We start from the raw sequence: 72,089 nt of genomic DNA, 5'->3' as shown, positions 1-72,089 counted from the left end.
TATTAACGTTATTTTTGCAGAATACCACACACTATGTCACATTCCGTGTAACGTGTAATGTCTTACTGTAAAAGTTAAAGCAAACGAATAAAACTGTCTTTTCCCAATTTTCATATAACTAAGATATAGAAATATTTTGTGTGTTTATTTATACAATTTGCTGGACTATCATCGTTTTCTACCTCTTGAAATTAATGATGACTAAAGATGAGAAGATACACATGCTTCGAAGCCAGAGGTCTTAAGTTCGAACCATGATTAAGGCATGGATGTATCTCTACATTTGCCCCATCACATTCATGTCATCAGTTGCTCATTCATCCTCATCGCCACGGATTAACCGAAATGCAAAGAGGCAACGTAATATATCCTAAATAAAAAAAAATTAAGAACACAGACAAGGGAATGCACATATCGTGCCAAGTCGAGGTTGTGTGTTGCAAAACGGAAATGTGTAACTATTATGGCAAGAGCACGTTCAATTGTTAGGGCAGAACCATATATCGCACAATGCAGATGAAATTGTTGTTGGTTGACGTGAATTGTTAATCTGCCTAAACTCTAAAAGTAAGGTTTTCTGTTGCAATTATTATTTCAATTTTGAGGGCCTTCATGACCGAGTGCTTTTTGCATACTTCTCTATGACACTGGCAGTGGCGTATACTGGGTTAGAGTGCACGTCAAATCTCCTGCATATGGCCTTGAACGGCTGAACAGCACCAGCAAATCACAGACATGCAGCGTTGCCTAGTTCAGAACCTGTTTCACCTCGCTACTAAATCGTGTACCTGGCGCTCGGATATAAGTAGATTATTTCAAGTGTCAGTAGTTCAACAAATGGAAAGATAATTAATTTGCGAGTATGTACGAAAAACAAGCGTGATTGTAACTTATACCATTCCCTCTGTAGAAGCAATGCTATTAATAACGTATTTGCATTGTATCGTTTTTGCTCTCCCTTCGTTCCTGTTGCATTCCGAAAAATTTCCGATTAGCGAAGGGAACAGGGCACGCCCAGTGATGGTAGAAGAAGTTGACGAAGAGGATTCCGTCACTCATCGTTTTTTCCGTCACTCATCGTTTTTTCCGTGTGTTTAGTGGGTATGTGCAGCATGTCGTTGAGTAAACCAAGTGGTAGTGGTAGCAAGAGAAGAGAGAAAAAATACAGTGTTGTAGGAATCCAGGCACAATAGGTGATTTTAGGTGTACATTTTTTTAAAAAAAAATAATCGAGTGAAGAAGAGAGAAGTAAAATTGACAGTAAGAAGTGCCAGGCTCTAACATCTCAAGCGTGTGGTGAGAATCAATCTACTGTTTCTTGCATATGTTCGGGGGCAAAGCAATGTGGATCGGGGCATGCTTCAATCACCTAGAGAGCACATTAACGTACCGAAAAGACCATCCAACTTAGATGACTTTTGAAAAAGACGTAGTTCGTAGAACCATCTTTGAATTTTACGATCGTGGCGAATTTCCAACTGCCAAGAAGATAATGTACTCTTGTTAACAAATAACTTGACAATGTAATACAAGAACATGGGCCGCTTGTGTTAAACATGCACAACAATTACAGGAAAACGATTTTGTAAGGGAGATAGGTCGGGACAAAATTTTGGACCCAATTATAATACATTTGAAGAACGGTGACACAGAGGGCGAAAGTAGTGTGGTCAGTGACGATGAGGACAACGACGGCAGTTGTTGGAGTGACGAGGAGTTCCTGGCAGTCCCTCTGGCATAATCAGGTATATTCTTTTCTCCAATTAAGTTTATTATAGGTTATATCAAATGTTCCGTGCTTGCCGTGACAAGGTGTTTCGCTCAACCACTCTGTCTCTTTTCCGTGTGAGATTTCGATATGGCACCGCTGCAGTGCGCTACTATTGGCTATTGCCATATACAGGAGACTTGACGCACACTCTAGAAACCTGGGCTATCGCACCATATCATAGTGTTCGAATGGACAAAAGTTTGCTGGTGGGGATGTTTATTTTTTAAACTCATTTGCGGTGGGGGAAGGTGAAGTGATGTGACATTGTGATTAAAAATATATACCTCCTACATAAAATATGGAAATGTACACTACGTCAATAAGGAAAGAATTTCAGTCTTATTTGCATAAATAAGAGGCCCATATTGTGAAATACATGTAGTCCTATATACGAGAATAAATATAAAACTTCTACCTACCTATCTTCACGATTTGATGTTCGGTGCCTCATTGTTGGCGCAGTGGTAACATCGTTGCCTTAAAACTAAAGGGTTCCGGGTTCGATACATGGTGCTTCGGATACTACTTTAACTGTTGGTCCGATCCCCATTAGCATATCTGTGCATAAAGTGGACAAAAAAGAAATATCCACAATGATTTGGAGCTTATCGTCATATGTAAGTCGAATAGGTAGCTTGTTAATTATGTCCCTTATTTCAGTTCACTAATCACTACACAACATAACACATATCATTCACAAAAATACAATCCACTCACTACTGTATTCACACGCTGCCTCTAAATAAATTCCAAGCAACAAGCCACTCAACGCGATCTAGACTAGTCCTTGTCATTTCGGTAATTTTTAGATGCATTCATAAATCATTCCCGGTCAGCCAACAATTTTCTCCTCCCCGCTGTAACTCTAGTTGTTTGAAGGTCAACGACCTCTTTTTCAACTCATGTGCAAGCATTCAATGGTGTTTTTGCCAACACTTTCCCCTTTTCCCTCCATAAGCAACCCTGTTCCCTCTCCTGTAACAGTTTGCCTCCACAATTCCCCGTTCCTGGGGAAACTACATGCTGGGAAAAATTGGTTTGCAACATTGATCGGGTGACCCTTCAGATAGCTTTGTCACGTTTGCACGTCACCCCGTGGAGTTGCCGGCCAGCCGCCTCGCGAATTCAAAGAAAGCAGGCAATGTTTCCAACTCCTAAGAAATCAGGTTCATCTTCTTATTGAAATGAACAATTTTAAACACATTTCTAATAGATAATTTTTTCTGTATTTTGGTCACTTGAGTCTAGGCTTCGTAAATAGCCTAGATATCCCTGAATATATGTCCGTGGAAACCAGAGACCCTATGTTCGAAGCTTGGGTAATATTTAGGAGCTTATTATGTTCGTTCATTTATTTGGTCACTCCATCATTCATCCCTATCATCGAAATTAACAAAGAGGGTTAGAAAATGATCGTATAAATCGCAAAGTTACCACATGCCGAAACCAAGGACATTCTTTGCTTGTTTTCTTTTTATATTTGTTTCAAAGTCAATGATAAAAACAACCAAAAACCAATATTCATTAATGAAGGAAATAAATTGCCAGCTCAGAACCTGATTTCTTGCGAGCTCTAAATGGACAACAAATATTTCTTCTGAGGCCAAATGGCCATAGAACGAACCACTATGCTAATTCCTTGAGGACTTGTGGCTAACATTGTTCTCCTGAGTAGCACTGACGACCTTGACAGCTGTCCTGCTCTTTGTTTTGCATACAGTTTCGGCATTGATGCTGCAGTTTTCCAATTCAATATTGCATTTTTTTTCACAAGGTCAAAATACAGAGCATTCTCCTTCTTAAAGAACACACTATGCAGGTGTGTTGGTAAATTTCCGCAACTGCGATCCATAAAGTGTTGCAGGAGGGGATATTTGGTCTTCAACTGTGTATGCGATACAATGGCAAACACTTTGAACAAACTCTATGTATTTTTCTCCTGTGGGTCCAGATTTATAGGATACTCTATACCTTAAATCAGGGCTGCCCAAACTATGAGTCACATCTGACGCACCAGGATTTTTTATGTGGGCTGCTTTAACCTTTACAGTCCCATGGCGCTTATGAAGTTTTTACCTCTGTCTCAGGCCATTTAAACTAGTTTTGTAAGGTTTAGCAAAAATCGTTATAGCTTCCTTCCTAGGACAGATAATTTAGTGAAACAAGAAACATTTTACTAAGAATAAAATGTACTTTGACATAGAAAAGACAAAGTGTTGCTATCTGTATGTATTTGTTATTATTCATGGCTTCAAGTATGAAAATTGAAAAATAGAAAAGAAAAGACAAAATTTTGCCCCTCCCCCTCCCTGTTGAGACATGGGACAGGAACAAATTCTATGTTCTATTTGCAACCATATATCTACATTATAATTCAATATTTGTTTTGTTCCTAATCCCTTTTGCCATCCGAAGAAAAAAAATGTAGTTTTTACCTCTGTCCCAGGCCATTGAAACTACTTTTATAAGGTTTAGCAAAAATCGTTATAGCTTCCTTCCTATGGCAGATAATTTAGTGAAACAAGAAACCTTTTACTAAGAATAAAATGTACTTTGACATAGAAAAGATGAAGTGTTGCTATCTGTATGTATTGGGTTGGTGCGAATGAAATGTCCGGCCCAGGTGCATCATTGCCAAAGGCCAAAAAAATCAAAACTACAATGCCTGGTTAATCAAAATAGTCGCCGTCTGCAGCCACACACTTTTGCCATCCCTCAGCCAACAATTGGATTCCAAGGCGGAAGAAGTCTGCAGTCTGCGACGCAAAGAACTCCTCAACGGCATGTTGCACCACCCGATCATCAGCGAAGATCTTCCCTATCAGGAAGTGATCGAGATGCCGGAAGAGATGGTAGTCAGTGGGAGAGAGGTCGGGAGAATATGCTGGATGAGGAAGGGTTTCATATTGCAACTCATGGAGAGTCTGCATCGTACTTTGCGCGACATGTGGGCGAGCATTGTCGTGCAACATGAGAACACCATGTCTGTGGACCATTCCTGGATGCTTGCGGAGAAGTTTGCGGTGCATTTCATGGAGTTCAGCACTGTAACGATCTGCATTAATGGTTTCACCTCGCCTGAGAAAGACATGATGGATCACACCCACCATAGACCACCATACCAGCAACAACACCTTCCGTGGGTGAAGAGGTGGTTTCGGAAACCGTCCTGGACGTTGATCACAATCCAACCATTGTCCTGATCGTTTACGATTGTCATATCAGATCCATTTTTCATCTGAAGTGACAATCCGATGCAGGAAACCATCCCGGCTATTCCTTACACTCAGAGAACTGTACACCTCCAGACGGCGAGTCTTGTTGGCCGGTGTCAAATCATGTGGTACCCATGAGTTCAAGTTTTTCACTTTACCGATCGCACGGAGCTGCTGAACGACAGTGGTGTGGTGTATGCCTAACTCGTCTGCAATGGCACGAACACTTTTCCGAGGGTCCGCTTCCACGGCATCCGAACATGATGTTGGTCGATGGCCACGGGGCTTATTTTGCAATTCTGTGTCACCGGAATGAAATTTGACAAACCAGCGGTGTCAGTGGCAGGAATTTGCCATTCCTGGCCCAAATGCACTGTTAATGTTTTTGGCAACTTGCTGGGCAGAATGTCCCAGTTTGAATTCATAAAGAAAAATCACTCGCAATTGTGTGTTCTCCATGGTGCACTTTCAGACAACCCTGTTCAGCAACACACTGCCTCCTGACTGTCTGGGTGCTCCAGCCTGTTTGTTGGACGTATACAGAGTTTATGATGTTAGACCCGTGACCTCAGTTAATCCATGTGTTGTGTTGTCGAGGTGAGTTTCCCACCAGATGTCAAAGCGGACATTTCATTCGCAACAACCTCATATTTGTAATTATTCATGGCTTCAAGTGTGAAAATTGAAAAATAGAAAAGAAAAGACAAAATGTTGCCCCTTCCCCCTCCCTGTTGAGACATGGGACAGGAACAAATTCTATGTCCTATTTGCAACCACATGTTTACATTATAGTTCAATATGGCTTTTGCCATCCGAAGAAAGAAAGAAAAAAAATGAAGTGCACGAGTTATTTTCCACAAGGGTTGGCAACACTTACAATGAAGTGCATGATTTATTTTCGACATGAGTTGGCAACATGCACAATGAAGTGCAGGAGTTACTTTTAGCCCCAATCCTACCTTTTACTCTTCCCCCCCCCAATCATTTTCCTTCCGAAGAAGGAGTGGTTGTCTTCTGAAGCAAGCATTGTGCAAAGTCCATTTCACCCACTGAAAAATTATCGCCGAAAACACTTTTGACAACAATGCCCCCTCCCTCTCCGACCATGACCTGCTTCGGCACAATAGACAGATGATTTCCTCACACATTGCTTTCCTGCAAGGCATGATATTGTAAACAAGCATTTACAACTGCTCCAACTCACTTCTATGAGCTTTGTCATTCGATGCCTCTTTTACTGTGTTGACAGAGAGGAGGTGTCAAATTAGCAGCTGCTGCTGTCATTTGGGAGTTGAAGAGCACCAGCGAAGCTGTCGATGCATATCGCCAAGTTCTACGCACTTCCAGTTATGAACATAGAAAATGAACAGGGTTGCAAGGTGACGAAAAAAGGCTCTGTTCCATCGGTCAGCGTATGACCGATCAGGACTGTGGCCAAAAATGCCATTGGTCAGCATATGACCGATCGGGACTTAAAAGGTTAAACTTACAATTTTATACTGACACCTTATTGTTGGTGTAAGTAAAATGTTATGTGGCCCACAACTAATCATTCAATCGGCATCATCAGTGGCCCTGCATATGAAAAAGTTTGCTTGGCCTGACTTAGTGTTTTTTTGTTACTGTTGGTATTGGAATTACATAATTTGAATTGACATGATAATGAAGAGGAGTGGCCATTAGATGAAATACATACGAACAAACACAAAGGCATATGATATGATATGATATGATTTATTTAATTCCTTTGACCATTGTACAGTGGTTGTTTTCCACACATGGTATGGAACATGTCAGCACATTACCGTTAATAATTATTTTCAAATAGGTACAAGTATGAAGATATTATACATAACATTTAAAAAAACATTGATTACATTATAATTGATTCTCCTTGTTCTTGCTGTTAGTTGCAAGGTTTACATTAAATTTACATACATATAATAGATAAAATCAATACATACATATACATGTCCTAGGAGTTCATTTAAAATGTGACAATTTGCAATTTATTGTTAGGTACTCTTTAACAGAATAAAAACAATGATCTAATAGGTATTTTTTTACATGCTTTTTATATGAGGTAGCTGATTGTATTATTTTTATGTCACTTGGAAGGTTATTGAAACAGTGAACAGCCATGTATTTAGGTCCTTTCTCAAATAATGTGGTGTTGTGTGATGGTATTGTGAGGTTGCTGCCATTCCTTGTATAATATTTATGTGAAGAGTTGTTATATTTGAAGGAATCTAAGTCAGTTTTCACATACATCAGCAGATGAAGTATATACAAGCATGGTGAGGGTAATATGCCTAAATTTTTAAACAGTCTTCTGCAGGGTGTATTTCTCTTAGCTCCTGCTATTATTCTGACAATTTTCTTTTGCAGCACAAAAATTTTATTACTATTAGTGGAATTTCCCCAGAAGATTATACCGTATGTTAATAAAGATTGAAACATGGTGTAATATAGTATTTTCAATGTTTCTAAGTTTGATATTGTTTTCAGTGTATTAATGCCAAATATAATTTTACCTAGTTTTGCGGAGAGGTAATCTATGTGTGGGTCCCATTTTAAGCTTTCATGAATCCATACTCCCAGGAATTTGACTGTTTTAGCGTGATTTACTGTCATATTACCTAATGTAACATTTGGTTCATTTATTTATTTTATTTAAATGAATTTATGAATAAAATATAACTAGTTGAAATCATTCACATCATTTTGAAACACTGTATATATCTACCTAAAGAGAGAGAAAGCTAACATAAAATTACTGAAATGCAAACACTACGTGATAATGATGATTATTATTATTATAGGTTTGATTTTGAAGGAGTTGGACACTCCCCTGGTGATGCCAACAAAGTTTGTTTTGGCCACTGGATAGAAGATTTAACGAAGATTGTTCAGGAAGTGGCAAAGGATAAAGTTCTACTTGTAGGTTCCAGTATGGGGGTTGGGTAAGATATTTATATTAAATTATACTAATTTTTAATAAGCTTCAAAACAATAAAAACTATAAATTGTTTACTCAACCAGTGGACTTCTTTTCTTGGCTGTGTTTCAGTGCTTCTTGGGCTTTCACCAGCCTAAATATTTATGTAGTAAATACCTGTCAGGAAAGTAAGTGCAGTGTTTTCATTACCTTATGCATGTACAGCATGAATAATAAAAAATTGCAAAGTGTTCAGAATGAAATGCAGTTAAGAAATTTTGCCCAGACATAAACTCAGTGTTCATTAACAACTTCTACTTTGAAGGAACATATTCCTTGCATTTTTTTTTAAAGGAATTCAGTTTTAATAAAATTTAACAAAGAAATTTGTTTCGGCATGCTCCTGTGCCCACCACAGTAAACCAAAGTGAATAAAAAAGGTAGTGTATATCAATGGTACATTCCTACAACCATGCAAAGTTTTGTTGATAATAGGCTGATACTTCTTGGGGGAGGAAATAATAACAATGTATAAGAGCAGCAGTGTTGCCAGTTTATGGAAACAGTTTCTGATATTTTGCTTCTAGCGTCGGACCTGTGGACACTGGATGCACCAAATTTGGAAGGACAACAAAAGACACTGTCAGAATTATGTTGTGTGCTTGCTGCCCATATGTGTTTGTGATTGTCCTATCACATTTCATCCTCATCCCTGCAATCAGCCAAAAGTAGCAGACAATCAAAATGAAATAAAAAGTAAATAAAGCAATTGATCAACAGCGGCTTTGCGACCTATTATGTTAATCGCCACGACAGGGATGAATGATGAACTAATGAAGCGGATGAAGTGATTGATAAACACAATGATACATACATGGTTTAACAATGGTTCGAATATGTGATCTCTGGCTTAACGCGTAACAATGACCACTTCACCACGAAAGACAGCTAAAACATTCTATAAATAGTTAGATTCTGCCTTGGCTGTGAACTTGCAGTTTAATATGTAATGTCGGTGGCCCAATTTTTGGGAAAAAATGAAAATTACACAATCCAAAAGCCATAAGTTCGACATATTTTGAAAATTGGGCCCTTGCCCTAGGTCCCGAACCTCTAATTGTCACACATTATTAAAGTGTTCTTTTCTTATCTTTGTTACATGTAAAAGTGATATGTGTCAGAAAAAACTGTATTTGAGGAGTTAAGAGTCCTTTTTTAAAAGATCTATCTCATAATACCAAGAAGGAAACAAAGGACTTCTGCAGGGTGTCTACCAGACAAGAAAGTTATGAAAGTCAAGGAAAAGTAAATAAATCAACTAATAGGTCAAGAAGTCACGCTACAATACCAGGGGTCCTGGCATGGGTGTTTGTGAGTGTCCACTCATCAATTTCATCATATAATCACTCATCCCCATTTTCACAAATTAGCCAAAAGTGGCACAAAAAGTGAAGCAAAATAAAGCAAACCAAGTAGGTCAAGAAATCAATAAAAAGTCAAGAAATATCCTTGTGATCAATTACTTTTATCACAATGACTGATTGATGGATTTTGTTTCCTAATTCACTTTTCTGCCCCTTTGGCTAATTGTGAAGATGAGGAAGAATGGTGGTAAGATAAGATATGTGAAGGGACATTCACAAATATATAGGGACGACAACACAAACCCCGCATAAGATTATACTGGCTGCAAGTCCAGATGCCAGAGCCTCTCTAGTCTTCCAAATGCAGTCCAGGATGCATTAATAGATAAAGCAAGTCTAATTCTTGTGTTAAATACAGCTTCAGTTTTCGTATATGTTTATTATTTTAATTGCTAATTTCAAACTTTACCTAAGTAAGGGTTGCATAAATTAACGTTAAGAAAAGTGAAAAAGTGTCAAGAATGTTTAATTTGTTATTTTGGTTATTATGCTGGTTGTTGTTAATGCTAACAATGGATATATTGTAATTTGAGTATGTCATACCTTCATATGTACACTAATGAACAAAAGAGACAGAAATGATATATCATGTGTAGTTTTCAATAAAAGGCACATTAATTGATTGCTGCCACATGGTGCTGGTGTCCCATTATATTTTCCATCTGTCCTCTAAAGGTTAAACAAAGAAAATTAACATGTAACTTATTGTGTATTCTTTCAGGTATCTCTCAGAGTTGCTGCTGCCAACGTTGAAAAAATTCATAGTTTAATATTAGTGGCTCCTGTTGTGAATTTCATTTATCCATACACCATGGCTGCCTACAATGCAATGTCTGACAAGGTATGTTATTTATTAAAGTGTGTTTTGTTTTTGTTAGCTTCATTGCCTACTTTTCATTTCAATTGTCCTTTTCTCATGTATTGTTTTGTTAGAGATTTCTACATCCAGGGTGAGAATAGAATTCAACACCCTCTCCTCTCCTACCTGATCAGGGTGGCATACACTGTTTTCACCAGGACAGTCCCTTTTGAGAGGCATGTCCACGTCGTCCCGTCAATATAATTAAAAAATATATATTTGTCCCGTTTTTATAAAAGTCTAGGAGTTAGCTTGAAAACCAAGTAATGAGATACAATTCATGATAACAAAAAAAAGTAGATGAAATTTTTGAACTAGCATCATGGCAACACTGACAAAACAGCTAAATCTGGACTGCATTTCAAGCCCTTCATAGCCATAAAAATGTTCCATTGTCATTGAGAACATTGGAGCAGACAGCAGTTTACTGTTTAAGCTAGCTCGCGCTGAGGGTTTTATTGTTTTGTGCATGCTCTGTTATTTGTAGAGCAGTGAATAAGCATGGCCAAGAAGCATGCATGTAGTACCAATATGAACATGCAACCAGAATTTAAATTATTCATACATCTTGGCACAAATTCAAAAGACAAATCTTGTGTTGTGTGTCAGATATGTGGGGTAAGTTTTTCAGAGAGTTTTTACATTCAGTTGGTGAAGATTAAAGCTGTTCTCAAGAAGATTGGTTGTGATAAATATTTCTGGCATTCCTAAATTTCACTGTAGGACTAACATCAAAGGTTGATCAGAAGGGACCAGAAACACTATGTAAATCATACCGAGATTATAATAATTTATACAATATTATTGTTTATAATGTATCATTTATGTGATCCATACTTTAATAAATAATGATAATAATATATTAATAATATTTTTATAATTAGGCCTAATCCTTTTTTGGAGGGGTCAAAACATTGTGGTCACCCTGTACCTGATGTACAAAAATGTTGTTATTATTCCCGTCTATCCTTCTTTTCAATGTTTGTTCTCAATCAGCAACTCTCTAACGTCATAAGCAATCATAGTAAAAATTATTTAAGTTTTATCGTTAATACCTGTTCCTTTACCAAACCTTTGTCTCATACCTATAACAAAGTTCACTTCTTAAGATGAACACATCTTACAACAGTGCATGTATGGCCTACTTTATTTCTCCTTTTTGTTGGGTAATTTACAATTACATTAGCATGTAACTGTAATACAATTATTACCATTAATAGAACAGTAACGTTATAACAAGAATTGGGCTTTAAAATAATGAATGGAGTATTATTAATTTGAATAGCTGTGTATTTACTCATGTATAATGTGCACTTTTTTCCAAAATTTTTGCCCCCAAAAACTGTGGTGTGTATTATGCACGGAATAATTCAGACAGCCAACATGAAACCGTACAGAGTCATTCCATGATTTTGGGACACTTGCATTGATTTTTCATGTTTACGGAACCCTATCATGTTATATATCGTGGTAAAGCTTGAATTCTGTAGTTTCTAAATATGGAAACAGTATTCCATTCAAGATAACGACACTAATGTGAAATGCGGTTGAAATAAGTTCATCAAAAAATGAAGAAACGTTCTGATTTTTATGGTACTTTAGATGAAAGAAAACATAAGGAAAAAGATAATGAAAATTAAAATGTATTACTGGCCAAATAATATGACATACATGGAGTGTGTAAATTCATTAATGGAAGAAATCTTGTGCTGCTAACTGCTATTTGGAAGGTCCTAAATTTGCCTCGTATAAATGTCACAGAAATAAAAAGTATATATTTTGAAAAAGAAAGAATGAGCAATTGAATAGGTATGATGTCATTCACTCTTGATCAGCATAGCATCAGCTTTACAACCTACAACTAAGAAAGCCATTTCTTGAAACTGGATTGTACTGCGCATTATATACGAGATGTAATTTTTTGTCACTTTTACCCATCCAAAACCAGAGTGCACATTATACACGCATGCGCACTATACACGTGTAAATACGGTATTATTATGACAATACTATTTAATTTAACATCTTTAATTTTTATATGGTTAGTTATAGCTATATATTTCTTCAATGATGAACCATTATTTTATAATTTTGTCTTGAAATCCCACTATACTCGAATATGCCTTCATAATCAGTTTATCAAATTGTCTAACACATTTTGACTGCAGACATTATTAATTATAACTTGGTACCATCATTAATAAATCATATGCAATAACTCTTCATAAGTAGCAAGTATTAATTTGTAACTTGTATGGAAAGTTTTTGATGCCAGCAGGCATTTTTCTTTTGCTTGCTTGGAACCCAGGCCAACACACACAGGAAGTGCATTATGTGTAAATTTTAGTGAAAAATTCAGGTTCAAGTTTTGGTCCAACCAGTATTTTCCTCTAAAATTTATACATAACCAAGTACTAATGGAGTTGTCTCATCTGAAGTTAAGTTCTCGGTAGTAGTGCATTGTAGCTTTTTTTTTTTTATGCATGTGTTTTGGGGGTGTTATAAAATTTCCAAATTGATTATGGATTGTGAATCCTGTATCACTAATTTATTTTGCTTAATTTCAGGACAAAGCAAAGTTTGATGCAGGAAAACTTGTAATAGTTCATGGAAGGTATGGAGACGTTTTTCTCAGAAAAAGCTTTGCTGAAGAAAGCAAAAACCATGAATATGACCTTGAAAAGAAAATACCAGTGCCCGTGCCTGTGAGAATAATACATGGTGTCAAGGTAAGTTCGGTAGCAATACAATGCAACCTTGATTCTACTTTCCCCCCCAAGTCCCTCTTCAGGGATTTCGATGTGCATTTTTTGCAATGCACGTCTACGTGGGTTCATTGACTGTTTGTTTCTGGTGTCATCTGCTATTCTTGCACACTAGCTCTTGCAGTAGAGATATCCAGATTAGGGATGGCCAAATTTTGGAGGAAATCCAGATTTCAGAGATGTCAGTATCTTCCATGCTAAACATGTCTTTACCTGTTCAAAACACATATCGTGCTATGCATTAACATTCAACAAAAAATAACTTGTGAGAGCAATACAATTTGCTAGACACCACACGATATCACCGAGAATTCGTTGCATCAAAATTTTGACCAAATTCTCTCGACTTGAATTTCTCTAATAAAGTGACTGCTAACAATGAATGTGGTTAGTGGTTCTGCTGGCAAATTATTTTTTTTAAATTGCAAGTAAAGCATCACATGTGCAAATAAAGCACATGAACAGCTTTGTTAATAAATTCTACATTGAAAGTGGAAAAATTATTATAAACCTCTCCCTCCGAAATCCAGAAAGAACCTCTCCCTCCGAAATCCAGAAAGTAAAACTTCTGAATCCATATTTTAAATTTTCAGATTCTGGATATTTTTGGCTATCTGTAATCAGATGTGGTTTTTCTCTCCACTGTTGATGCTTAATTTGTGTGGCAAGTGCATAATGGCATATGTTTCTTTGATTTTTGTGTTATCAGTGTGAATCCCATGCCTACTGATGGTGTGGTCATTTTATTTGATATGCTTGGCAAGTCCAGTAGTAGCATGGGCTTTTTTCTATCTGCCATGTCTTCATGATGGATGCAGTAAATGTGGTTTAAAATTACTTACGTGAAATTTAGAAAATTTTGCACTTCCACGTTGCACAATATAATGGTTAAATCCTATTAATTTCGAAGGTCCACTGTCTTCATTCACAAAAGGGTACGGCGTTTGAAGGGGAGATGGTACTGCGTCACTGCATTGTTTGTTCCCGGTTGGCGGTAGTTGTGATTTCTCCCGTTCAGCGGCGCTGGCATGTGGATCCTGGTTTGCATCATCTGCTTCCTGTTGTCAGGTGGCATTGCCGGGTGGTGGTTGGGGGGCTGGGCTGTGCTGCTCGGCATAGTGCAGTTCCTGTTCCCTGCATGGCTGGAGGGGGGTCGAGTATGTGCACCGCATCTTTTCTTTTTCAGGTCGGTGATCTTTCTGAGGACAGGGTGCCAAGTCGGGTGTGCCTGTCCATTGTCCAGGTTCAGTGCTGGTTTCTGTTGAATGATAACATGGATTTCTTTGACAGTGTTTTCTATGACAGAGCCGGTCGGGTGAAGTATGGATATGGAGGAGATGGTGTGGTTAGTGGAGTGGAGGTGTTGAGAGAGGCCTGATTTTGGTGTGTAATTTTTGGCATCGTTAATCCGTTCTTGGACAGTGCAGATGGTTCTGCCAATGTAGGTGTTGTGGCATTGGCATGTGGTCTTGTAGACACCAGGGGATGCAAGTTTTGGGTAGGTAGTATCTCTTGAAATTGGGTAGTGCTCTTCCGATTTGGGATATAGGTTTGTGTGCCACTCGGATGTTGAAAGGTTTGAGGGCCTTGGCAAATTTGCCAGATGTGGTGGGGTGGTATGGAAAAGTGATCCATTTGGGTTTAGGATTTTGGTACGGGTTATCTCTGTTTCTTGGGTGTCTGAGCTGGGCTTCTGTTGTTGCACACCACATGGATAGTTGGCGCTCGGTGTAACCGTTGTTTAGTCCTCGTTCACTTATGAATGCTATTTCATCATGGAGGTCATCTTCTGTGCTTCTGTAAAAGTTCATCCATACTCCAGCTTTCTGTTTTGGTGGGTGGTTGGATTTTGCATGGATGTACTGGGTGCCTGAACCTGGTTTCCTGTATAAGGATGTGATGAATTTGTCTTGGTGTCGTCGGATGCTGAGGTCGAGAAAGTTGAGATGGCCATTTTCTTTTTTTTTTTACATACATACGTGTTACGTTCCACGTCAAAGATGCTCAATATGAGTGCCTTTTGTAATTCAGCACACACCAATCCGATAGTCAAATTCTTGCCACACTCTTCCCAACATCTCCGAGTTAATGGACAGGGCTTCTTGGATGCGTAAGTTGTTAGGTAGGGGTGGCTCATACACTTGGTTTTTAACATAACCCCACAAAAAAAAAGTCGCAGGGGTAATATCTGGTGAACGGGGGAAGGGGGTGGGCAAGGAAGCAGAACCTGCTCCTGACGACTAGATCGTCTTGTCCATTGATTCGGTAACCTTCTGTTGAGTTCCCTCCTGACATCCCGGTGCCAATGTGGGGGTGCCTTGTCCTGCTGGAAAATAAAATTTTCCATGTCCTCTTCCAGCTGCGGGGAAAGCCATGTCTGCAACATGTGAAGGTAGGAAAGTCCGTTTACAATGTCCTCTTCGAAGAACATAGGGCCATACACCTTGTTACAAGTAACTGCACAGAACACGTTCACCTTGGGGGAATCACGGACGTGTTCTTCGTAACCATTGGGATTTTCCAAAGCCCAGATCCTCACATTTTGTTTGTTTACTTTCCCCAAAAGGTGGAAGGTAGCTTCATCACTGAAGACAACTGACTCAATGAAACCATCTCCTTCCATAAGGTTTTGCATAGCAACGCAGCACTCACGTCTCTTATCCTTGTCTGTAGGTTTAAGTGCCTGCAACAATTTCAATCAGTAAGGTTGAAATTTCAAACGTTTTCGCAGAATCTTCCACACTGTTGTCTGCTTTAAGTTCAATTCTCTACTTGCACGAACTGTTGATTTTTTGGGGCTTCTGATGAAAGTCACACTCACACACGCTCAACTGTTTCATCACTAACTCCTGGCCAGCCTGTTGATTTCCTCTTGCAGATACACCCACTTGCTTTAAATTGTCTGTACCACTTCCGAATTGAGTGCCTGCTTGGTAGATCTAGCCCGAACTTCGTCCTAAAACTTCGTTGGACACAAATAACTGACTGTTGTACATGAAAAACCAGGACACAAAATGTTCTCCTGTCTTCGTTTCCAGCCATCTTGATTTACTGTTGCCCTAGAGGCGGAATGCGTAACTAAACATCAGCTTTGCCAGACACTAAAACTTTTAGAGTTTTTCTTTCATTTAACATAAGTTGCATGTCATTGTGAATATATAAACGTGAGTTATTAACCTTTGAAATCTGGAAGATCATTTACAATAGCCCTGTATAATGAAGTAAAATGAAAAATCAGGATTTCCCTGTATAATCTTTGATATTCAAATAAAGTATTTATTTATGTCATAATTCACAAAATGTTTTTAATTTTTTCAATAATTTCAATTTTTCTCTCTCCCCGAACAATTGAAAAAGCATTTCTTGACCTCGAAATATGTACTTCCAATACTTACCTTAAAAAATGGTATTAAAACCCCTTTAATTCAGGATTTAACATTTTTGCTTCTATTGTTTGTGGCGGCACCTGTCCCTCGGCTGTTACGTCTGGTGCTGTAATTGTTTTGAAACATCACTTCAACTTCAATATCTGAAGATGAGAGTGATATTAGCTCTCGAAAGCCTGTCCAGAAATCAACCGGTTGATATCCCGAGAAAACCTCTTCATCATTCGCCACCAGGAAAGCTTCAAGAATTATTTCACTGCGAGTAGTTTGGCAGACTTTTCATATCCAAATGAACAAAGATATTTAAGTGATACCTCACAACCTTTTTTATATTACAAAAAATCTAAAGGAGTCCCCTACCCCTTCCACAAGCACTGTAAAAACTTTCTACAACCAGAAACTTACTATTTAAGAATAGTACATGACATCATGCTAAGAAATTGTTTAATAGAAGGCAAATAAAATTATCATGTATCAAAGTTTATAATTGAACATGTATAATTTTGATGACTTAAAAGCTACCCAACTGGGTTTATACCCAGTCAATGTAGAATCAAAAGGCATATGTGAAATTTACTCCCTCTGGATGAAACCAGACTCCCCATGTTTTGGGGCTAGCTCTAGGACTACTTCGCCTTTTGTTTGGGTGGATAATTGGCAAGGGCATAAATGTATTGGTTGTCTGCATCTGTTGTTTCTCATCAGATAGTGAGATTCAAAAAGTTGCCTTGATTTTCTAGTTCTGTTGTGAATTTAAGTCTGGGGTGTGTTTCTCCATCAGGAAGTCTGAAGAGGTTTTTTTTTGTTTTGTTTTGTTTTTTTACCCCAATGCTGGAGATTAAACCCACAATTGATCTGTGATTTTACTGCAAATCCCCCCTACTTTTAGGACCCAGATGTTCCATTTAAACATTCATTAGCATTAATGGCAGCTCTAGAAAGTGAAGATGCGGACGTAATATACCGAAAGAATGGACAACATCAAATGTCAGAATCAAATGATATCAAATTATTGTTTTCTACAATTGAAGAACAGTTGGACATTCACAAGGAAACTGCAAAGTTGTAATACTGGTAAACTACAGTATTTGTGCTCAGGCCAGAAAGTGTGGAAAAGCATATGGTATCAAAGCTGAATCCAACAGAAATTCAACATCTCTATGGTATTTCAAAGTTCTATGTTTTCTTCTGTATTGCAAATGCAACATTGTAGGGATGAAGTGATTTGAAACATTTATCAATACTGCTGAAATACTGATTGAAATGTTTCTTGAAGAATATGATTGACAACTTCAGGTCTTTAAATATGGATTGGATGAGTTTGGCTTTAGAAAAGTAAATAAGGCACATAAATTATACTTTTATACTCGTATAACAATAAGAATATGGTAAATTGTGCACGAGATAGGCAATATGTCTTTTTTGCCAAAGTACTGTTATCATTGCTATTCTTGAGTAAAACTAATTTATAATATAATAATTAATTTGTAAATAATTATTTCAAGTGGTGCAGTAAGCAGTGGCATGTGGAGAATATAATCTTTCTTACCCTCTGAGCACACCCAACTGGAGAATTCAATAGCAACAGTTTTTGCATGAATTTTATCCATTGATAACTTTTTTATAAGCTCTCTTAATTTCATGTAACTATTTATGTGATTATTCCATCTAAGATTCATTCCAACAGAAATAATGTATAACTTATGTTTGCAAAACTTTATTTTACGTTGTGCACATGAAAGAAGTCGGTAACACAACAGCACAAAAAGGTTCTCATATGCACAGATTGACACTTATCTAGTCACTGCCCAATATTGTTGACTTGTAGGTAAAATATTAGAAGGTGTACTTGAAAGGAAACATTACGGAGACAGGATGTTCTCATCGGTTTGGAATGCAGACCTTACAAATTCCATTACTTGCCTCGTCCGTGGAAAGGTACCAGCCTGACAGACGGATATGAATCGACAGATATTGGAATTTGTATAGCGAAGCAACCGAACCGATCTGAGAAGATCGGAAGGGAATTTCGGGATCAGTATTGGATTTGGTTTTGGTGTGTGTACATCGAGGAAGACAGCGCAGGTATGTACCTGGAGGACGGAGGCGTGTCTCCGAACATAGAATGGTCTGAGCCTTGTTACTAAACCTCTCGCTAGTACCTATTCTTACTTACATCCCGGTAATGAAATAATAAAATAAGGGAAGGAGGAAACATATGGGCCTTTTTTTTGTAACTTTTAGTTGTAGGTGCGAGTTCCTTATAGGAAATATGTGCTTCAAAACGTGGGTTAGGAATGCTAAGGAAAAATGAACACGAATTAGAGTTATCTTTAACGAGGATTCAACCGCTGGCGGAACAAACGGTTCCGATTTCACCGTCTCGTCCAGTCACCAGGGCAAGGTCGCGATACATACAGCAGTTTTCCACCAACACTGCACATTCCACGGACTGTGTTGCCATTATTCCTTCCACCGTTGTCAAGAATACTGAAGTCATGGCATTGAACATACCAAATTTTATTCAACCTGAAAAGTTTTCAGGGGCAAAACCCTTAGAAGTTGATCAATTTTTCACAACTTTTGAAAATATGGCAGATGCATTAACTTGGACCCCTGCAAAAAGAAAAGATTTCTTGCCTTTATTCCTCACTGGAATCGCTTTAGATTTAATAACGGGAATAAAATCTCAACCAGATTATGCAAATAAGGAGTATCAAATGCTCAAAACAGAAATTACCAACACTTTCAGGGACATTGGTCAACCTCTCCTGGTTGAGGATTTCTTAAAGGAACAAGTGCAACAAATTCAGGAAACCCCGCAAGCTTACATCTTGTGTAAGCATGCCTTGATTCAGAAATATCTCCCCCAAGCATCCGTGGATCAGGTAATTTACTACATTGTGAGAGGACTGCGTACGCAGTACCTTCAAGTAGCTTCCGACAAGAATTTCAATTCGGTGAATGAACTTCTACGGTTCATCAACAACTTGCAAAGAAAACAAACCCTTTTGGAAGAGCAAGCGTACAGAGAAGCTAGGGAATTAGCGGCGCTTAAATATACTCAAGGTCTAGTTGCATCAACAAATCAGATAGGATTGCAAAGCATAGTAACCCAACCTCCCATAAAAGAACCTCAAACTAGCTCAAATAATCAACAGGAAATAAACAGTCAACTGCAAACAGAAAAAAACTTTGTAACACAAGATCAATTAAAAGATTTGGAAATTAAAATGAATGAACTCCAAATTAATCATTTTCAGAATAGTGCACAAACGTTCAGAAATAGATTACAGCCTACTAGAACTAATAATAGATTTCCTGCACGCCAAATAACGGTAGGAATAGTTTACATTCCCAAAGAAGTAACAATTTTTATAGATCAAATAATTCAAACAATGGTTACCAACGTGGGAACAGGGGACGTTCAAATTACCATAGAGGAGGTTATAGGCCATTCCAGAGACAACACCCTCAACAAGCTCAGAGATGGCAACCCTGCCAAAACTGTTGCCCTCAACGTGAACAACATACAGCCCAGCAATATAATCAACAAGTATATTACAATCAGACAGGTTCATCGGAACAACAATCACCTAATGCCTCTTGAAACTATTGAAACCCTATGAACGTGGGAACGGTCGTCAGGGGAAAAGTTTACATACAGTTCCCATAATTAAACAGAATAATCTTAGTTTTCTAGAAGCAACAGTAAATAGGAAACCTTGTAAAGTACTTGTAGACATAGGTGCAAATTGTAGTATAATAAATGATAACTTGGTTTCAACAAATGCAAAAAGAATAAACATAAATTCAACCATAGCAGGAATAAGTGGAAATTCCATAACTGTCAGACAAATTGCCTTCATACGATTCCGAATCGGTGGGAAATTTTACTGTCACCCGTTCAGAATAGCTATTACAAAATTCCAGTATGCAATTTTGGGCACAGATTTTTTAAATCTACATAAAGCAAACATATCGTTAGGAGATAATACGATCTCATTGCAGAGATTAGGGTATTCACCAAAATGGCAATTTTCCAGTGACAAAAGCAAAGTATACACCATTCCTGATCAAATATTTCAAATGCTAGATTTAAATCAAAGTTCAACATTTGTAGCAAAACATAAAATGACATTAAAACCGAAATCCTCAACTTATGTAAAACTACGGCTAGAAAACATCCAGATTGGTACTAAATATAACACATTTGAACCGAATAAAGAATTGTTGGACTCATTAGATATTTTAGCACCTTATGCATTAGTTAATGAAGAAGAACCCCACATTTTGCTAACAAACACAAAAAAATCATCCGTTAGTAATACAGAAAAACACTCCAATTGGTTCAGCAGGAAGTAACCAAATAATTTCTGAAATTTATGACACTAACGTCAATGCGAATGCAAATAGTGGTCATAAAGTACATCATTCATTCGAGCAAGGTGACGAAAATTTAGACCAGGAAACCTTAAAACGACTCACTAAACATAGGAAATTTTATGACGTTAAACAAATTGATGTAAATCCCGAACTAACAGAAGACCAAAAGCTCAAAATTCAAAATTTAATTTACAATTATGCAGATATCATGTATTGGAATCCTGAGTGCTTTTCTAAAACAAACGCAATGGAAGCACACATAGATGTTGCTGAATGTGTTCCTCCATTTGCTAGGCAAATTCCCATACCCATCAATTTAAGGGAAAAAATGAAAAATGAAATAACAGGACTTCAAGAACAACAGATCATTGAACCTTGTGAAAACTCACCATTTCATCATCGCATATTCTTAGTTAAGAAACCAAATGGAACCTACAGACTAGTTTCAGACTTTTCAGAAATTAATAAAGTAATATACAATGTTTCATATCCCACTCCAGATTGCAATGATATTTTAGCACGTCTTGCGGACAAATTTTTTTACACTACACTGGACATGGCTCAAGCTTATTTTCAAATTCCAATATCAGAAGAATCACGTCCAGTTACGAGCTTCGCAATTCCAGGTTGTGGTTCATTCCGTTATCAATGTTTACCTATGGGCATGAAGACATCCAGTAGTTTTATGAATAGACTAATGGACATAGTATTTAGTGGTCTTCCCGACAATCAAGTAACCACCTATTTAGATGATTTGTGCATAGCAACTTCCACTTTTGAAGAGAATTTCTCCCTAATTCAACAAATATTTGATAGGATTAGGAAAGCAAACATGACGGTTGGAATAAAGAAATGTAAGTTTGCATTTTCAGAAACCATCGTTTTGGGACATCTTCTTTCTGCAAAAGGGATGAAAATTTCCGACAAAATCATTAATTCAATCAAGAATTTTCCAACACCTAACAATAAGAAACACGTGAAGAGCTTCTTAGCACTTTGTTCTTACATTAGGAAATATGTGTCCGGATTCTCATTTTTAGCGGATAACATATATAAACTTTTGAAAAAGAACATTCCGTTCACGTGGACAGAGCAGCACCAGAAAGAGTTCGATGAACTAAAGGATAAAATTCTCAGTTCTCCCATTCTCAAACCGTATTCTCAAAACAAGAAGACCTACCTCATCACCGATGCGTCTACAGTTGGCCTCGCAGCCAGCATTTGGCAAGATTCGGAAGACGGAAGCTCACGCCACCCAGTTGCCTTCGCGAGCCGCAGATTAACCGACACAGAGAAGAAGAAATCAATATTTGAACTAGAATTTCTCGCAGTGGTCTATGGAGTAAAAGCATTTAGATATTATTTGCTAAACAGCCATTTTACTTTAATAACTGATAATCACTCCATATCATATTTACAACAAGCATCAAATTTGACAGGTCCGCTGGCACGGAGAGCTCTGGAACTACAGCAGTTTTCCTTCGATGTGAAACATGTCAAGTCATCAGAAAATACCCTTGTAGACACTTCCAGCAGAGGAAGCTCCTGCCGACAGTGAAGACAACCCTGAACTAATTTTCCACCTAAAGGACGAAAACTTCAGCATTCGACAACATCAAGAAGACGATCCATTATTCAGCCGTCATCAACAACGATCCGATGCAAGATCCAGGAGTAGTACGAGCAGCACAGTATTACGTCATCAAAGACAACAAACTGTACAGACATCATCGATACAAGAAGACAGAGGAACTTCTCTTGTGCATCCCACACAAATTAAAAGATGAAATTTTCGAGAAGATTCATTGCAGTGAATACAATGCAGCTCACGCTTCACTATCTTCCACGTATGAACATTTCAGGAAAAGATTTTACTTCCCAGGATTAAAACGATGGGTGTACATGAAATCAAAAAGTTGCCTCGAATGCCAGATGTCGAAGAGAGATTTCGGACCAAAGAAGCTCACCCTTCAGACGTTCGAACCGATCGCCACCCCAGCCAGGAAGTGGGTCATCGACATGTGCGGTCCACTGCAGGCCACAGCCAACCACGGACATCACTACGTTCTCATCTGCGTTGATCAAGCGACCAGGTACATGGTAACGACATCTATACCTTCAGTTGACGCCGAAACGATTGCCAATGCACTAATGGAACAGATCATTTTGCGATTTGGTGTGCCAGACAACATCACGCTTGATCGTGCACCAGCGCACACTTCAAAAATCATGGAACAATTGAGTCAAATATTGAACGTCAGACTCAGATTCGCAAACACAGATTTCCACGAAACAGTTGGACTCGCCGAAAGACACATTCAGAAATTAAAGCAAAGACTGAGACCGTATGTAATGAAAAAATGTGCACAGTGGTATCTGTATCTCTCGGCCATAACGTTTGCAATAAATACAGAAGTACACACAGGAACAAGATATTCTCCACATTACCTTATGTACGGTTACGAACCAAAGAATGCGATGGATTCATTGCTAGGAATAGATCCAAATTCGTTGCAGCACTCTAACAAGGAACGCCTAGACATATTGCAAGCGATGAGGGAACAAGCACAGGAAAATCTCCGGAAGAAATTTAAAACACAGAAAAAGTACTCAGACCAACACACACGGCATGTTGAATTTCAACCTGGACAAAAAGTGCTAATTTTAGACACAGTACCGAAAAGAAATGTACCTAAGCACTTCGCCAATTACTTCAAAATACATGGTACAGTTATCGAAATGGAAAATGCCAACAGCGTACGAATAAGCTACAAGGACGGCCGAGGAAAGGATAAAATCGACACATTTTCCATAACAAGAGTCAAACCCTTCTTCGAAGAAAATGAGAAAATACAAGATGAAAATGATAATATCGACGAAATGTCTGTAGAACAGTCAGAAGCCGAAGAGACAGAAGTCAAAGGGACATAATTCCACAGAAAGTCAAATGGGAAAGAACGTTGTCATTCCATCATTTCATCGTCATCGTCGCGATTAGTCAAAGGGGAAGAAAAGCGACGCTACAAAACAAGCAGTCCAATCGAAGCATCCATGTTTAATTAAAACCTAAATGCATTTATTTTGTTAAATCTTATCAAAATATACAGGAACTGTCCTCTTCAAAAATAGAATTTCGTGATAACCACGCCAAACTGTCATTTGTTGAATAAACTGGTTTCTTTTCATGAAGATTGCAACACTCGCCTCCTCGACTTGGAAAAGAGCGATATCAACAAAACACGTACATCTCCTATTACAGCGGCCAAGGAACGAAGTAGCGTGACGTCATCCTGCAAGTGACATCAAACGAACAACAAGCAACTAGCAGAAGTGACAGAAGTTTCGCATGTAAGCAGTTTCTCCAAAACTCCCATCATATGCATTCGAAGATTACAGTGAAACACGATTATGCAAGAAACTTATATAATAGAGCCATTAGAACATTACGAGAATAACGAGCATTAAGATATTTAGTGTAAATTCTCTACAACAATATACATACGTATATTGCAGAGTATACCCTCCTGATATAATTTAAATGAAATAGTGCACAAGTTATATTTATATACAGTATGTATGAATTTACACTCGCAATAATAATATTTCCCTTATGTGAAGTTTAATGATGCTAGGGACAGGTTTTATCTTCATAGATAGCCATTTAAGTATAGTGCGCACTTGTGTGTATCTGATATCCCTTAGTACACAATTTCTGGAATTCTGGTGATTCCATATATACAGGGTGTCATTTTAATGGCGCCCACGGGCCACAGATTCATCTAGAGGACATCAAAACAAACAACCTTTCTCAGTAACATTTTTCTCGTTGGTGCGTCAATTCGACGCTACAGCCGTTCAAAAAATACCCTTTTGCCGCCTGGATGCTGGCAACCCAACACAACATTTGATCGTACCTGTGACCTCATATCCTGCGGCGAAACGGCGCACGGCAGGGTTGCAAGGAACACACAAATTTTGTGAAAAATGACAAACTACCAACCACATTATTAGCTGTAAAACGAAGCGAGAAACGCGTCCAGTAGACATCATAGAATCAGCAGTTATCTCGGGGAAAGGGGGAAGTGAACCAACGATATGAGAAAAAACTAATTCAAAATGAAGTGTCAATATTGGATTTTGTCTCAGCCTACATGTCAAATATCAACAACAATACATTTTATTGGACTTGCAGCTTACATGTGGCTGTTTACGCCCAGCTACATGTCAAATATTAGCAAATCTCGTTGCAAGATTGAATCTACAGATTTGTGTCCAGATGCCTTGTGGTATTTTAATGCTGATAACGGAAGTATCCGAGGTTCACGTTGTTATCTACATACGTCTAAAACACGTACAACCAAAGTAACAATGCAATGAAGAATCAGTAGCGAATATACTGCCATGTTCACAGTTGTAAACCATTACATGTGTATCCGGTGCGTAGATAAACACAGTCGTCGGAGAGCTTCTATTACTACTACTTATATCCCTGTATTTTCAACCATTTTTGTCACTTGCCTCATAATGTCCTGAATTACATTGTGTTGCTTACCTTTGGAATTTTGAGTTCTTTCATTTCTATTTTGTCATCTGTTCAGTGTGTCACAGACAACTAGTATCAGAAGGACGAAGTGAATAGAGTAAATTGTAGATGCCAATTTGGTAACTACATGCAAATATTTGACGCGTAAGCTGAGACAAAATTCGATATGACCACTTCCACTTGAATTCTATTTTCTTTCTACCATTTTTCGTATCGTTTGTTTACTTCCTGTTAGGTTACAGAACGTGTTTTCTCATTTTGTCTTACGGTACATAATGTGGCTGATTGTAGCTATGTCATTTTTCACAGAATATGTGTGTTCCTGGCAACTCTGGAACGCATCGCTTCACGACGGGATATGACATCACAAATGCAATCAAATGTTGTGTGTGGTTGCCAGCATTCAGGCGGCAAAACGGGCTTTTTTAAACTACTGTAGAGCCGAAACGATGCACCAACGAGAAAAATGTTGCTGAGAAAAGTTGTTTGTTTTGATGTCTTCTATACGTTTCCGTGTTCCGTGGGCGCCATTAAAATGACACCCTGTATAACGAATTCCTCATAATACATATGAGTGAGAATAGAAAATGAATTAATTTTTATAAAGATTGATAATTCTTGTGTTTCATTGCAATAATAATCATAATAATAATAATGCACTGCCCTTCGAAACTGCGTCTCATACAGCGACAGCGATATCTTTAATAATTGTAGGGACTATCTTATTTTTATTAATTACGGCATGTTTTGTTCGTAAAATTAAATCCTGTTTTTGTTGTCGTCCCCTTGCACAACAAACAACCAGTCGACAAAAACCTACCCCTCAAGCTCGCAGTATAAATGTCACAAATGAAGAACAAATAATTCCTGTAAGAATAGCACAAAATAGACATATCAGACCAACGGCACCACCCCCTATTCCTTCTTCTTCCAAAGCGCTGGCTAAACAATCTTGTATCGATATCCCATCACATCACTTTGACAGTATCTGTTAAGGCACATCACCACCGACTTGCACTTAGCCAATGGATTAGACACCCTGTCCAGCAGGCAGACAGTGAACTTCTAAAGCCGCCTTACAATTGGCTGAGTACATGTCGATTGGTGTATGTCCAATTACTACATTCCTATCCTTATTTTCTCTTTCTCCTTCCTTTCAATGGCTCAGACCACCTCTAACAGGTACCTACAACACCAGAGCATCGTCGAAGATCGACAGAGGAAAACTCGAGGACCAACGCCACCAAATTGTCTTCCACCTTCTACAGAATACAACTCCAGATTTAAATCCGATTTCGGAGCAAACCCCTCCCCCCCCCCCCCCCTAGATTTTGATGGACGATGGACTTGCCGTATTGGAGAATAGAAAGATGAAAGACAAGTCAAGAAGAATGTTCCCGGAGGCTACACTTTGGACAGGACAAAGAAGGAACAGCATTCATTGAATGTGTGTCTATTACATTCAAATTGATACTTCTAAGACAGGACAATGCATCCAAGAAGAACCTTCTGTCCCAGTTGCGGAAGTTGGAAAAGAAGTGTAAGACGTTTCTCACCTAGGACAACATGTGATTCTTCCACTGTGATCTGATTCCCAGCTAACAACCCCTTAGTATAGCAGGCAAGTATTTCACGAACTTGGAAATCCTTCCCAGCAGGACCGATTAGTAGCATTACATGTTCCAAATACCAATTCACCAGAGCATCCCAGCTGCCCAGGATGTCATCAATCATTACAGGTTGCAACAAGGTGTGAAAATGCAGAAGTTCGAGGAACTGGAAACGCCAAGTTCACCACTTCAATCCCTAGTGAAGTCCCAATAGACTACATAAAGTACAGGAACTAGGTTCGTCTCAATTGTGCTACGAAAGTGAGATACATTTCTATGCATGGACAAACGTGAACAGTTCAGAACACGGGAAATCGAAATGATACTGATCTGCAATCATTGCGTGAATTCTTTTAGAAGAAACTGGTACCCTCAAGACGATAAAACAAAGTGATTACGTGAAAATAAACACAATGATACGAAATAATGTCGTATTGAACCCTTAAGGTTTGAACACAATGTGTTTAAACAGTGAATATTAACTAAGTGATTACATAGTGTAATTATGGCATGCAGTGTAAACTATGCCTTATCAAAAGTGAATATTATTTCATTCAGATTTGTGAATGATTATAAACTTTGGTTCAAGGAGTTGACTATTTGAGTATTATAGTGTATAGTGCATCATGATTTAAGTTTTCATTGTCGATGCCATGAACACCAGTGATAACGTAATATTAAAATAATCAATTTAAGGGACAAAATCATCGTAAAACAAACAAACAAAAAAAAAAAAAAAGAAACTATTGTGCTGGTTATGTATTATAATGAACTATACTAATTTTATATTCATAGGTTTAATTAATTAACTTACTGCTTTTTGGTTCTTAATGGGTATTTAGTTGTTTATGCATTAGTTATACAAAATAATAAGTATTATGGATTGGTACTGGTAAATTTTTTTTGCTTACCAGGCTTGATAGTTTCTTGATGTACTACTATATTGTTTCAAAGGAATTGCTAACATGTATGAACCAATAAATGACACACTCAGACAAGCGACCATCGGAGATGACGCTTCTTGACAGGGGGGTATGTTGACTTGTAGGTAAAATGTTAGAAGGTGTACTTGAAACGAAACATTACGGAGACAGGATGTTCTCATCGGTTTGGAATGCAGACCTTACAAATTCCTTGCCTCGTCCGTGGAAAGGTACCAGCCTGACAGACGGATATGAATCGACAGATATTGGAATTTGTATAGCGAAGCAACCGAACCGATCTGAGAAGATCGGAAGGGAATTTCGGGATCAGTATTGGATTTGGTTTTGGTGTGTGTACATCGAGGAAGACAGCGCAGGTATGTACCTGGAGGACGGAGGCGTCTCTCCGAACATAGAATGGTCTGAGCCTTGTTACTAAACCTCTCGCTAGTACCTTTTCTTACTTACATCCCGGTAATGAAATAATAAAATAAGGGAAGGAGGAAACAATATTATGTATTGTATTATCCTAAATAACCATTGTTGAATCCAGGTATTAATTTCATGACACGTCATTGTGCCTGGACAGAATAACTTCCTGGTGCGTAAGCCAGTCTTATATCTCTCAGGTTAGGAATTCTAAACAGTAATTTTGTACATTGGAGTGTGAACTCCTTTGTAGTATATTGTGCCATTTGAAACATTACAACGCTAGTATTGCCATATGATTAAGACTATTATCTTTGTATAATGGTTGATAAATGAGTCATGTACTTCATATGCATGGTATATGGTTGTTATTGATATTTATATGAGTTGTGGGAAAATTTGTATGAGAAACCCAATTTTTATATAATCATAGATATAAGTATATTCTTGTTTCAAAACAATATATCTTTGTAAGCTGTAACTGTTTTTTAATATGTATAGTGGAATTGTGATTTTAAGTTTTTCAGGAAACCAAAAAGAAAGAAAAATAAATAAATGCAAGAAATTGTGATCTGCAGTAAATTTTATTCATAACATGTTACTTTACGAGGGTCACTATTTATATTTTGAGCCTAACAATGAAAAAACAGGAATTTGGCATTCAAAACTGCTTTATTGTTTTTCGAAGAATTCTCCTTTATGGTCAATACACTGTGGAGTGGGAGATCGGGACAAAGGGGAGGTAAGAATACGTCGAGCAGTGACCTTGCATTAGAAAGAGAAACTATCACCATATTTCATAGCAACGTTCAAGGGTTGACATCAAAAGCGTCAGAGATAGATATATTTTTCGAGGAACAAAAAGAAAACAATAATGAAATTAGTACTTTTTGTTGCACTGAACACTGGTTAGTAAAAGATGAAACAAAGTTTAATTATATTGATAATTTAAGTATTGCATCTAGTTACAGTAGGCCTAATATAATAAGAGGCGGGTCTTTAATTTTCACTCAGAATGAACTTAAAAGTAACGTAGTTGAAATAAAGCAAGCTGTTGAGTTGTCAGTAGAACAAGACTTTGAATGCGCCGCGATTGAAATAGCTATTTACAACTTATGTGTAATATCAATATATAGAACGCCTAGTGGAAATATGGATGCATTCTTAAAAAAGTTAACACTAGTACTAGATCTCGTAACAAAAAGCTCCAAAAAGAGTATTGTTGTTTGTGGAGATTTTAATATTGATATATCTAAAGACACAGCAGAAAAAAATAGTTTTCTGGATGTAATGAACTCTTTGGGTCTGTTTCATACAATTACAACTCCAACTAGAATCACCAACAAAACAAAAAGTACAATAGACAATATTTTTACCAATATAAACGTTAATAAATATTCAGTAGAAACTTGCATAGGTTTTTCTGACCATGATTCTCAGCTTATTAAGGTAAACGTAATAGAAGACAAGCGGAATCATAAACCACGCGTAAAATTCAGAGTTATTAGACCTACAAACAATGATGAGAACATTTCAAAATTCAGAAACGCGCTTAAATCAGAAACATGGGATTTTATAAACAATATGGCTGTAAACGTAAACGCGAAATTCGAAAAATTTCTTGATACTGTAAGATACCATTTTAATAAATGTTTTCCCATAAAAAAAGCACAAGTTCACAACAAAACCAATTGCCTATGGATAACCAAGAAAATTAAAAATCTTAGCAAATTAAAACGATCATTGCATAAACAGAGTAAATATGCAAACAGCCCTACCCTTAAAGATCATTACAAACAGTTCAACAAAAATTACAAGAAAACATTAAAACATTGCAAACAGTTGTATGTTGATAAAAAGTTGAATAATTCAGAAAACAAAACTGCAGAACTATGGAAAATAGTTAATCATATAACAGGTAAAAAAACGACCACGAATCAAGATATCATATTAGAAGCAGGTGATGTAATAGATACAGATCCTCAAAAAATAGCTAACACTTTTAATAATTATTTTGTTAATGTAGCACTTAACCTGCAACGTAACATCAGCGTAACGGACACATACAAAGAAAAGTTAAATAACGTGAAAAGATCTTTCACGCATTCTTTTTATATGACCCCTACTACAGACGAAGAAATTTCCAACATAATTCGAAATATGAAAAACAAAAAGTCAACAGGGCTAGATTCAATGCCGATTAACGTGATCAAAGAGATTTGCACGTACATTAACGAGCCTTTGGCTAAATTAATTAACGAGTGTATGGAAAATGGTAGCTTTCCAGATTGTCTAAAAATTTTTGTCTAAAAGTATTTTGAGGTATGGTATCCAATTTTGGGGGAACTCTGCTCAATCGCAGAGCATTTTTAAAATTCAAAAAAGAGCATTGCGTATTTTGGCAAATGCACACAAAACTGATACATGTAAACCTCTTTTCAAAAAATTCCGTATATTAACACTTCCAAGTTTGTACATACTTGAAACACTTACTTTCATAAACAAAACACAATCGAACTATCCAAAGAACATAGACACCCACAATTACAATACCAGACAAAAAGATAACTTCCACATTCCCAAAGTGCAGCTAACTGCATATCAAACGGGACCTTTTTACTCAGGCATCCAGTTATACAATATATTACCAAAACGTTACAAAAATTTTGAAAGATCCACAATCTTTAAAAGTAAAGTGAAAAAATTGTTATTGGAATACACATTATATTCAGTTCAAGAATTTCAAGAATTAAATAACTTTATAAAATAAATGTAGATTGTATACACTAGATAATATGTACTTTTACAGCACTAGTTCACTTCAAAAATAATTTGTCAGTGTATGTTTTACTATTGATTGATTGATTGATTGATTTAGTTTATTTTACTTCGCGTTTTGTGCCTCTTGGCTAATTTGCGAAGATGGGGATGAGTGATGAAACGATGAAATTGATGAATGGACATTCACAAACAACCAAACCCGACCGGGATTCGAACCCGGGACCCTTGGCGTCGCAGCGGGATGTGCTAACCACTCGGCCACAGGGTCGGGCATATGTTTTACTATTATATTATGTTATATTATAAAAAATTCTGCCAAATTGATGTGTATATGTATATATTATGTGCGATGTCAATATAATGTATTTTGTAATGTACATGCACCAATGCCCCTCAGGGGTACTTTCGGTGTGAAAATTGCTCAATAAACTCAATAAACTCAATTCGTTCGAACCATTTGTCAAAGCAGTTTTTCCAATCTTCTTGAGACACCTCCATAATATGGTTTTTGAACGCATCAACGGCGTCTTCCACCGACGAAAATCGTTGTCCACGCAATTTATTCTTGACATTCGGGAACAAGAAGAAGTCATTGGGTACCAAATGAGGACTGTACGGCGAATGACCCATCAATTCGATTTTTTGACTGTTCATAAAGTCGGTTGTTGGACGAGATGTGTGACAGCTGGCATTGTCTTGATGAAGAATGATCCGATGGCGTTTGTTTGTTTTCCGTATTACAATCTTATATACGTCTTTTGAAGCACCACGATTGTATTTATTGAGCATTTGTTTGCACCAATTGACGCGAGCGTCTTTTTGAGTTTTTGTCAAATTGTGTGGGATCCAACGAGAACATACCTTTCTCACAGATAAATGATCATGTAATATTTTATATATGCTGGTGGAACTAATGCCTATGGTTGCCTCAATCTCACAGTATGTCACATGACGATCTTGCAGTATTAGGTTTTGCACAGCATCAATGTTTTCTTGAACGACCTTCGCCAATCTCGTCGGTGAGCGAATGGCGGCCACGATTAAATTCGTTATACCAGCGTTTCACAGTGGGGATGGGGCTTCATCGCCAAATGTGGAAGTAAGTTGATCGATGCACTCTTGTCTTGATAATCCACGTCGAAAATCGTAAAAAATCATCGCACGAAAATGTTCACGAGTTAATTCCATTTTATTGTCTCCAAGGCAACATAAACAACACAAATGAAGCTATTGACAAAACATTTGAAGTAAGTTATGGTCAATAATGCCAGACGATTCCGTGCAAACGTCAAATCGCGCCTAACTTCAATCAGTGTTGCCAAGGCTCAAAATATAAATAGTGACCCTCGTAATATAATATGCCTAGTCATTCCATTGATTGATTCCAATTGTGCACACAAAATATGGTATAATGTCCACTCCTAACCAACCTCCATGGCGGAGTGGTTAGCACAGCATGCTACGACAGCATGGGCCCCTGGTTCGAATCTCGGCTTGGCCATGGGTGTTCTTGGTGAGTGTCCGTTAATCAATGTCATCATATCATCACTCATTACTCATCTTCATCGTCGCTATTTGCCAAAAGTGAAAGAATAGCGACACTAAATAACAAAAATCCAATCAAATGGAACATCTTCACCGATTTAATTCTATACCGTACCAAATTCCCAGTTTATTACTGCTTCTTGCTTCATTTTACAGCATCTCAATTGTTTTCAGATTCAAAAAAAATTGGAATGTTGAGCAGTTGATTGTGCATTGTTTCGTTTTTTGGATTGTTTAATTAATGTCGCATTAATTAGTTTTAGACCAATCGTGACAGAGGGAATCAAGAGCATAAAGGAAGGGGAAAAGACAAGTTAGAGACCACGGCTCTCTTTGAAGGTAGGATTCCTGGAACACGACTGAAGTGACTGCAGAATATTATGGATAAAATTTGTTTAGCTTTTTCCTTTTATTCCTGTTTCAGTTATTTTACTTCGCTTATCTTCTACCACTCATATTAATCATGTTGCTGAGGAAGAATTATAAACTCGTGAAATGGACGACGAGACAAAAAATAATATGCCTCTCCCACGGTTCGAAACTGTGACCACAAAATATTGTCTTATTTTTAAAATTTACGCCAAATATGGTTTCACTCGTCTTTTCTCAAGGCGTTCCTTTGCCTCTCCGATGGCGAAGTGGTAACGTCTTCGACATGTAATCAAAGGCTTCCGAATTCAATACCAGGTAGAGGAACATTTGGTTCGGATCCCACTTTAATCTGTAGGTCCAGTGAATAAACTAGACTTAAACAATTAACGTGTCGCATGTGGTCGGTGATGAGAACCATCATTTCAGTGAACCTTCTTGACAATGACTAGAATCACTCGAAAAATATTTCCTTACGAGTAGATCTTAAGAAACCAGTTGCTGAAATGTTCTTCTTGAGGCCACGTAGCACCCAGCTGTTGTTTGTTGTTGCTGGGCATAAGCCATGTGACTCATGCTATCAATGCTCAATCCTTCCCGAGAACTCAGATCCACCAGACAAACTTATGCGAATAATTTGTTATTTGGGTTGCATAAACAACAGGCTTTAAAACGTTACGAAATTCTAGATCCCGTGGCCCAGGTAATTCTTTCTCCTACTGTACAGAGTGAGGTCAGTGGAAAGAATAACAGACGTGGAAAATAGAACGAAGTTTCACTTTCCTCCATTTTGTTAAATTCATTTTTTAAAAAAAACAAGCCAAAGGTTGTTATGGGATAATAACAATGACTAGTTCAAAGACATTTTATTATATAAAAGAATCCAAATCATAATTTGCAAAACACCTGAATTCATTTGCAAGATTATTTTTATGCTTTGGCTCAAAATTACACAATCTTACATCAAGTGATTTCTTCACTAAGTCTTCCATAACTGCACCTGCACAGAAAACGAGTGAAATTAAAACATTGCATTACACAACAAAAGAGGCATCATAATAAATAACACATGTCTCTTCTACCACATGTCTCTTGTACCACTTCCGGTTCAAAAGTTGTACTATCCCCAACTCCGGGTTGCGTTGTAAATGGAATGCCATGTATTTCACATATCTAGTTGTTATACAAAAAAATTCCCATTCATTGTGGTAACTACAATTGTTTTAATGTGCTGGAATCAAGTAATTACTTATTCATGAAACTGATTTATCCAAGTTCTAGTAATTTTGGTGGCTACTGCTTGGCCAAAACATGTTTCCTAGTGGATGGTAGCAGTGGCTAATGAAATTAATAGAACTTTGATAAATCAGTTTTGCAGATAAGTAAATAAGTACTTTATTCCGGTAGATTAATTTGCTACCATGTTATTCATTTCCTAAAACATAAACACAACTGTTTTAATTTTTCTTGTATGTACCCATTGCTTGCATTGTAGAATTATTTTCTTGTAGTATAAGGTTTTTATGCTTGTAATAACCGTAAACTACAAGAAAATAAACTGTTTTAGTACATAGCAATTAAACTTGCCAACCTCTATGAAATTTACTAAGGGGTATCTAATGTTTGTTATCTTTTCCCATTTCTTAAATTGCTGAGCAATCTGAATGCTACTTTTGAAATTTTACGAAAATATATGAAGTTCAACTTCTAAATTTACAATGTTTATTAATATTTATACTCAAATAAACAGTTACTTTAATATAATAAGTGCATACTCTATTAATAATGAACTCTTATATTTGTTTTACAATATTTCATAACGTTTGCTGAAGTTGAACTATCATATAAATAGAAAATAGAATGTCAAAAAATATAAATAATACACAAGTTCATATATCATAGTTATTTTGTGTGTCACAAGGAATTAGTTATGCAATTCTAATATGCAGTTATGTGGAAGGCATTCTAATATAAAACAATTGTAATAAACATGGGCTTACTGTAAGTCTTACTGATGATGTAGTGATATAAAAGTTACCGACACCAAAAACATGCTGATATTGTAATCATAACGATAATAATAACAACAACTCATAGACCCTTGAGGACCAAGGCCTACCTACCGACTGTCGGAAGGTGGAAGATCATCCAACCAGTTATGGGATTACGTGTGGTCAGCATGACAAACTCCCAGTCATTGTTGTAGCTTTCCATGACCAGGTTACGCTGCTCATTTGTAGCTCCCCAATTTCCCCACGATGGTGAGAGGTCACCGGTCCCAAAGTTCACCATGCCATGAAGGCATATTTAGGGGATATGGGGGTAGGGCCCACATATTCTCGATCTATGCCATTTTGGAGGTGATCTGATCAGCACCATGCTTCTCCAACCTTAACCCACCAGGTTTGCCCACTCAAACCAACATGCATCCCATACCACGAGACCTAAGCCTGATGCCTTGGATTGCACAGTCATGGTAAGGGATGATACTGCACTAATGTTGCATAAAATAGAGCCTCCCTGATGGTAACACCCATCACCTTGAAATCAAGGAGTCCTGGGTTTCATTCGAAGTGGAGGCAAATTGCACAGTGGTTTGGATCACACTTTAAACTGTGGGTCAATTTCTGATTAGCTTACCTAAGCATACAGTGGACTTTAAACAAACTTTCCCCATCTTTTTCCCCCTCATAAAATAGCAAATACTTAATGAAGACCCTAAATGATTCATATACTTTAATGAATTAGATCAAGTCTGATGAGTTTTGTATTTTAAAAAAAGTTGTTGATATTAGAAAATTATTTCATAAACCAGATATCTTTAAACACATAAAGTAGATAACAAAATGGAAAATTTTGCACTGTCTCATAAACTCTATTTGTTTGTGATGGGTGCCGATTAATTGGAACTTTGTACTCTAGTGGTATCAGCCAATATAGGCATGCCATTTATTCGTAAAACTGCAGATAATTTCTCCGATCTGAGTGAATTTGAATCTGAAATTCTGGCATTTTGTTATTGTGATGAATATAAGAATGTAATTCACGTGTGTTGGTTTTTTTAAGCAAACATCTAAATCAATGGTTCTCAACCTTTTTCAGTCTGGGACCCATCTTAAAGTATATTACACTTCATGGGACCCATAAGCATGGAAGCGGCAGAATTACTTGTAGGGCTGTGCATCCGTTTATGATCATATTTTTGCTAACATCGAGTACTTTAAGAAGCCCTGTTTTATGCTTGCTTAAACAAATTACACATACTTCGTTCTAGAAAAGTAAATCTATAATTTAAAAGGCTAACTGTGAAAAAAAAATCCAGTGAACTCTTAAAACCGCCACAATCCATTTGTTCATAGCTTTGCAATCCAAGCAGTCTCTATAGCAATGTGAAACGATGACAGCTGACATCTCTCGGCATCACACACACACAGACGGTCGGAAATATCAAGCGACACCTTAAGTCGACACACAGATAATATTAAGAACTCATTGCTGTGACTGAAACAAAAACGACAGATATCCAATTCCCTTGAGTTGAACATTAGAGAAATGCCAGTAAAAAGCAATGACAGAGCACATATAACAGAAATTCTGAGTTTAGACTACATACAACACAGGCTGATTTAAATTGTTAAAACAATACATCTTACTAATTTAAACGTAGTAGGTTTTTAAGACAAAGTAAATAAATTTTCAAGCCCGACTTCGCGACCCAGCAAAATATACCTGTACAATAAACACAGCAATACATAGTGACAGAACTTAAAAATATGATTAGAAGCAGAGACCTGGTGACTAAAGAGATTAATTTATAAATTAATTATAATAGTGGGCTAATAAAATTATTTATTGGATTTTTATTTATATGACTAATAAGTAGAACCAATAAGTCAATAAGTACCGATTAATGTATTATAGGAACCTCACTAACCTGTACAAACAATAATCTTGTCTTTTGCCATGAACTTCACTGTGACAGAGACCTTTGTGAAGCACTCTTCTGAGAGAAATGGAGGATCAACGATCACCAAATCAAAGCTTCCAGAAAAGTCCTGTGGAATGTCTAAAGGTGAGTTGTAGTCATAGAACACAAAATCACCTCTGTACGCAGCAAATCTTCGATCATATTCCAAAAGATGAACTACACAAAATACAAAACAAGAATCACAAAGGAAATCGTATTTTGAATCATGATTATTTTTAGCAACTCACAATTGAAAAATATTTTGTTCAATACAGTGGAACCCCGATTTTATCTTCCCAGATTTTACATTTTCTCGCATTATACATTCAATCTTGATGGTCCCAACATATCAAAATGTTATAAAATTTTCCTCCATTTTAAGTTTATTCAGCTTGGTCACATGAAAAATGTGAAATCGAGGTTCTACTGTATATCAAACTCGGCAACTTCATTTTTCAAATTAATAAAGTATCCACTATTATGCACGTACTTGTGCTTCCCAGTCTCAGATTGTGATTGCAGCTTTCTTGCCCCAACACATCGGTCTTAACTGCCAATCACAAAGTTAGGATAAGAATGCACATACAAGTGAAATAGTAGAATAGGTTCAAGGGCATATTTATGCATATTTTCAACGTGAGATTGTGACACATAAAAAGTTCTTACAAGTCATTACTTTCCATCTTGGCCATATTTCCAAGGCTTTCTTTGGGCTTTTTGAAAAGTTAAAATGCCACAAAAACAGTTAATAGGCAAAAATGTTAACGAAATATGAAAGTTGAAGCCTAAAAAAAAAAAAAAAGTTCCCCTGTGCTTAGCACCATGCCATGAAAGCGTATAGGGGGTGTGGGGGTAACACCCCACACTTTCTTGATCCAGTCATGAGTGGGGGTGATGTGATCAGCATCACGCTCCTGACTGCTTTTACCCCCCAGGGTTTCCCCCAGGTACCCGTGTCATTTGACGCTGGGTGGGTGCCGGGGCCGCTTCCAATGTTAGAAAAGTTCCCGGATTTGAACTGGCCAGGGATCGAACCCGGGACCTTTAGCTTGGTAGTCAGACGCGTTACCAACTGAGCCACCACGGCCAATTACGAAAGTTGAAGCCTGGCATTTTTTTCTTGGAAACCCTGAAGAAGGCCTTTGAAATGGGACCAAAACATATTCCAGCAGAGAATCAATTGTAAGCTTTTCTTTATATTTTTCTTATTGTGAATCTACAGTTATGCACACATTCAAGAAAGTGAGATACATATTTCTAAAGGAAGTTGGTATACTGAGCAACCAATGTACAAACTGAAATTAAAGTAGCTTTTATTCATTATAATATTCTAACATCAATTATATTTTTTGCAGAACTTAAATGATTTCATCGATATATTTAATGGAAACATAATCCAAAGTTAATGGAAGCATGGTCTCCACTTAATGTTTCACAAAACTTAGCGTACACCCTGTGAAAATTTTGTGGGATTACAGTACTGGGTTTTAGGTTCCCTTTTTTCCCCCTTCCTGGTGGTCTAGAGAGTTGTTTCAAATGCAACTTTTGCACCACCTTGCCTCTTGTCTTCTACCTCTTGCATAAAAAGCCTCGCGCAGGAATTTCCAGGTTGCTTGGTGAGTGAAGGTACTGTAAAAGCAAGGAACAGATAAAGGGTGGGAGAAGTCAGGTGGCCAACAGCCTTCTGCCCAATGTTATGATGTCAGAATAGCTGAGGAAACATATAAAGCACGAAATGGTACTTTTGGCACACATAAGATTGATGCAAACATTTTTTGCCAGGACCTTTATGGCTGAATGTTATTTAGTGAGAAAACATAAAATTGTATTTTAACATGTCGAGACCAGAGGTGTTCACCCTCCGGAGGGCGACCCTCGTGAGGGCAGACCTCACCCTCACCCTCACCCTCCGGAAGACTTGTGAGGGTGAGGGCGGTGGAGGGTGAGGGCAACTGCGATCTCGGAGGGTGAGGGTGGTGGAGGGCGAGGGCAAGAGCGATGTCGGAGGGTGAGGGCGGTGGAGGGCGAGGGCGAGAGCGATGTCGGAGGGTGAGGGCGGTGGAGGGCGAGGGCGACGTGCGATCTTGGAAGGTGAGGGCGGTGGAGGGCGAGGGCGACTGCAATCTCGGAGGGTAAGGGTGGTGGAGGGCGAGGGCGAGAGCGATCTCGGAGGGTGAGGGCGGTGGAGGGCGAGGGTGAGAGCGATCTCGGAGGGTGAGGGTGGTGGAGGGCGAGGGCGACTGCGATCTCGGAGGGTGAGGGCGGTGGAGGGCGAGGACGAGAGCGATGTCGGAGGGTGAGGGCGTTGGAGGGCGAGGGCGACTGCGATCTCGGAGGGCGAGTGCGGTGGAGGGTGAGGGCGAATGCGATCACGGAGGGTGAGGGCGGTGGAGGGCGACTGCACTCTCAGAGGGTGAGGGCGTGCGGAGTGAGGGCAAGTGGAGGGTGTTGGAGGGTGAGGGCAAGTGGAGGGTGTTGGAGGGTGAGGGCAAGTGGAGGGTGGTGGAGGGCGATGGAGGGTGAGGGTTATGGCGGGGCGAGATCGAGACACGAGGAGATAGGATTAAATTAAATTAATTTTTGTTTTATAAATTTCCTTCGCCCAATAAGCCGCGGTGGCTCAGTCGGTAACGCATCTGACTACCATGCTAAAGGTCCCGGGTTCGATCCCCGGCCGGCTCTAATCAGGGAAATTTTCTAACGTTGTAAGCGGCCCCGGCGCCCACCCAGCGTCGTAAACATGGGTACCTGGGGGGTAAAGGCGGTCAGGGGCGTGATGCTGATCACATCCCACTCACGACCGGATCATGGCGTGGTGCTAAGCACAGGGGAACACTTTACTTTTTTTTGTTTTTACTTTACTTCACCCAATATAATTTTTTTGTTTTTACTTTACTTCACCCAATATAATATATCAATTTTTCGATAATATTTTTTTCCCGTTGTAACTTACATCGAATACTATTTGACCTGGCATCGAATGGAATTGAAGTTCAAAAAGAGATATTACGATTTATTCGTGATGATCTCGTACAAATTTCTATGAGCGTCAAATGTCTATTTCTGAGGCATTAAGGCATTTATGAAATTGAAGCCTAATTCTAAGAATTACCTGCACATTCCACCCTGCTAGTTGACAGTGTGTGTGCCTATGGAACCATGAAGAATGCGCTGGATGATTCATAGAAAGCGTCCGTGGGAAGGAAAGACTGCTGGTACTTTATTTAACGGCAGATATTTTCACTTGACTAGAAGAGCTTTACTTAGACACAGAAAAACAATCCAATACGTTTAAAGCCCTTAATGGATAAATACCTTATAAGGGTAGTAATATTCGGAAATATTTGAATCCATATGTAAAGTAAAAAACCACACACAAGTACCAACTAACTTCTAGCCATGATTTTTGAAACAAAAATAATCAATGTTGAAAAAACACATGCCTTCGTTTTATTTTTTATTTTTTTCAAATTTGTTTCATCTTTTAAAATCCGTGTTTTAAATGTGCGTTAGTGCTTAGAAATCTGTGTCCCTTCTGAGTATATTTGAAAGGTTTATGGGTCATTCCAAGTCAATTCAACCAGACCATGCTACCCATGATCTCAAAGTTTGATGAAATTTGACAAATTTAATCCTTTCATTGTGGTGAGAAACGACCTTTTCTTTTGTGTCTTACTTGCCTGGTTTCATATTTATAGCCCCTCTAACTTTCAGTGATTCATTCTTTCTTCCATTCACATAGCCTCCAAGTATGAACTGCGCTGTCTTGGAGAAATAATCCTATCCCTCTTAAAAATAATTCAATCTTTTTTAAACTTTACGACAATGTTAACCAAACAATAAGGATTCCAGAAAAATATATTTTAACAGTTCACATTTATATTTTAGTACACTAATGAATTAATAAAATAGTATTTTCTATTTTTCTTTGGACCGAAAACATGATTTACTAAAATTTCAATTATTGTTGAGAGGGAAAGGTGCAACATCAACACAAGTATTTTTGTAATGAACTTATATAACTTGTCCTCCTCCGTAGCCGAGGCGTTCACTCGTCTTGAGATCGTTCGCTGCGGGACGGCGTAGGTTCGAATCCGGCTCTGGTCGGAATTTATTCGGCCTACGTATAGGCCCGGTGGCAACCCACCCTCGTGAGGAAATTGGGGAGCTCCGAGTGAGTGGGTGTAATCCGGTCGCGAAGTCCTGCAACCGCTGGGGGTCGGTCGGGCTGACCACCCGTCCCCCTAGTCTGGCTGCAGATCTCCACGTCCCCTGGGTGGCTCGCGTGGGAGGGAGGCCAGCAGTCGGTAGGTAAGCCTTGGCCCGATATTGGACTGTTGCGCTATAGGATTATTATTATTATATGATCTAACTTACCCAGAAATAAAATTGATAACTTTTTCATTCCTTCTGAAAATTTGACAACTTATTTCTGATTTTTTAAAAAAATGGCTACCAGAGTATATATTATTCAAATTAACTTAAAATCTAAGATTTTAGCTTCAAAATATCATTGAAGCAATTTTTTAGAGTATAAAATTGTAAATAATTCCCACAAGGCGGGGCACAGGAAGGAGTGCCCCTTCCTTGGAAAATGAAGGTCAACCTAAAAATATATATTTCACATATATAATTTTATTTGACACAGTCATTTGCGTTTATTATTAAATGGATATGGCAGGGACATATGCAGGGTTCGGAAAGTGACTTTTTTAAAACAGTCACAGTTAAAAAGTAACCGAGTTACTTGTTTTAAAAATCATTAATTGGAATAAACTAATATGTGAAGACTTACATGCATTTTATTTATGCTTCTGGCTGGTTCGGAAGTTTTAATAAGTCTTCATATATTTATATTATTCATTAGAGGCGGAAAGTATTCCTGTAGGGAGGGGACAAATTATCAATTATTTCTAGTGGAGAGGGGAATTGAGTTTCAAATAAGAAAACCTCTTTTCGAATTCCCCATAACAACAATAAATAACATGTCATAATAATTTCCTTCAGTATACTACTAACTCATTGTAAATTTTTTATTGGAATTAGGAATCTTATAAGCTGGTATCGAGATGAGACAAGACTTAGCATAATCTCGGCTCTAGTTGTAAGCACCAATCTCGATCTCGAGGGGAAAAATTTCGGTCTCGTCTCAAGTCTGTAGCATAAGAAACATACACAGCATGTCGATGCACAAACTTTCACAGCGTATAGAGGACGAGATAAACGAATTATCTTAACATTTTTGTACATTTCGACACAACTAATCCTCGGAAAAGGATAATTTTATCCTGAATTTATAAAACTGAGCTGCACAAGGCCATGGCTGCCACTGACGGATTTACTTTGCAATTGATTAAAATAAATAAAATATATACATGATCTATAGTGTTGCTCACGAAATGAGACACGATACGGGACAAGCTTTTTGAAATTCGAAATGAAACTGAATGCCTGTCACGTCTCACTGTTGCGATGAGACATGAGACAATACAAGACGGCTCGTGAAAAGTCTCGTCCCGTCTAGAAACTCTAGGAGAATTACAAACAAAAAACATTAAACATTTGCAAACATTTATTTACTTGGAAAAAGCGTAGTTTCTTTGGAAACCCAGGCCAGCGTTCATTACGTCTAAAAAAGGATAAGTACAAAGAGTAATGAACGAATATCTAAACTTTTTAAAATACTTTTTAATAATTGGAAGTAAGCCATCGTTATTTCCCATTTTTCAATTTATTCAAGATTATTAATTGTATGTTGTGTTAAAACTCCAAATACAAATGCAATTCATACAATACAGATTCAGTTTTTGTGAAAATAATTGTGATAGGGAATGGGCAGTTCAAGAAAATATTGTAAACTGTATAAAGAAAATTGAGGGCTTTGCTTCTTTAAAAAAAATATATTATTTGCTTATTCTTTTAAAAGTTCCCGTTTCTAATGCACGAGAAACATTTTATGAAGCTTTTAGGAAATTCTTTCTTTTGTGTATTGTACTAAATATTGCAGTTATGGATAGGTTTTGTGTTCGCACTACAAACATTTAAAAATATATTTTTTGTTTCTTCACAGCGGCAAGATTAGAATTTACAGAAAACAATCCATTTCCACAGTGCATAGCAGTTCTTATAAGAATTCAATAGCAATAATGAAAAAAAGAAACACTCATTTATTGAACTTTCAGACCGAAGCGACATGTAACATGTATCTTTTGGAAAGCAATCTTCAAAAATAAACACAGTCTTTCGAACTGAGGCGACACGAGAAGCTACAGGTGTCGCTTATCGCTTACGTGTCGCTCGGTCTATTGGAATAGGCGATGAATTCTTTCTTATCGTTTGTCCCTTCACAGACGACAAGCAATGCGTGTCGCTGGAAACGAACCCTTAATAATACATGAAACCTTTCGAACTGACGTTTGATGCTCGGACTGAATACCGTCTTGCCCCAGTTTGTCTCGTGGCGAGTGCATGCAGATTGACTGAAGTGTCGCTTGTCGTTTCGGCTTGAAACTTCCGTGTCGCTTTTTGCCTGTCTCTTCGCTATCGAAGCGACAAGCGACACAGGTCCCTTCAGTCTATAAGCAAGCATACACTGCGTGTAGACGAACAATATAACTTCAAAAAGGAAATCGAAATAATAAAGAACTATTTAAGATCCATGTTCACAACATGCCTGTAGGTGTTGCTATGTTCATTCGCGGATTTTAGTTTGCGAGCAGTAGCCATTTACCACTGCAGAAAATCAGCAACAAAGTATTTGCATTCTCTATCACTATCACAGATCAAATCAAGGGGCTCGTTGTTCTGCAGCTATGAACCGAGTGGACCTGTTTGTTACCCCTTAGGCGACTTTCTGAAGCAGATTCCATTCTCAGTATGAGGAACGTTTATATCTGGAAATCTTTGTCAAGACAAGAGACCCGGCCACAGATTCTGGTCCTGGGAAGGATTAAATGCACTCTCCCCCTCCCCTGCTCTTTTAACAAGGAAACAAGGAGATAGTTGGCGTCTGCGCTTTCAGTCAGCCTTGAAAATTTGGCTTAGGTGATTCCACGAAAATCTTTAAAAGTTGCCAAATGTAGCTCTTGTCCCACGCCACAAATATTCAAGTTTGCAATTTAAGTGTCGTAAAGTAACTGTTACTTGTAACTAGTTGCTTCCAATCAATGCTTCATATCGACGGAGTGTTTCTTTCAGGGTGCGGCACTATTATGGGGGAATATTCCTCGTTTACAACCCTGCCACGAAAAAATAAAATCTGCGTATGCCCATGATTATTGATTATTTGACTGAAAGCATACCCTTAGAATTACTTATATTAGAGTGGGTGGTTTAGAAGTGGTTATGTCCAGGACCCTTGACCGACAATACCCCTCGAGAATGAATTATGTCAAATTTTTAATCTTTAGATTGATTGATTTGATTGATTTATTTGGTGTTTTAAGTCCACTTTATGCACAGTAGCTAATCGGAACTGGACGTACAGTTTAAAGTGGGATCCGAACCACTATATGTGCCTCCACCGAGTTTATAACTCGAGACCCCTTAATTAGAAGGCGATGACACTACCACTGCGACATCGGGAAGGCACTCAATAGATTTATACTATGATGTAATACGTATAAAATGTGTTTCCGAGTGCAGAAATCACAAATAACAGGAGATATTGGATCCCAAAGTATGGACCGTGTAAGTTAAAATAAATAATAAAACCTACCTCATAGTACTTTCACTGCACAGAACCAGACAGTGTCGGCGATTAGGGGCAAGGGGGTCAGTTAACTCCCCCCATTTTTGACACTTTTGCCCCCGAACTATGCTAAACTTTCTCTACCAAGAGATAGTAAACTGTCCTTGCTCCCTCAGTATTGGCACCTTGCCATCCCCAGTTTTCGAACCCAATCGTCGCCACTGGAACCAGCAAAGCCATTCAATAGAGGAGAAATTGGGTTGAAGAATGCTACAAAGTGAAAATATTTGTAATGTGCTCGAAACATATTGACTATCCGAAACATCATTTTTAAAATGCTTCTACTGAAATTGTATGTAAGGGTGCCCTTACAATGTTGTTAACCCCCTCTCTATATCTCCGTGTGTATGAGGGTGGGGGTTGTGGGTGGGGAGCTAGTTCTTCCCCCTCATCTATCAACTAGCATGGGTTAAAAATCGGTGCAATTGAACGAATTACATTAACAATATGCATAAATCACGTAATAAGCAACATTAAAATATGCTGCAATTTAACCAAATATATGACTACAAACATAAGAGAATAAAAAGCATCACACAAGCCTCCAAAATGTCGTAGTAGTATCATTATTCCTATTATCACATCTGAGCATACAGCAGCAAACAATAGTCATCCCATAATATTCGCAAACTGCCATGGAATAGATTTTTGGAATATTCGTATGGAAAGAAATGAATGTGGATGGCCAAGGGAACTAAGTATTTTTGTCATCAAAGTCACCAAAGCTATTTAATCTACAACTTATAATGCAAAGTATATTTCTCATTAATTTCATTCCGTGTATTAAAAGTTAGAATATCAACTACTTTTTAAAATGTATCTTTTTACTAATAAATGTAAAAAACAATATAAGATATTATAAGGGCATGCTTTCAATCTAATAATTAATAAGAACAATTCATGGACATCAGCAGGACTTTTATTTTGGTGGGGGAGAGGGGTGTAAATGAGGCATATTCCTACACAACAGTGTCGCCCCCTGAAAGAAACACTCTGTAGATATGAAGTTATCATGTCCCTGCAATACCCTTTTAATAATATACACAAACGACTGTGACTGAAAGAAAAGGATGCGTGTGAACTGATTTAATTGATTTGGTGTCTCAAGTCCACTTTATTCACAGTAAGGCTAATCGGGACTGGACCTACAGTTTAAAGTGAGATCCGAACCACTATATGTATCTCCACCGGGTATCGAACCAGGGACCCCTTGATTAGAAGGCAACGACGCTACCACTGCGCCATCGGAGAGGTCTGAATGTGTGTAAAATACGTACTTTTTGGTTGACCTTCATTTTCCACGGATGGTGGCACTGCCCCCCCCCCCTCCCCCGTGCCCAGCCCTCTGTGCATTCAGGAAAACATTATTTAAAATTGTATGCTCTAAACATTTACTTTAATGATATTTTGAATTAGAATCTTAGATTTTAAATTAATTTGAAAAATATAAAATCCGGTAGCCGTTTTTAAAAATTTTCAGAAATAAGTTGTCATATTTTCAGAAGGAAAGAAAAAGCTATCAATTTTGTCTCTGGGTAAGTTAGATCTTATAAGTTCATTACAAAAATACTTGTGTTGGTGTTGCACCTTTCCCTGTCGATGATAATTGAAATTTTATTAAACCAAGTTTTCGGTCCCAAAAAATTAGATAATAATACTATTTTATTAATTTAATTGTCTACTAAAATATAAGTGTGATATGTTGAAATATTTTCTTCTGGAATTCTTATTACTTGGTTATCATTGTTGTGAAATTTCAAAAAGATTGAATATTTGTAAGGGAGATAGAATTATTTTTCGAAGACAGTGCAGCTCACTTGGAGGCTTTGGGAAAAGATGAAAGGATGAATCACTGAAAGTTTGAGAAACTGTAGAAATGAAACCAGACAAGTTAGAGATAAAAAAATATGTAGTTTCTCACCAGCATGAAAGGATTAAATGTGCCAAGTTTCATCAAAATCTGAGAGCATAGGTTCCAAAACCTCTTTTTTTACTTGGTTGAACTGACATGGAATGACATGACTTATATATATTATCATAGGGCAAATATGTTAGTGCATCGTTCTACCCAATGGGTACAGGGAAAGGATTGTAACTTTCTTTCATCTCCAATAAGCTTATGTTTATATCCGTATAGGAACTGTAAATCTGGAGAGATGTATAATTAAAGGAAGGAACTAAATACCAAAACTTCCAAGTGTCTACATAAAGAATGTATTTTCTTGGTCAATGGGGGTAAAACCTACCACTAGAGCATGGTTTATCAAAATATGGTATGCAGTACTGGTACACGTGCTCGGTCGATGATAGCGTTGAGAGCGAAAATTAAAATATGAAATCAATTAAGACCAAATCGTATAATTTCAGATGCCATTGCCACTTGAAGTTCTTGGAGAGACATATATTTCCTTTCCTGGAGTGTCTACATGTGTGCTAGAAAGATTTCCGTAGGTAACGGAAAATAAAAGCAATAACAGTCTTAAAATACGCACATCTGAAAGACAAAGAACGAGAATAAAAGTATTCGAGTGATAAGACATTCAAGTAATTTATATGATTTGTTACCGCTGCCGCATAAAGTAGGAGCTGTATGTGAGTGATTAATGTTATCTATTGGATGCGTGTTTGAGCTCCCATCCCCAACGTAATGGAGTTTTTATTTAACTGCCATTTATAAAATGATGCCGGTACGATTTCATTTTCATCTTAAATCGAATTTATTTTTCCTAAATTTCCGGGGACAAATTTAGTACAAGAACTTTCACTTTTCCTCTTCATCTATTGTTTATAAGAATTAATGTGACAAAGGATGGACTTTTCTATGGAGTATTATGTACATAAAATCTTTGTCCAGTGTCACAGCACATGGCCGTATTTAGAGAGGGACTTTGGATGTTCAAAGGTTCAAACCCCCCCGAAACTTCTGACATGTTGTATTAATGTACGTCCAGGAACCAAAATCAGTATCTCATTTTCAAAAATTTATTCGAAGCTTTTCAAAATACAAGGGGAGACAATGCTGAGACGATCGATGTACCTTTATCAATTTCATCATATCATATTTCATCCTCATATTTGCAATCAGCGAAAAGTAACAGAAAGCGAAGTAAAGAAGGCCAAACCAATCAAATGATCGAGCTAGAATTTTCAAACATTTGCAATTCCCGAAACTTGTGCAAAACAGTTTTTTCTCGGAATCACAGCCCACCTCCATTGATCCATTTTCACTTCTGCTGTTGTCTTTCCAGTGTATTGTTCTGGTTCTGACTGAAAAATGGGTTTGGGGTGTCCCAAAATTGCCTTTCCGACCTTTAAGTTGCCCCATTTGATAAGGTTTTAATCCTCCTTGACAGGAGTTCAAACCTAGGACCTCCAGCTTCGTAGCGTGTTACGTTCACCACCCTCCACCCAGCGGTAGTGTATACATGCAGTCCTATAAAACACGTACTTAGTGCATAGCGACTGTCGTCTGTCGACTGTTTGGTAAGTACAAGAACAATTATGAGCATCGGGAGGAGAGGATTGAACCGAACCGATCCATGGACCCCATGAATTTGCATAGTTTATTTCAAGATACAAAACATTTTTACTATTAATAAGAGAAATAACAAAACAGTTTTATTATTAATAAGATAAATAAATTTCAGTTAGTATTCGAACAGAATAACAAAAATAAAAGTTTCATTAGATCGAAAAAAATAGTGTACATTAAAGAAACCATTTTATATATATATCATAATCTACCATTTAATCGAAATAATAAATGGTTCCACAGTTTTGAAAATTCCAATTTTTTTAAAAAAATAAAATGTTCAGCTGTCTCACTTTGAAAGCTTTATTGAACAACGAATATAAAATATATTAACAAAAAAGAATAACTTCACATGTCGTGTACTCTAACTGTATTAAATGTAAAATATACAATGTAAAACAGCTATGCTGTTCATCTGGTGGATCGAGAACGAAAGTCTCCTCACGGATATAATAACAGCAATAATAATAATAATAATAATAATGATATTAATAATAATGAAAATTATGATAATAATAATAATGGAATTAAATTATATAAGTTTTATGGTATTTTGATAAACATTGTATAATAATATTTATTATTATTGTTATTATTTATATTATTGAAATTTGATCAATGGTCTGATCCCTCCCAAAAAAATTTTTTGAACCTAACCCATGTCTACGGCCATACCATAGAAGGAATTAAATTCCGCCACCAAACTGATTTGCCGGAACAGAGTTCCGTTGTATTCCGGGTCTGCTGCATATCTACTTATTTAATGAACTATTCACATTTCCATAAAGTGTAAATATTTATTCAATTTGTTCAGGTTTTCAAACGGATGGCGACAGCCCCCACCTTGGCATGTATATTTATTTATGTATGTGTGTGTGGGGGGGGGGAAGGGGTCATCCCCAAAGAATGAACATTTGCAAGCTGAAAGACAAATTCCCCTTTTAACCTTCCCCCAAACAGGTATCACTCAGGCACGGACACACCACAGATTTACAAAGATAACGTATCACCAAATAATGAACAAATAATGCATCCCTGCTACTGTTTCTGGCACCTAGAAATGTGTGTGACTCATTCTTTTAGATGTCCCTGGTTCATGTGATGTGGGAGGTGTTTTTCTTGATCTTAGCATAAACAGTAGTTTCCAATAACTGGATGTTCTTGACCCATCCAACTAGGGCCCGCAGGCCATATAGCACAGATTAGACGCACACACACACACACACACACACTCACACAAAAAGAGGCAAAGTTGAAATGAACGATTGCATGAAAATTACTGCCAATACGTATATGCAATAATAAGCACATTAAGCTCAAATATACACTAACACCTGTGATAGAATTCTAAAAGGTTGCCAGAGTATCCCAAATCAAGATTCATATATATATATATATATATATGAATGAAACCGTTGAAAGCATATGAATTTTCCTCAAGGTAAAAATGCAAAAAAAGCAAAAATCAACCCACTAGTAATACCGTGAGGGTTGGTGGAGGGTGGTGGAGGGTGAGGACGGATGGAGGGTCGTGGAGGGCGAGGGCGATTGCGATCTCGGAGGGTGAGGGCGGTGGAGGGCGAGGGTGAGAGCGATCACGGAGGGCGAGGGTGGTGGAGGGCGAGGGCAAGAGCGATCTCGGAGGGTGAGGGCGGTGGAGGGTGAGGGCGATTGCGATCCCGGAGGGCGAGGGCGGTGGAGGGCGAGGGCGACTGCGATCCCAGAGGGCGAGGTCGGTGGAGGGTGAGGGCAACTGCGATCTCGGAGGGTGAGGGCGGTGGAGGGCGAGGGCGACGTGCGATCTGGGAGGGTGAGGGCGAGGGCAAGAGCGATCTCGGAGGGCGAGGGCGGTGGAGGGCGAGGGCAAGAGCGATCTCGGAGGGTGAGGGCGGTGGAGGGTGAGGGCGATTGCGATCCCAGAGGGCGAGGGCGGTGGAGGGCGAGGGCGACTGCGATCTCGGAGGGTGAGGGCGGTGGAGGGCGAGGGCGACTGTGATCTCGAAGGGTGAGGGCGGTGGAGGGCGAGGGCGATGTGCGATCTCGGAGGGTGAGGGTGATTGCGATCTTGGAGGGTGAGGGCGGTAGAGGGCGAGGGTGACTGCGATCTCGGAGGGTGAGGGCGGTGGAGGGCGAGGGCGATTGCGATCTTGGAGGGTGAGGGCGATGGAGGGCGAGGGCGATGTGCGATCTCGGAGGGTGAGGGCGGTGGAGGGTGAGGGCGATTGTGATCTCGGAGGGTGAGGGCGATGGAGGGCGAGGGCGACTGCGATCTCGGAGGGTGAGGGTGGTGGAGGGCGAGGGCGACTGCGATCTCAGAGGGTGAGGGTGAGGGGAGGTTGACTCAAAATGAACACCTCTGGTCGAGACACTGGCTGTGTTGGAAAGTTGTTAGACAAAAGTCTACAAAAAAAATTCACAAACAATTGATGAGCTGAATGTACAATCCCCATCCATATTGAACAGATCTCACTGGCTATCCAGATCTTCAACAATATAAGGGAGCATGTCAAGACACGCCTCGTAGCCCGTGGGATTTATTTCCAACATCTATTGCAATAATAACTGAAGCATGATATATTGTGAAAAAATGACTTTAGAGGGCCTCACGATGGCACAGTGGTAGCGTCATCGTCAGTGGCGAAGCTTGGTCTAAAGAAGAAGGCGAGCGATGCAGTACTCCAAAAAGGGGTTGGGAGGGAGGGTTAATAAATTATACAGCCCGTTGTCCTAGTTTTCTAGGAAAGAAAGGGCATTTTAAATAATAATAATATATCCCTCGATTCCTCTCTCAACGATCATACTTCTTAGTTCAAAATTCTTGGTCACGTTATTGAAAATAAAAATAATAAAATACTAGCTATTACTTACAGCTTCCCGTACACAATTTAAAATATCCATGTTTGTTTTGGTAAATTCACAACACACCAAACAAAAGAGAACACTCACTTCAACCACTTGTCCTTCCCACACAAATGTAAAATGTTCCGAAAAGCTCCAGAAACTAACGGAAAAGTAATACCAACCTCATTGTAAATATTACTGTTCACGGGAGAGTAAAATAACTGACTTGAAGCTTAAAATTAAGTAAGCTTTGGAATAATAGGTAATTACAACAGGAAGAAAATGTGCCGGTTCTTTCTTTAATAATGTATCATATTAATAAAAATAGTATTTTGAGTTTAATAGCATTTAGGACTTAACATTTTTGCCATTTGAAGGTCTCAGAAAAGAGTTTCATTGATTTCTCTACAAGAGTTTTATCGAAAAAACATCAGTTTATTGAATTTGTTTGTGTGGAAACTCACGATAAATATCATGTAAATTATTTGGTAGTTGTCACCTCTGGCGTAATTTGAGACGTCTGACGTATGAGGTGGACAACAGCCAGCTGTTCTACAGAGTCCAGCACTCTTCAATGCTGGGGACAACATTTTTGTCTTTTTTTCTTTTAAAGAAAAAACCTGAACGTTGATATTATTGACACATTTTACAAATCGTGAAACTTAAAGTAATGCTTTAAAGTTTGTCTACATGGAATTTGTAACAGTTATAATAATTTATTTCAATAATTCTTTGTTTATAATAAAGCAAATATTCATCTTCGAGATCGTGTTAACACTTATATGCTTTCTGCTAGCAGTGTCTGCTTTCTGCTTGGCTCGGCTGTTTTCAAGAATCGAAAAGCAGAGCTTTTATTAGTGGTTTGGGGACTGTACCTTCACTAGCATTTACCCTTTGCCATATATTTCAGGAGCATTAAGTTTCCCACGCGGTGGCTGCAAGCAGAGGGCTTGCTGCTTGCCAACGAGCTGCTGAGTTTTTGTGGCCGTAAAATTTCACGAAATTGAGTGCAATAGGAACTAAATAAGGCACTCAACATTAAGTATATTATATAATATTGCATTGCTTGTACTATATCTTCACCACTGGTCGTTGCCTTGTAATCAAGGGATCCCAGGTTTGATACCCGGTAGAGGTACATAGTGGTTCAGATCCCACTTGAAACCGTAGGTCCAGTCCCGATTAGCCTTACTGTGCATAAAGTGGACTTAAAACACCAAATCAATCAATCAATTTGGAGAAAACTTTTTCGTTATTCATCACGCGATGTGAAGGTTTTATACTAGCTCACACAAAATGCCAGTCAACCAGGTTACTCTTTAACAAATTCATTCTTTGCCTTGGCAAATTCTGATTCACTTTATATTTTTGCTATTTAGAGCCACTTCTGGTTAATCATAATGATGAAGAGTTGATAGAACACCCATGCCCCGACTGGAACTCGAACCTAACTTCAGTGGCCAGATTGAAAGTTGACTACTTTAAATGCTCAGCCACGAAGCAGTAAATTCTGATTTAATATTATGGTTGAATCAACACAAAAGTAATTTACCAGCTGTCATAAATTACTAGCGCCACTTATTTATGGTGAATAAAATATCGAGATTGTGGGTACATTTCAGAATTAAACGTGGTATATTAAGTGCCATTTCGGTGTTAAAATGGTGAAAAAAATCCAAAATTTGATTTGAAAACTATACTTATTACACAGAATGAACATTTCCTTTCTAATAGCGCATTTACATAGTTATCATAGTGTTAAATTTATTCCTGTATAAAGAAGTCCATTTTCACTTCTCAAGTATTAACAGCACAGTTAATAAATTTTCTGTGATTTGCATAACTCAGAGGATAATCCGGACTTTATAAAAAAAACCTCTAAATTTCATATTTAAGGGCTTATTTCACATTTTGCATCATTTCATGACAAAACATGGTTAGGAAAATGCACCTCACACCTTTGAAAAACAGGAAAAATTAACATTACACTGTGTTATTTTAAATTTCATGTTTCCGTCAAAAATGAAATATGCATGCTTCTACAAATTACTCGTTCACATCCTCAACACACACACACACACTCAAGAATCAAGTATCCATGATCTGACTGGAACTTTAACTCACATTCAGATCCTACATTTTAAGTTGGATGCTAACCATATTTGGACAACAAAGTTTGCTGTTATTTGTTATGGATGTTTGTGTGGGATGATAATTCAATCCTCTTAACTCTGTTGACACAATAATAATTCAAAAGTTCATGTTACAGAGATTTCATACCAACATACAAGTGGCACATGTTGCTTAAGAACGAACCAATCAATGACAGAGTTACAGACTGCAGCAACATGCTGCATAAGCCTGCATTCAATAGGTTAGTTTTCAAGTGACAAGTGACACTAGGGTGACCATCTTTCGGCCATGAATTTCAGGGTGATTTCAAACATTCAGCATTAAATTTATAGATTTAGTCATGACAAATTTTGCTCATTTTTAGTGGAGTGGTGTCACTCTAAGATTTTCATGGAATGAATAGTATTAAATAAAAGAATTAATTTAAATTTCATATAATATAGAGATCAGCAGAATAAAAAATTACAACTTTGCATGTTTCTTAGTCCTAATCTACATTGATTTACTGCTGCTGCAAAACTAAACATCTAGTATTAATCAACAACAGGAACATGTGACGTCACTTTCACCCGCTTAACGATAAACGTGCAAGATCTTATACAGCTGACTTGAAGTTGTCTCTCACCAAACTTGTATCGGAATAAATTAAATTTCACGGGAGAAATAGAATGTCAATATGGGAGCTGGGGAAAAAAACCTCTAATATGGGAGTTCCTGAGAAATACAGGAGATTGATTGATTTGCTTTATTTTACTTCACTTTTTGTGCCACTTTTGGCTAATTTGCGAAGATGGAAATGAGTGATGAAATTGATTAATGAACACTCGTATTTGAGCTTAGCCAAAAGTGGCAAAAAAGCAAAGTAAAATAAACCAAATCAATTCTGTGTCACATATTGCTTCCGTCTCCCTAACATTGAAGCAGGAAAAACAGTGCCTTAGTTATGCATGTATTGAGCTGATTAATACCTTGAGAATCTTCTGGTTGCATGGGCTTTAGTTTCTTGTAAATTGTGGGACATGATACAAGGGCAATTTTTCCACCAGGACCGGCTACTCTGATTGCTTCCTTTGCCAGGGCCTCGGCAGTGTTGTTATCATACCAGAACTGGCTCAGTTGCTGCAAGAAACAGGAGATATTTTGTTTTTCACAAGTGTACAGTACTTTAACACTTCAAAAATACTATTCAAACATCAGAAATTAACATGTACTGTGATATTCATAGGTTTTGTAAGTTACTGAAAGTACAGGGTGGCTACTCTAGGACCATGATAAAATTCAAGTATAATTCCCAGTTTTCAAGGTGAACTTTCCAAAAATTCAAGCAGATGTTTTCTCTATTTCAACCTTACGTATTGCCGCCTCTTAACATCCACACACAAATATCTTAATAATATAAAGGGTCTATGTGATTCCAACATCCAAAAATTATAATTCAATTAAACGGTATACGTAATATAATTAAAATATTTAATTTAAGGTGCTGAGTTTCTATTTACAATCAGAGGCGCAACCATGAATTTTTGTCTGGGTAGGTGGGGAGAAAGTGCCAGGATAAATGTACTAATAATAATAGTAGTGTTAATAATATTTTAATTATAATTATTATTATTATTATTATAATTTGTTTGTTTTATTTTACTTTGCTTCTTGTGTCACGTTTGGCTAATTTGCAAATAAAACCAGTGACAGGCCTTTCCAGTTAACAAACGTGGAATGATATCAAGCCTATAATGTTGAGGAATTTGTAGAATTTCAAGGTTTGTATTCAATTCCTTTAAATATATTTCAGCTGAAGTAGCGATAATATTGCCGTCGAGCTTTCTCATAGAATTGATGTCTGCCATCCTAGGAGTTACACCAGTGTGTACAATGAATGAAGAATACTTTCTCCTGTTTCTTCTGCTGAGAGAAGTTGATTCACTGTCTGAAGAGCTGGATTTGTTCATCTTCTTGTACCTCCTTTTTCGTTGGGTTTTTCTTTGCAGGTTTGAAGCTTCATCTGAACAGAAGGGATAAAATGTCTATCTTCCAGAACCTTCATCAACACTGTGGATTTTAGAATGATCAGAGTTAGTCTGTATCTGCAACCTATTCAGCTGACTAGAGAAGTAAGAGAGAAGTAACATGCATTTCCTGAATTAAGCCTACTTTTTATTTCCTCTTTAATATAATTTTCATTTGTTAATATTACTCCTAAGTATTTGAATTTGGAAACTGGTTCAAATGAGTTGTTATCAATAACTAGATTTTGATTATTACCTAACACTTGGTTTCGGCCTGTAAGCATATATTTAGTTTTCTCTTTGTTAACTTCCAAACCTATCTCTTTAGCAGTTTTGAAAAATATTTTAGCATTATTCTTAATTGTATTCACATCATCCCCCAGTAAGTCTACATCATCTGCATATGCTAACAACTGAGTCACACCATTTAATTTTAGTCCTTCTTTAGTTTCTTTTACCTTCCTAATAGCATATTCTAAGGCAAAATTAAAGAGCAATGGAGATAATGCATCTCCTTGTTTTAACCCATCATGAATTGTAAATTTCTCAGACATATTAATACCTACACGAATTTTACTTTCTGTTTCACTGGTGCATATTTTTATCATACTAACAAGCTTCTTAGGTATTCCAAACTCTACTAATATATTATATAATTTATCTCTCTTGACCGAATCATATGCTTTTTTGAAATCAATGAATAGCTGATGGACGTTTTAATTATATTCCCACTTTTTTCAAGTGTCTGTGTAATGTGAAAAATTTGATCTGTAGTTGATCTGTTACGTTTAAATCCACATTGATAATCACCTATAATTTCATTAGCATATGGGGTTAGTCTTGTTAAAAGAATGTTAGATAATATTTTATATCTTGTTGAGAGTAGAGAAATTCCACGGTAATTATTGCAGTTCATTTTATCACCTTTTTTAAACACAGGAACAATTATGGATTCTTTCCACTGTTGAGGGATTTCTTCTTTATTCCATATTAAACAAATTAATTTATGAATTTGACATATTAATGAATTTCCACCATATTTAATTAACTCAGCTGGTATTAAATCAATGCCAGGTGCTTTGTTATTCTTTAGCCTTTTAATAGCATCTTTAACTTCAGTCAAGTTAGGTTCTGGAACTAAAGGTTCTGCTGTGTGGACTTCATTTACTTCTGATTTATCTCCTACATGAACATTTAAAAGGTCATTAAAGTAGTTCTTCCATCTATTTAGAATATCACTTGGGTCAGCTAGAAAATCACAGTCTTTATCTTTTATCAAGTTTACTTTAGGTTGCCACCCCTTTCTAAACTCATTTACACCTTTATATAAATCTCTGATATTTTTATTTTTGCTGTTTGTTTCAATTTCGTTAATTTTGCTTATCAAGTAATCTCTTTTTTTACTTCTAAACGTGCGGTTAACTTCTCGCTTTATTCTATTATAATTGTTTAGATTTGTATCATCAGAGTTATTTAACCACCTAAATCTAGCCTGATGTCTTATTTCTATTAGATTATGACATTCACTATCAAACCATGGCTTACTTTTTCTCGGTTTATGGTATCCTATACTTTCTTTAGCTGCTGATTCTATTGCATTACGTATGTGCTCCCAATTCTTATTTACGTCTGTTTCATTTATATTTTCATCATCATTTAAATCCTGCAAAACATCAAATCTATTTGACAGTTTAATTTGGTAATCTTTCTTAATTCTTTTATCAGTAAACTTTTCTGTATCAAATTTTAGAACTTTTAGATTTTGTTGCTTATGATTTATCACTGAGAGTCTTTCTCTTAATTTAGCAATTACTAAATAATGGTCACTGGCACAGTCAGCACCTCTATGTGTACGAACTTCAATTATACTAGTATGCCTTCTCTTATCAATGAGAATATGATCTATCTGATTATGAGTTTTATTTCCAGATTACTGGAGATCTCTTTAATGTTTTCCCAAATTTTAGATTCCAGAGCCCTTGTACTTTCCTCCAACATAATTCGTAATGAAGAAAGCAGATCTGCTGCAACGGGAACTGACTGCACTGGAGATTCATTCTCCTCAGATGACAATTTACTTGCACTTCTCAACATCTTCTTATCCATATTCTTCTAACACAGAATTTCCATCACAATCACAAATCAATTACACTTCACGAGCACACAAAAATGAAACACCACTAAGGAAACAACAGATTTCGAGCCCCACGTTGTTGTGCCAAAATCTTGACACGTTCTTTAGTCAAAAGAACACGATTTAATTAAAAGAGCAAATAATAATTTCACATGAAAGACTCGAAAGCATCCGCATGATGCTTCTCAGGGTATGGAGCAATATCTCTCTGATAGTTCGTCAAATAAAAATCAAAGTTAAGTTTACACTAAGAAAAAGGAAGTCTATTTTACTTCTTTGCAAACTAAATACTTATATGCCTAACATATAATCCATTTCACTCAAAGAAATTAAACTTCTTATAATTCAACTTGATCACTCTATTCAAAAATCGAGCCCCAACTTCCAAAGTCAAGACAAAACACACTCGTAATTGCCATGGCAACAACTCTTAACAAGATAAGCATATACAGTCTAGTCACCATCTTGACATTACCAGTGATAGGTAAATTACAGAAATTAAGATTAAAGAGCAATAACCATTTGTACAAGAGAAAAGATAATTAATAACAATAAATATTAGTGCAATGGGAAAGGATGTGTCAATGTCAGCTGTGTGCTTTCAGAAAACCTATATTCTGAAGGTGTATTCAAGGGCTAAAAACAAACAAAACTTTTATAAAATTGAGAAAATGGTGACATTCACCTTCACCATTTATCTGGACTGTTTGAGAATCAGAACTAAGTGATCTGTCTGACTACCATGCGATAGACCCAGGTTTGATCTCAGTGAGGAAAAACTTAGATTTTTTCCACCTGTTCAAGTGGCTCCGGCACCCATCCAGCATCGTATAAAGTGGGTACCTGGAGGAAAAACTCTGGAGGGGGGGTAAAGGAGGCCAGGGTGTGGTACTGATCACATCAACTCCACCTTCAGCCGTGATCAAGAAAGTGTGGGGCCCTAACTCCACACCCCCTACATGCCTTCATGGCATGGTGTAAAGCACAGGGGAGCAATTTACTTTTATTTGAACCTGTCTCCTTCAAAGTTCTCCCTTCCACTGTGTACACACTGCTTCAAGTGTTTCTTCCAGTCCTAGAATGTCTGCTGAAACTCCAGTTTTGGAATGGCCTGTAGGTCCTGTAGCAAAGTTTCCTTGATCTCTTCTACTATCTAGAATCTGTGACTTTGAGGTTTGATTTGAACTTGGGGAAGAGGATCAGGGGAGTAGGTCAGTTGTGGGACAGCCGGGGTCTGGTGCTTTGCGAAAAACTGCAAGACAGTCAGTGAGGAATGAACATGTGCATTATCATGATGAACAATCCAGAACTTGCGCTGCACTTTCAGTTCCTTCATTACAGCGTAACTGAAAATCACTGCTGGCACTCAATGCAATCTACTGAGTTAGTGCAGTTAGCAACAGCTTTGAAACTAGGCCAAGTTAACAACTAAGGGAAAGACTAGGCACCACCACTTGTCGGTTCTCTTCAATGAATTTACATGCAAACTTTGCAACAAGAGTTTGGTTTCTTTTTGAACAGACCTAGTATCAATTCCCTTCATTCAGCACACTGAAGGAGTGTGAAACCCTTGAGTGGCAAGATTGATTGATTGATTGTTGTTTTAAGTCCACTTTATGCACAGAAAGGCTAATCGGGACTGGACCTACAGTTTAAAGTGGGATCCGAACCACTATGTGCCTCCACCGAGTATCGAACCCGGGACCTTTGATTACAAGGCGACGATGCTACCATTGCGCCATTGGGGAGGCACTTCAGTGGCAATAGTAGTATGTTGTACCCTGTGAGAATTAAAACAATATAGAACAGAGATTATGAATTTCAATCAAGCATCCAATCTTGATTTGTTGTTTTAAGTCCACTTTATGCACAGAAAGGCTAATCAAGACTGGAACTATATTTTAAAGTGGGATCCGAACCACTATGTGCCCCCACTGGGTATTGAACCTGGAACCCCTTGATTGCAAGGCAGTCATGCTACCAGGGGTGCCCCCCCCCAAAAAAATCATGTCATGTGACATGAGCCTGAAATAAAATGCTGTGTAATCAGAAATGCCAAGAGCCCTTGGGTGACGACAGTGTCTTGATCGAGAGAGCAAAGTGTGTTGCAAGTGACGGTGTTAAGTCGGTCCATTTAAAAGGTTTGGTGAACTCACTGAGGACACCTTCAATGGACCGATATAGTGTCACGTCGTAACTCAGCCGAGGAACCACAAAGGAAACCAGGTACAGTGGTGACACTTAGGTTCATCATTATCAGTGTTTATATATCTTGCTGGCTCGTGCGTGATCATCCTCCCTCGCTTGTGCGGATTCTATTAAATATTGGTAAAGGGAAATTAGCGTAATTTATTCCATTTCTATGTACGAACGACCTAAACGAACGACGTAAATGTAACACATGCACCCCCCAATCATATACTTTGCACCCTCAAACCATATTGTAATCCCTACAAAGTATTTAATTATGACAGCATGCCTACTGAAAGTAACTCTTTTCTTAGCTTTTTGTTCCAAACGATGCACCTGCTTTAAATTAAGCAGTATACCAACACTAAGTATTATATTTTAGGAAGTGATGTTATTTATGAATATCAAGAATATTGCTTGTCTTGTAATGCAGCTATAGTATAAAACTTCACATTCACCTCAGTAAAGTGCCAAACAGGAATTCTCATAACACAATATTGCAAACATTTTACTGTTTACATCCAGTTCTTTGCAGGCTTTCAAGAATATTAATAATGGGGGTGTCAATACTTTCTTAGGATCCCGAGATATTTAGTCCTTTCCAGCTTCTTATTTAGCATGATCGGGGTTGAAATGTGTGGATACCATATCGCTATTTACAGTCTTCAAAATTTAAAGTTCAACTCTCTCTCCACTACAGAAATCCTTGACAATCTAAAATTTAACACCATTAAGCCTTGTTTCCATGATTTGAAAAACTTAATATGCTGACCAAGGCAGAAATGTATTTTATTAAAAACAAACTAAACGTAACGTTTCAACCTTCTAGTAAGGTCTTCTTCAGACTCTGCACCAAGTACAATAAATTTCTGCCTTGGTCAGCATATTAAGTTTTTCTTTATCAAGAGCTTCCCATCTCCCCCTTTAAATTTAATACTCAACCCACCACCAAAATTTCCATGCCAATTTTAGATTTACTGTTGATATTGAAGATTGGATATTGCCACCTCCACAAAATTAATTACCAGTCTCCACACCAGAATTTTTGCAACAGTCAAAGACAATAGTAATACACAAGAATTCAACCCCCCCCCCCCTCAATTTAATGCTCAATCCCCAACTAAAATACCGGCTACAATCTAAGACCTAGAGTTGGATACTGTCCCGCACAATGTTTAATTCAGAATCCCCCCCCCCCCCGGAACCCACGTGTCAAGGCCTAATATGTAGGAGTTGGATACTTCTCCCCCCCTCCCCCTTGAACATTTTCTTTTCTTCATGTAATGGATTAAGTATGGTGCATTTAAGGTGTAAAAATTTCACATATATTTTGGATAAATTTATAAATGTTGAATTTTAGATTATTTGAAGGAAAAAATCCCTCCCAAAATCTAGATGGCACAGCCTGCACCATGATCCCCCTCCGTAGGCACCCCTGGATGCTACCACTGCGCCATCAGGGAGGCCCACATTTGCTTGGCTAGGATGTACTATAAGTGCTAACAAATGGATGGTTTACTATTTTGTTTATTTTTTTAGTTTCTGTAGTTAGTTTAGTAGTTTTGTGTATTACTTTAGTTAATTACAGTCACTTTGTAACTGTAGGTTAATCAGAATGATCTGGATGTATGATGAATAAGAAAGAACAATCACATGATAAGAATATGCTATACAGCAAAATAGCTTTCTGACCCAATTCTCAGAAAACTCTACTCTGTTGATGTTGTCTGGGGTCTGCTCCTCTATAGTTTTAAGATGCTCTTGCTCCCTGTAGAACTCCTCTAATGCTGCTAAGGTGTCTGGGTGAAGTCTAGGTGTTTCGTCGTCGTCGTCTGACATTTCTCTGGAAGAAAAATTCAGTTACCGTGGCAACACACAACCACAACTACTACATTTTAAAGTAAACTCAAGAAAAATATCTTAGAAAGACAGAACATGAAACACAAACACAATGAGAGGATTTTTAAAAAGCAGCAAGTTTCTGATTTAAATTTGTCACAGGAATCTCAAAATTCACTACTGCTTCAGTCCTCTCCATCATGCTTTTGTTACTAAATTTAATAACATACAAACACACAATGTATTCATTGCCAGCCATAAGATCTTGATCGTACATGTACACAATTTCAAGTTCCATAGTGACATAGAGTCCAGATCTTGTAATGGATATGCTCAGGGATCGAAAAATCCCGGTGGCCATGGCGACTAAAAATTTCAGCCTGGCGACTGTGATCTTTTGCTGTAATATGTACTAAATTTTGATGATTCTAAGTTCAAATTGCTGTAGAGCGTAAGTTAGCAAATTATTTTTTTTCTTTATCAACATTGTGAACATTCCATAGAGGCACTAACAATTTTTTACCCTTTGTTCCCCAACACACCATTTCCTGCTTTCTCAAAAAAATTAGCGATGTTTTGAATACCGTGATGCTCAGCATCTCATACAGAGTGTTTCAAAAGTTGCACAACCCAAACTTTGGAAATGTATATCATGAAAACCGTAAGAGTATTAAAAAATATTTCTATGTAGAACACAATAAAAATATCATATAAAAGTTATTTTACTTACGTATTTGTGAGTCTACTCCTTGAGTTAGCCACGTTTCGGGGAAGCGACTGCCCCCTTCTTCAGGCGTTCTTTAAGCATGCAATACTGCCATGCCGCATCGTTATATCATACAAAGAAAGGTTGGATGGGTAGGATTGGGGAAAAAATAAGAGAAAAACTACATCCCTTTCATCCTGCATTGCCTTAAAACTTGTCATGTTCTCTATACATTCCTTAAAATTCATTACAAGCAGTAAAAACATGTTAAAAATCCAAGGACTGAGCTCACTCCCATCTGCGTGTTAATCAGCTGATGTTCCACGTGGAACATCTGATATTTTTTCCCCAAATCCTACCCTTTCAGGTACGCGTATGATATTGATGCTATATTGATTTAAAGATGCGGCATGGCAGTATTGCATGCTTAAAGAACGCCTGAAGAAGAGGGCAGTCGCTTCCCCGAAACGTAGCTAACTCAAGAAGTAGACTCACAAATACGTACGTAAAACAACTTTTATATGATATTTTTATTGTGTTCTACATAGAAATATTTTATATTATTTAATATTGTGAGTAATATGCACCAAACTCAATATGAAAACCGTAAGAGATATTTACACCTGGTTTTCAGCATTTTAAAGCCTCATCCATTGAGAGAGATATTTTTCAATGGTTAAAATTCATTTCACTCCATACAGAAAATTATATAAATTAATAACTGACTGAAAGCAGCACTAAATTTTTTTCAGAAATGAACACCTGAGTAAGAAAAATATGTGAGAAATGATCGAAGGGTCATAATTAGACATTTGATGACTGATGCCATGTCAGTCTGTAATTTGCGATAAATATTGATCATGTGCAACATTTGATGAATTTTTGACTGGTGATTTTATGGGTTGAGTGAAAAGTGTCATTTTTGGGACATATCTCCATATATGGCAACACTAGCAGGTCTTAATATTGCCAACAGTCGCATGCAACATGTGTCTAAGTATGGGCTATACATTTACGTGATAAATCGTAAATCAAGATTTTGTGCTGAAATAGGACTCTTGAGAGAATCCTAGTTGAGTCTTCATTGCGAGGTTGCACTATACACAATTTTCCTATCATCTTGAAAGCAGCAAATGGTAATAATCTTGGTGTTTTTTTGGAAAAGTTAACGTTGAAGTTGTATTTCAAGGAATGAAACATAACTTAGATATGATTGTTGTAAAGACAAAATTGAATCATGCGATTATGGGATTGTCTTGGATTGATATTTTCATGCCTGAATGGCGAAACATCTTTGTTTCACATGTTCCTCAGATGATTGCAACTGCTGTTGAATCTTCAGCAACAAAGGAACTGGTTGCGAATCTAAGGAAAGATTTTCCTATACCTTTTGATGGTGACATGTCCAAGTCGATCAAGCACTTCGAGATAGACTTGCCATTGAAAGACAATGCTACACCAGTGTTCAAGAGATATTACGACGTCCCGTACTCGCTTAAGGAACCAGTCAAGGATGAATTACAGAAGTTGGTTAGTGATGGAGTCATTGAACCGATCAAATCATTATCGTGGGCTTCTCCTCTTGTTGTTGTTCTTAAGAAAAATGGTGAATTAAGGCTATGTGTGTCCTACAAGAACACTGTAAATCTGCAACTTAGGAAGATGGGACATCCGTTACCTAAAATAGAGGACCTCTTCAACAAGATGGTTGGTTGTAGTTGGTTTGTTTCATTTGACCTTCGAAGGGCTTACCTTCAGTTACGCCTATCTCTACAGGCTCAGAAGTTCCTTGTCTTCAACACTGAATTCGGGTTATTCAGACAGTTGAAGCTTCTCTTCGGAGTAAACTGCCAGTGCCATTTTCCAAGCCACGATGGAGCAGATATTGATGGGTGTAGACAAGGTTTCCATTTTCCAAGACGACATTTTAGTAGGAGGAGTTACTCTGGAGGAGTGCTATGATAAAGCACGAAAGGTGCTGAATCTTTTCTCCGATTATGGCATCCGCATAAATGAACAAAAGTCTGTGTTCTTTGTGCAAAATGTGAAGTATCTGGGACTTTCTCTTTCACAGGAGGGAATTTGTCCTCTGAAAGAAAACATTGATAAAATAATTCAGTGTAAGCCACCCACTAATGTTAGCGAATTGAAGTCATTTCTCGGTATGGTCACGTATTACGCTTCGTACCTGCCAAACCTAGCTGACTGTGTTGCCAATTTATATGATTTGTTGAAGAATGGGGTACGCTGGTCATGGACAGATGTTCATCAGAAGGAATTCCAGGATGTCAAGGATCTGCTATCTAAGGACTTAGTACGCACAGTATATGATCCTTATAAAGACTTATACCTGATGTCGGATGCATCTCCTACCGCTACGGGAGCAGCCATAATGCACAAGATAAACGGAGTCCTAAAGCCTATCATGTGTATGGCCGGTACTTTATCTGCTGTGGAAAGGAACTACACTCAATTGGAAAAGGAATCACTTGCATTAGTCCGTGGAGTCAAATACTTTCACAAGTAGCTCATTGGACGACATTTTGTTGCGTTCACCGACTCGAAACCTTTATCTCACCTGCTGGATCCTAGAAGTAACCTGTCTGCTTTAGCCATCAGCAGAATCAACAGGTGGAAGTTAGTATTGGAAGATTATGACTTCAAAACTGTTTACACGCCTCATGTTGAGTTGGCTGATGCACTGTCTAGAATTTGTGTTGCAGACGATCCAATTCATGATTATTATAATGATTTCGCATGTCAGTTGACAGCTGAGCCGGTTGTCTTTAATCTTATTGAATCTTCGGTGTTGACGCGCATTTCGCTGGAATCACAACGTGATCCTGAGCTTTCTTAGGTCCTCAAATATGTTCAAGGGAGATGGCCACAATTCATCGGGAGAACAAAAGGTCATCCTCTCAGAAAAATATTTGACAGGCGATATGATGTCCACATACAGAAGGGTTGTGTTTTCGTTGGCAAAAGACTGGTCGTACCTGAATCTTGTATCCAAAGTGTCCTATCTCTGTTGCACAAATTCCACCAGGGAACATGCAAAATGAAGGAAATAGCTCGTTCATCGTTCTTCTGGAACACGATGAACGAAGATATTGAGAGGGTTACGTCTTTGTGTGACACATGTTTGCGATACAATAACAGGCCCAACGTACCGGGTACTGCATTCGAAACGTGGCCTATTGCATCGCAGCCTTTTGAGCGTGTTCATCTTGATTTCTTCCATTTCTCAGACATCAATTTCCTGTTGCTGGTTGATGCTTATTCTCATTGGATATCTGTATGGAGAGTGAAGAATATGCAATTTGACACCATGATTGGTTATTTAGATGAATTTTCTTCATGCTTTGGATATCCGAAAACCTATGTTACAGACAATGGCCAACCATTTGCATCTTCAGAGTTCAACTCTTATTGCTCAAAGAGGAATATCAAGATTCTTCACTCAGCTCCGTACACCCCCCAATCAAATGGTCTTGCTGAAAGGAATGTTGGGGTGGTGAAGAACCTACTCGAAAATAACTTTTCAAATCGTTCATGTTACACGTTGAGAGAGATGGACAAGTTCGTTCTTGAGATTTTAGGCAGATTAAGGAATACTCCAGTGCACGGGTATAGTCCAGCAGAACGTTTGCTTAAGTTTCGGCCAAGAACAGACATTTCCGCTTTGACAAGTCAAATGGTTCCAAGAATCAACCTATTAGTCCCGTTCTGTTTATGCCGGGGGAATAGCTACTTGTGGAACGTCACAAGAAACAATTCAGCCATGGGTCCAAGTACAAAATCGGCAAAATTGTTAAATTGTTAGGCCGGAAGATGGTGAAGGTGATTGTAGATAATGACCTGATTGTTGTTCATCTCACGAAGATCAAGAGGTATCCCGACAAGGTTGGAGAAGACACCTTTGTCCGAAATCAAAGTCGACCGCGCAGAAACAACCCAACGCTTGTTGGAGAGGAGGACTATTTTCCAGTACCTGCTACTGAAGATCTAGTGGAACCTCCAAATGCGACCTGCGACAATCAACCGGTTATGAGATCACAGAGACCAAGACTACCGCCTGACCGCTATGGGCAAACTCCATGAAACGGGAGTCTCTTCAACCAAAGGGGAGGGGGAGAGTGTCGTATACCAATTGAACATATACGCCGGACTTGATCTGCGTCAGCAGTGAACGCCCGACCTGGTTATTGAACGTTGTTTGTCATCAGTCTGTGTATTACTTCTCTCATGTATGTATCAATATCATAGCCATTCTTCGTGACGAGACTTCTTTCATTTATACCAATATGTAAGTTGTTGTACTTGTTCTGTTACTGTGTTCCTGAATTATACACTTTTGTTTGTGTTACAAATTCTGTCTTATTCTTAACTCCATTTCTTGGATAATTGAAGAACTGAAAGAACCCGAAACTCAACAATGTGCAAGAGGTTTTTCAATAAAAATGCCCTGCTTCTGCTGTACCTCACAAAGCAACTGTTTTACAACCAGTCAAACACCAACAAATTGTTTAAGAGTTGGTATTTATTGTTGAAAATCAGTTCTCAGATATTTTAAGCAAATTAACAATGTTTTTTTTAAAAATAATGTAATTGCATTTATTTAGATAAATGCTAACATAAATTTATGAATCCAGTGATAGCCTACAGGATTAGTTTAGTGCATAAAACCCGGTGTATATATCCCTTACAATTTTCATGATATACAAAGTTTGGATTGCGCGACTTTTGAAAGATACTGTAGTATGAACAATTCTAGTAGGTGGTTTCCTGGCACCTGATTTTCAGAGCTGGCGCCTAGCTTTGAAAAAAATTTTTTGAGCACTGCATATGCTGAAAGTAGAACAATTCAAGTAGGTGGTTTCCTGGCACTTGATTTTCAGAGCTGGCGCCTAGCTTTGAAGAAAATTTTTTGAGCACTGCATATGCTGAAAGTAGAGAAAATGTTAGATATACTAAAAAGAATCAATATGCAAATTCAAAACTGAAATACAAACCTTGCAGTGACAATATAGAAATTTTTGCCAACCCTGATTACTTAGGAATTAAACAATAGAAACTTGGTCCCAGAAATTGGTACCACTCAGCGTACATGCTAACTTGAAATTGTGGGATCTTGAGCTGTACAGTGACAACCAACAGCAATTGGCAATCAAAGGTTAAATTAACAAATAGGAAATAAGATAGTATTACTCAGAGTCACATGAAATTGTTTACATTTACATCGATCCTGTATTTGCATCAGAATGTGTATTCACTTTCTTCCACAACCTGAGATTTCAGCATTAAAAGAGAACTTCCAATACACATATTAGTCCAGGGGCATTTGTAATCCCGTGGGTTTTTGAATGAAGGGAATATATGACTACCGGTAATATGTTGCTAGTGTGGTACACAATAACGTACTACCAGGTGTTTTGCTCGCAATTGTGGCAGAAGGCCTGTGTGATGTTATAAATCCAAGATGGCTATAAATATATATAGATACTTGATCAGAATTGAAAAAGGAACAAAATTGATTCTTACATTTTTTTTCATATCTCGTACTGTTATAGAGATATATCTAGTGAAACTATTTTGTGCCCTTTTCTGCAAGGATTCTATGCATATTTTACACTTTACTTGACATTCTGGCATATAACAGGGGAGATTACTGCCTGTGATATTTCGTGATGCCTACTATTGTGGCGTATTGCCTGTGTGACATCATACATCCAAGATGGCTGCCTCTCCAGACATTAACAAACAAAAATGACACTATCTCCTTAACTCCTTTAGGAGTCATATGGACCAGTTCTAAGTTTGGTGGGTTTTTACACAAAGGGAAGACATGTATATGGAGGATGCTTTCATTTGGAGGCATGCAATCATGTATTACTACAGGTGTTTTGCTTGATAATGTGTCAGAGACCATACATGACTTCCCAAATCCAAGATGGCCACCTTGGAGGTTCTTCACATGATAATTTGTCCATAACCTGATTTAGATTTTATCTGATTTCTCCAGATGAATTTTCATTAATAAATAACAAGTGAAAAATATTAATTATTATTATTATCATTATCATTACTATTATTATAAATATTGCAGTAAAGGAGTAATAACATCGTCTGTGAATTCCGCATTGTCTTTTGAATTGTAAGCTGCTCACCTGATATCAAGATTGTGAGTGGTTGTAGTCATTTGGGAAATATCATTTCATCAATACAGTCACTTTTATTCAATTTCCTCGTCACTCTTATCTGAGTCTATGTCCTGTAAGTCATTGTTTTCACACTTTTCTTCATCTGCACTACATAGGCACAGTTCAGTACATCGCAGAGGGACTGATCCCGACATATGCACGAACATTTCCTCTTTCCGCAACCACATGTCAACTGTAATCTTCTTTGTAGTTCTTGGTAGTGTGAATATGACAAGAATGATCTTCTTGTCATCCTCCTTTTCTTCTTTCTCCATTCAACAGCCTATTGGGCTGGGTACATTTGGATGTTTCTTTTCTGCTTTTATTTCACTCCAATACTTGGAAGTAACTCCTCCTGGTGAAAGGTGTGAAGGTCACTTTGGCGGCAGCGTTCACACTATCTATTAATGGTATCCCAGTTGTGTTTGTACTTGCAAAGAAGGCAAAAAAGTGGTTGTTGAATGCAATTGATGGCGCAGAAGATGATGTGCTTGAATCTCTTGCAAATCTTGGTTCTCCTGGATTCTCCTGAACAAGATGACAGAATGAATTGATTTATTTTACTTCTCGTTTCTGCTACTTTTGGCTAATTTCAAAGATGAAATAGATGAAAGGACAAACACATATGGCCAGCACACAACTCAAGTCCCATGGGTCCAGATGCTAGAGCATTGATTGATTGATTGAGTTGGTGTTTGGTTTAAGTCCACTTTAAGCACAGTAAGGCTAATTGGGACAATCTACAATTTAAAGAGGGATCTGAACTGCTATATGTGCCTACACCGGGTAACGAACTCTGGACACCTTGATCACAAGATGACGACGATACCACTGTGCCATCGGGGAGGCCCTAGATGTCAGAGCAATGTTAGTCTACAAGGTGCAGTCCAGGGTATACTTAGTGGATGTGAGGTTGATATTTGTGTGTCTCTTACACCCCGAATATGATGACAGGATTTTTAAGATGATAGGACTTTGGATAACATCAAAATCAAATATTTCGTCAAATTACAATGGTATCTGTTCGCAAAAAGGGATGTTCAATTCAACATCTTACTCCAACCAAAGTTCCCCTCACACTTTTTTTCAGAAGGAGTTATTTCCAAGTATTGGAGTCAAATAAAAGCAGAAAAGGATCATCCAAATCTACCCATCTCAATAGGCTGTTGATGGGAAAAGAGAATATGAGTATGACAAGAAGATCATTCCTGTCATATTGACACTGCCTAGAGCTCCAGAGAATGTTGATTGAGAAAGTCACAGGTGAGGTCATTACTCCTTTACATAATAGGGTAGTGTCCAAAAAGTAGAAAAATGGAAGGGGGAGACCATAAATAATCATCAAGGAGTGTAACTCACCTTACATGCATATCCAACAGTATCGCTAGTGTCAAATAGGCACATGATTGAAAAGTAAACAAAACACAATATATAAGAACAAGAGTGCCTCATTCTGTATCGAACGCTCATTGTGATTGGAGGACAATCTCTTGGTAAAGTGTTCAATGTACAGTAAGAACATGGCACAAAGACGTCAGCAAAGAATCATCGGATGCCTGGAAGCAGGTCAAACACAGACTGAAGTCACGGCAGCGTTGACTATGCCACAGTCATTTCCAGGCTTTGGAGACGGTTCCAAGACACAGATGTTCATGGTAGGCCAGAACAAGGTTATCAACTAGTAGCAACGACAAGACAGGGCCGATATCTGGCTTTAACTGCACAACGAAACCAGACTGTGCCTGCAGACAACTGTCCTCAAAGCTTTCAGCCACCTCAAGGGTTAGTTTCTCTCACCAAACTCTGTACCAGAGACTCAGGACAGCTGGTCTCTATGTGTGTCCCACTTGAGCCAGTGCACAGAAGGGCCCACTTGCAGTGGAGTCAGCATCATCGAAACTGAACCCTGAACGAACGGAGGAATGTGCTCTTTCACAGATCAGTTCAGGTTCAGTTTGCAAAATGATTTTCGTCGCGCATTCATCTGGAGAGAACCTCGATCACGATTTAATCCAAGGAATATCATTGAAAGGGATCAGTTTGGTCGAGATGGAATACTGGTATGGGAAGGCATCATACTCAATGGACGTACAGAGCTGCACATCTCTGCTGGAGGTACTCTTACTGCCCAGAGGCACAGAAATGAGGTACTCCAACAACATGTGCGACTTTTCAGAGATGCAGTCGGCTCAGACTTCAACTTCAACGATGAAAAGATGGTAGTACATGTGAACATAAAACCAAATTGGTGGATGACTTTCTTGAAGGTGAATAAATCCACCGCATGGACTGGCCACCAAGGTCCCAAAACATAAATCCTGTAATGTGTTAAGGAGACGAGTTAGCTCCTGATCCTCCACCAAAGACATTTCCAGAGCTCCGCACTCCTCTTCATGGGAAATGGAACCAGCTGCCAGTAGAACTTTTGAACCACCTTGTACATAGCATGCTACGTCATTGCAAGGGGTTGTGTAGCTGTTAGGGGTAACTTCACCCCATACCAGCCTCTTTTTTTCATCAAGAAAGTATCTTCTATTTTCTTATTTTTTGCATGTGTGTCTTTACACTAAAAAATAAATGTTAATTTCATGCATTTTACTAGATTGTATACCATATAACGTTTTGATTAATTTTCACTATGTTTTACGCAGTTCTGTCACTTTATGAATAAAACATTTTCTCATATCTTAGTTATGCTTAACTTTTGGACACTACTGTAGTTATAAAAATTATAATAATATTTTTCACTTTTAAATTATTAACAGAAAATGCCTGTGGAAAAATCTGATGATCGAACTCTAAATCAGGATATGGACAGTATATCATGTGCAGAACCTCCAAGGTGGCCATCTTGGATTTTGGTCATGTATGGTCTCTGAAACATTGTAATACATGATTGCATGCCTCCAAATGAAAGCATCCTCCATACACATGTCTTCCCTTCGTGTAAAAACCCAACAAACTTACAAATGGTCAAAATTACTCCTAAAGGAGTTTTGTTCCTTTTTTGTTTGTTAATGTCTACAGAGACAGCCATCTTGGATGTATGATGTCACACAGGTATCGCCACAATAGTAGGCATCACGATATATCACAGGCAGTAATTTCCCCCCGTTATATGCCAGAATGTCAAGTAAAGTGTAAAATATGAATAGAATCCTTGCAGAAAAGGGCACAAAATAGTTTCACTAGATATATCTCTATAACAGTGCGAGATATGACAAAAACTTAAGAATCAATTTTGTTCATTTTTCAATTCTGAACAAAATATGTATCTATATTTTTTTTCTTCTACAAAACCACTATTAAATAAGTTATGATGGATTTTCGTAGTTAGTTCATATAGCGGTAGCCATCTTGGATTTATGACATCACACAGGCCTTCTGCCACAATTGCGAGCAAAACACCTGGTAGTACGTTATTGTGTACCACATGAGCAACATATTACATGTAGTCATATATTCCCTTCATTCAAAAACCCACGGGCTATAGAAATAGTGATGTATGCCTCTGGACTACATGTACCTAACCTCTCCTGGAATATAAATGTAACTTCATTCCTAAAAGAAAATAAAACCTTACAAAATTAAAGACAGCCTTGCCATTTCCAGACACTTAAATGCAAAATACACTGAAGCTGCCATAAATATATACATATGCACTGAAATTGAAAAACGTATCCATATTCCACACATTCAACAGTACTATGGTTAGTGCATGACTATTGACATGGTTATAACTTTTAGACGTAAAGAAAGGAAGACTAAAATTACGATAAAAACAGGCATTTTTTCAAACATGCAAAAAAAATGTATGTTTTTTGGCATTATCTTTCTTGCATTTGCA

General features: G+C 37.9%; 2 protein-coding genes across 2 annotated transcripts in view; both read right to left on the bottom strand.

The window, feature by feature from the left end:
- Nucleotides 1–33,813: 33,813 nt before the first annotated feature.
- Nucleotides 33,814–61,336, bottom strand: LOC146000103 (EEF1A lysine methyltransferase 1-like). The gene is made up of 4 exons (XM_083137444.1): nucleotides 61,190–61,336; nucleotides 54,136–54,286; nucleotides 36,879–37,088; nucleotides 33,814–33,944 (listed from the first exon to the last, which is right to left on the bottom strand). The coding sequence occupies exons 1-4, from the start codon at nucleotides 61,334–61,336 to the stop codon at nucleotides 33,814–33,816; spliced, it is 639 nt and encodes a 212-aa protein (XP_082993570.1).
- A 7,233-nt stretch (nucleotides 61,337–68,569) lies between these two features.
- Nucleotides 68,570–72,089, bottom strand: part of LOC146000599 (uncharacterized) — a 22,866-nt gene continuing 19,346 nt past the window's right edge. Inside the window, exon 3 of the mRNA XM_083138353.1 lies at nucleotides 68,570–68,770. Within this exon, the coding sequence (XP_082994479.1) occupies nucleotides 68,570–68,770 (201 nt within the window). The remainder of the gene's footprint in view (nucleotides 68,771–72,089) is intronic.

Source organism: Lepisma saccharinum, chromosome 16, assembly GCF_977018435.1.
Source record: "Lepisma saccharinum chromosome 16, izLepSacc3.1, whole genome shotgun sequence".
Classification (NCBI taxonomy): Eukaryota; Metazoa; Arthropoda; class Insecta; order Zygentoma; family Lepismatidae; genus Lepisma; species Lepisma saccharinum.
This window is presented reverse-complemented; position numbering and strand designations above follow the sequence as displayed.

Excerpts from the sequence above, each read along its gene's own strand:
- LOC146000103 (XM_083137444.1), bottom strand. The coding sequence starts at position 61,336 with ATGTCAGACGACGACGACGAAACACCTAGACTTCACCCAGACACCTTA. Across the intron at positions 37,089-54,135 it reads GCAACCAGAAGATTCTCAAG|TTCATCTTTTGGAATATGAT; the intron begins GTATTAATCAGC and ends TATTTTGTGTAG. Across the intron at positions 33,945-36,878 it reads CAAGATTATTGTTTGTACAG|GTGCAGTTATGGAAGACTTA; the intron begins GTTAGTGAGGTT and ends TTTTCTGTGCAG.